General features: G+C 42.0%; 6 non-coding genes and 17 pseudogenes across 6 annotated transcripts; 21 read left to right on the top strand and 2 right to left on the bottom strand.

Annotated features, from left to right (window-relative positions):
• Positions 1 to 140: 140 nt before the first annotated feature.
• On the bottom strand, positions 141 to 255 carry LOC136744075 (U5 spliceosomal RNA). Its single transcript, XR_010815878.1, has one exon. It is a non-coding gene; the product is annotated as a U5 spliceosomal RNA (small nuclear RNA).
• A 29,295-nt stretch (positions 256 to 29,550) lies between these two features.
• LOC136744098 (5S ribosomal RNA) lies at positions 29,551 to 29,669 on the top strand. Its single transcript, XR_010815900.1, has one exon. It is a non-coding gene; the product is annotated as a 5S ribosomal RNA (ribosomal RNA).
• A 218-nt stretch (positions 29,670 to 29,887) lies between these two features.
• LOC136744106 (5S ribosomal RNA) lies at positions 29,888 to 30,006 on the top strand. Its single transcript, XR_010815908.1, has one exon. It is a non-coding gene; the product is annotated as a 5S ribosomal RNA (ribosomal RNA).
• A 216-nt stretch (positions 30,007 to 30,222) lies between these two features.
• On the top strand, positions 30,223 to 30,341 carry LOC136743917 (uncharacterized; annotated as a pseudogene).
• Positions 30,342 to 30,550: 209 nt separating this feature from the next.
• On the top strand, positions 30,551 to 30,669 carry LOC136744070 (uncharacterized; annotated as a pseudogene).
• Positions 30,670 to 30,878: 209 nt separating this feature from the next.
• Positions 30,879 to 30,997, top strand: LOC136743957 (uncharacterized; annotated as a pseudogene).
• Positions 30,998 to 31,207: 210 nt separating this feature from the next.
• LOC136744104 (5S ribosomal RNA) lies at positions 31,208 to 31,326 on the top strand. Its single transcript, XR_010815906.1, has one exon. It is a non-coding gene; the product is annotated as a 5S ribosomal RNA (ribosomal RNA).
• Positions 31,327 to 31,547: 221 nt separating this feature from the next.
• On the top strand, positions 31,548 to 31,666 carry LOC136743845 (uncharacterized; annotated as a pseudogene).
• A 220-nt stretch (positions 31,667 to 31,886) lies between these two features.
• On the top strand, positions 31,887 to 32,005 carry LOC136743949 (uncharacterized; annotated as a pseudogene).
• A 216-nt stretch (positions 32,006 to 32,221) lies between these two features.
• Positions 32,222 to 32,340, top strand: LOC136743936 (uncharacterized; annotated as a pseudogene).
• A 216-nt stretch (positions 32,341 to 32,556) lies between these two features.
• Positions 32,557 to 32,675, top strand: LOC136744047 (uncharacterized; annotated as a pseudogene).
• A 220-nt stretch (positions 32,676 to 32,895) lies between these two features.
• LOC136743909 (uncharacterized) lies at positions 32,896 to 33,014 on the top strand (annotated as a pseudogene).
• A 217-nt stretch (positions 33,015 to 33,231) lies between these two features.
• Positions 33,232 to 33,350, top strand: LOC136743926 (uncharacterized; annotated as a pseudogene).
• Positions 33,351 to 33,565: 215 nt separating this feature from the next.
• On the top strand, positions 33,566 to 33,684 carry LOC136744041 (uncharacterized; annotated as a pseudogene).
• A 216-nt stretch (positions 33,685 to 33,900) lies between these two features.
• Positions 33,901 to 34,019, top strand: LOC136743935 (uncharacterized; annotated as a pseudogene).
• A 217-nt stretch (positions 34,020 to 34,236) lies between these two features.
• LOC136744046 (uncharacterized) lies at positions 34,237 to 34,355 on the top strand (annotated as a pseudogene).
• Positions 34,356 to 34,569: 214 nt separating this feature from the next.
• Positions 34,570 to 34,688, top strand: LOC136744017 (uncharacterized; annotated as a pseudogene).
• A 213-nt stretch (positions 34,689 to 34,901) lies between these two features.
• LOC136744003 (uncharacterized) lies at positions 34,902 to 35,020 on the top strand (annotated as a pseudogene).
• A 216-nt stretch (positions 35,021 to 35,236) lies between these two features.
• LOC136743952 (uncharacterized) lies at positions 35,237 to 35,355 on the top strand (annotated as a pseudogene).
• A 205-nt stretch (positions 35,356 to 35,560) lies between these two features.
• Positions 35,561 to 35,679, top strand: LOC136743968 (uncharacterized; annotated as a pseudogene).
• A 221-nt stretch (positions 35,680 to 35,900) lies between these two features.
• Positions 35,901 to 36,019, top strand: LOC136743889 (uncharacterized; annotated as a pseudogene).
• A 6,501-nt stretch (positions 36,020 to 42,520) lies between these two features.
• Positions 42,521 to 42,635, top strand: LOC136744081 (U5 spliceosomal RNA). Its single transcript, XR_010815884.1, has one exon. It is a non-coding gene; the product is annotated as a U5 spliceosomal RNA (small nuclear RNA).
• A 25,742-nt stretch (positions 42,636 to 68,377) lies between these two features.
• On the bottom strand, positions 68,378 to 68,492 carry LOC136744080 (U5 spliceosomal RNA). Its single transcript, XR_010815883.1, has one exon. It is a non-coding gene; the product is annotated as a U5 spliceosomal RNA (small nuclear RNA).
• Between the last annotated feature and the right edge of the window lie 3,324 nt (positions 68,493 to 71,816).

Below are 71,816 nucleotides of genomic sequence, written 5' to 3'. Positions count from 1 at the left end.
AGACTGGCTGGCTGGCTGGATGGGGGGGCTGCTTGCTGCTGCTGCGTACCTTAGCAAGCTTATTTGCTTGACCGGCCTTCCTACTCCTCTGCCCACATGCCCACCTATGCCCGATCTGCTGTTCACCTGGATCACAGCTCCGCCCCAACAAGGCAGAGCCCCCCAAGAATGGTACAAACTCACCCACGATCCCCTCCACGGAAAGCTTTAGCAAAAGGCAAAAGCGTTATACGTAATGAAGAGGAACCCGAGTCCAAGACGCATCCGACCAGCCATACATATTTGTGTGTATTAAAGATCACATTTTCTTACATTTAGTTTTTCTGTACTTTATTACATCTTATTGTGATTTATAAAAGTATTGTTTCTTTTCCATATGTATGTATGTATGTGTGTGTGTGTGTGTGTGTGTGTGTGCCTGTCTCTGTGTGAAAGTGTGTGTGTGTGTGTGTGTGTGTGTATATGTCTCTCTGTGAAAGTGTGTGTGTGGGTGTGACAGTGTGTGTGAGTGTCTGTCTGTCTGTCTGTCTGTCATGTAACTCGCACATCTGTGAGGGCACCATTTTTGCAGAAGAGATGTACACATTTTGGAGCAACATATGCTGCCATCCAGACATCATCTTTTCCAGTGACGTCCCTGCATTTTCAAACAGATCACATTTTATTACACTTTGTTTATCTGTACTTTATTACATCTTATTGTGATTTATACTTGTAATGTTTCTTTTCCATATATATGTATGTACAGTGGGGGAAAAAAGTAATTGATCCCCTGCTGATTTTGTACGTTTGCCCACTGACAAAGAAATGATCAGTCTATAATTTTAATGGTAGGTGTATTTTAGCAGTGAGAGACAGAATAACAACAAGAAAATCCAGAAAAATGCATTTCAAAAAAGTTATAAATTGATTTGCATGTTAATGAGGGAAATAAGTATTTGACCCATTTTCAATGCCCTGGCTTAGGGAAGGAGGTTCTCACCCATGATTTGACGGTACATGGCCCCGTCCATCGTCCCTTTGATGCGGTGCAGTTGTCCTGTCCCCTTAGCAGAAAAACAGCCCCAAAGCATAATGTTTCCACCTCCATGTTTGATGGTGGGAATGGTGTTCTTGGGGTCATTCCTCCTCCTCCAAACACGGCAAGTTGAGTTGATGGCAAAGAGCTTGATTTTGGTCTCATCTGAGACCACTTTCACCCAGTTCTCCTCTGAATCATTCAGATGTTCATTGGCAAACTTCAGACGGGTTTGTACATGTGCTTTCTTGAGCAGGGGGACCTTGCGGGCGCTGCAGGATTTCAGTCCTTCACGGCATAGTGTGTTACCAATTGTTTTCTTGGTGACTATGGTCCCAGCTACCTTGAGATCATTAACAAGATCCTCCCATGTAGTTCTGGGCTGATTCCTCACCGTTCTCATGATCATTGAAACTCCACGAGGTGAGATCTTGCATGGAGCCCCAGACTGAGGGAGACTGACAGTTATTTTGTGTTTCTTCCATTTGCGAATAATCGCACCAACTGTTGTCACCTTCTCACCAAGCTGCTTGGTGATGGTCTTGTAGCCCATTCCAGCCTTGTGTAGGTCTACAATCTTGTCCCTGACATCCTTGGACAGCTCTTTGGCCATGGTGGAGAGTTTGGAATCTGATTGATTGATTGCTTCTGTGGACAAGTGTCTTTTATACAGGTAACGAGCTGAGATTAGGAGCACTCCCTTTAAGAGAGTGCTCCTAATCTCAGCTCGTTACCTGTATGAAAGACACCTGGGAGCCAGAAATCTTGCTGATTGATAGGGGATCAAATACTTATTTCCCTCATTAACATGCAAATCAATTTATAACTTTTTTGAAATGCGTTTTTCTGGATTTTCTTGTTGTTATTCTGTCTCTCACTGCTAAAATACACCTACCATTAAAATTATAGACTGATCATTTCTTTGTCAGTGGGCAAACGTACAAAATCAGCAGGGGATCAAATACTTTTTTCCCTCACTGTATGTATGTATGTATGTATGTATGTATGTAAGTGTGTGTGTGTCTGTCTCTGTGTGAAAGTGTGTGTGTGTGTCTGTCTGTGAAAGTGATTGTGTGTGAAAGTGTGTGTGTCTGTCTGTCTGTCTGTGAAAGTGTGTGTGTGTGTGTGTGTGTGCGTGTGTCTGTCTGTGAAAGTGTGTGTTTGTGTGTGTATGGGTGTGACAGTGTGTATGAGTGTCTGTCATGTAACTCGCACATCTGTGAGGGCACCATTTTTGCAGAAAGAGATGTACACATTTTGGAGCAACATATGCTGCCATCCAGACATCGTCTTTTCCAGGGACGTACCTGCATTTTTCAGCAGGATAACGCCAAACCACATTCTGCCCAGATTTCAAGCGCATGGTTGCATAGGCAGAGAGTGCGGGTGCTAGCATGGCCTGCCTGCAGTCCTGACCTGTCTCCGAATTGAGAATGTGTGGCGCACTATGAACTGCAAATTAAGACAACGAAGGCCCTGTGCAGTTGCGCAGCTGAGGAAATGCATAATGGATGAATGGGGGAAAATCCCGCTTGCTAAACTTAACCAAGTGGTGTCTTCAGTGCCCAAGTGCTTAATAAGTGTTATTAAAAGAAAAGGTGATGTTACATAGTGGTAAACAGTCGACTGTCCCAACTTTCTTGGTTTCTTTTCACTGCTAATGAGATGCTGTAGAGTGAGTTAGTTATATTGCTTTCAGGAGCTCTAATCGTATTGATGAGTTCATGCAGCATTTGTAATTGAATTTCAAAAAGAAATCCTTGCTGTCTGGCCTGTGTGTATGAGATGTACTCTGTCAATCTTTGGCTAACAACTGAAACATTGGTAGAACAGAAATGGCAACATAAAAAAGAAAAGTACATTTTAAAAGAGCACATTAAATAGGATGAATATACAGTTTTTTACAATCACTTTGTCACTCATTTCAGAACCTTGATGTCATTTTTCAAAACTCTAGACACAAAACTCAAAACGGTCATCACTTGTAACACAGGCTGTCCAATGTTCAAAACATTGCATTGTGCATTCATATCTTTAAAGAAACCTAGCACTTGCAGACTTGTTGGTTCAAATAACTCATTTATCATGAAATACCATAGTAACATAGTAACACAGAAGATACCGATAGTTTCACTGTGTAGTTGTTCGTACAATCATTAAATATTGTAGTACAAAATATGTGATACATGTTTCATTATGGTACTACACATAAATACATCACTGTAAAAGGACTAGTAGAGAGAATACTACAGACACAGTGGAATCATTGAACAAAATCTGAAATGTATTGATGCAATACAATCAAATCACACCATAGGTTTCTTTGAATCCATGCAAAAATAATTAGCTACAAAAACGAACAAAACTACAGTAAAATGTCAACTGCAGTGTTCCTCACCTGGCTTAGTGTAAAAAGCAAAACAAAGGATTGATTACTGTACTTCTAAATTTCCATCAGCCCTGTGTTCAGGTTCAGGTTCTCACAACCATTTTTCACAAGAGGCATCTTGAAACTGAACATACCTGAACATACTCAGTCATCAGCTGCTTCACTCTGTCTGCATTTCTTTCAAAAGGCACACTATACTCTGTGCTACACATTGGTATGCAGTATACAGTCATTTGACAATTGAGAGTAGCCTAATGTTTAGTGCATGCTGAAGACTTGCCGCTTCTCAGTACGGAAATTTCTGATGATTGAGGCCACAGTTGATCCTGAGTTGATTCTGAGGTTTGATTGAATCATTGTAGCTGCCTCAGTCATGGTCATGCCATGATTTACAACATGTTCTACAACTATTTCTCGGATTTCACTGGACACTATTTGCTGTTGCTGCCGCTGTCTGGTCCGTGGCCTTGTCCTCTACCACGTTCCCCCAACACCTCTCAAATGAGGCCCATGGCTGCCTCTCTGGTGAGGCCTAAGCCCTCCTCTATGACGAGGCCCACGACCACCTCTCAGAAGGGGTGCATGTCCCCTTCCATTCCTTTGACCACCACGTCTTCCTCCTCCCACTGCTTGACCTCTATTGTGACCTGGATGACCTGCCGGCTCCATGTTATCACTGTGTTGCTGGGGTGGATAGCACTCATTTCACTCGATACTCGTACCACAATGTGAAATCAATCATCAATAACCAGTTGGCAGTATTGGAAAAGCAATTACAAGGGCCTGCATACATACAGTAATGTCAAATCTGATGTGGAAGAACAATCATCTTCAACCAGGTTGGAGCGTTAGTTGCAATGCCTTTAATACACGCAGCGTGGAGAGGAACAGTGACTCAAGAAGATCCCAAAGTCGCTCTGCCTTCATTTTAACAGTCAGAGCTTTTATACACAAAAATCAAAGAGCTGGTTATAATCAGAAAGTCATTACTATGTTATCTTAAAAGTTAGCTAAGCAGAATTTATATCATTATAGGACAGAGTTCATAGATCAACACATGGATTAGGGAGCAGGCACTTCAATCATACTGTTTGACATTGTCTCCAAGATTCTCATCGTAAATAACAAGCAGAAATCAAACTACCTTCTGGCCTGACCTTCTAGCTTGACCTTATCTTTCTTAAGTATACAAGAGAGAAAAACAGGTATTAGAGAAAGAATTTCTAACTTTCCTTCCACACTGAAAACATGGTGTGGAAAAGTGCTACATGATGATGAATGATGATGAAATATTACATCCATAGATAATGTAGTCCAACTGGTTCATGCTCCTCGGTTATTGGTGTCAATGGATCTCATTATCCTGAAACTTTCATGATCGAAACATGGAATACTGTTCGTCAGTTTCCATAAAACTATGAATTAAGAGTAATGCAACAGTCACTTATCATTTTGAGCAGCTGTATCAATTGATAGTTAGATCTTTGTAATGAAATGAATAGACAGTGATCTCAGATGTAATGTGTGAATTGCATTTTGAAATGGTAATACTTTGACGTTAAGTTGTATCATTTTAGTTCAATGAACAAATGATCTGAGGTTGATGTGTATTGTATCCAAGCAATTGAAAAATGTGCATTTTGATCATCGGGTGTGAGTTTTGTGTCTAGAGTTTTGAAAAATGACATCAAGGTTCTGAAATGAGTGCCAAAGTGATTGTAAAAAAGTGTAATATCAGGGGACAGTGGCTATTACTGATCTGGCCTTCCGTGGCCTCTGTATTAATGTAACAGGTCACATTGTATGTGTACACTGATACTTGATAGTATAATATAGTACAAGTAAAAAACATACATAGGTATCATAGAAGTATTTTGCAGAAATGATTATGGATACTTATCAAAATGGAGAGGAAATGCTAAATCCAGTCTCCCCAGGCTGAGCTTCTATTGCTACACCTGCTAAGTGGCTGCTGGCCCCACTATATGGATAGAGCCACACCAAGTACAAGAGTCTCCCCATTGCTATTTATATCTCCCTATCCAGTCTTCTATACGTGTCAGGTATACAAGTGTGTGTGTGTGTGTGTGTGTGTGTGTGTCTGTCTGTCTGTCTGTGAAAGTGTGTGTGTGTGTGTGTGTGTGAAAGTGTGTGTGAGTGTCTGTCTGTCTGTCTGTCATGTAACTTGCACATCTGTTAGGGCACCATTAATGCAGAGATGTACACATATTGTTTATTTTCCATATATATGTATGTATGTATGTATGCATGTCCAATTGCTTTGACAATACAAATGCACTGAATTGAGACAGAGAGAGAGAGAGAGAGAGAGAGAGAGAGAGAGGTGCTAAGGCACATTTGTAACATAAATTAGGGAACATTTGAAACATGCTTAGGGAACATTCATAAGAACATAAGAACATAAGAACATAAGAAAGTTTACAAACGAGAGGAGGCCATTCGACCCATCATGCTCGTTTGGTGTCCATTAATATCTAAGTGATCCATGGATCCTATCCAGTCTATTTTTAAATGTTCCCAAACTTTCAGCTTCTACCACTTTCCATCTTGAATGCCTTGAAGCCCAATTTCCATTTGTTGTCCCCTGGTGCGTGTGTCCCTGCTGATCTGGAAAAGCTCCTCTGGTTTGAGGAACCTTTCATGATTTTGAAGACTTGGATCAAGTCCCCACGTAATCTCCTCTGTTCCAGGGTGAAAAGGTTCAGTTCCCTCAGTCTCTCCGAGTAGGACTTTCCCTTCAGACCTGGAATAAGTCTGGTTGCTCTCCTCTGAACTGCCTCTAAAGCAGCAATATCCTTCTTGAAGTGTGGTGCCCAGAACTGTACACAGTATTCCAGATGAGGTCTAGCGCATTGTACAGTCTTAACATTACTTCCCTTGTTTTAAATTCTACACTTTTGACGATATACCCTAGCATTCTGTATGCCTTTTGTATTGCTTCCTCACATTGTTTGGATGGAGAAAGTGAATCCACATAGATTCCTAGGTCTTTCTCATGCATTACTTCATCTAGATCTGTACCTCCCATAGTGTAATTATAGTGGACATTTTTGTTTTACTGCATGTATTACCTTGCACTTGTCCACATTGAATTTCATTTGCCAGGTGTCAGCCCACAACTGAATTTATCTAAGTTCCTCTGAATAGCATGTGCTGCCAAGATTGTATCTGCTAAGCCACCTATTTTAGTATCATCTGCAAATTTGACAAGGTTGCTAAGTATCCCAGAGTCCAGATCATTAATATAGATTAGAAAAAGCAAAGGCCCTAGTACTGATCCCTGTGGAACTCCACTAACAACCTCACTCCAGTTAGAAGTGACTCCTCTAATCTGTTTCCTATACATCAACCAGTTCATAATCCATCTACTTACATGACCCTGAATGCCTACAGCTTCCAATTTGAGGATCAGTCTTTGGTGTGGAACCTTATCAAAAGCTTTTTGAAAATCTAAGTATATCATATCATATGCTTTCACGTGATCTACAGCTGCAGTTCCATGTTCAAAAAAATGTATTAAGTTAGTAAGACATGATCTGCCTCGTCTAAACCCATGTTGACTATCTCCAAGAATATGGTTTTCATTGAGATGCTCCTCTATTTTCTGTCTAATCATTTTTTCCAACATTTTACTGGTGATGCAGGTGAGACTGATTGGTCTGTAATTTCCTGGCTCAGTTTTGTCCCCTTTCTTGTGGATTGGTATGAAATTTGCTGTCTTCCAGTCAGTGGGAACATCCCCTGTTCTAAGTGTCATTTGGAATAATCGAGTTAGCGGCCTATACATAATTTCCCTCATTTCTTTAAGAACTGTTGGAAATATCCCATCTGGCCCAGGTGATTTGTTTGATTTTAATTCTGCTAGTCCCTTTAGTACCTCCTCCTTATTTATCCTCATCTCTCTTAGGGTTTGACTGGATTGATTGTCAACCTGTGGCATGTCATCTGTTTTTTCTTTTGTAAAAACCTCTGTGAAATACTCATTTAGAATATTTGCCACATCTTGTTCGTTTTCCAAGATACCTCAATTTTTGCCCTTTATCTGTTTCACCTCCTCCTTAATTGACCGCTTGCTGTTGTAATTTTGAAAAAAGCTCATTGCATTGGTTGTAGCTCCAAGAGCTATGTTTCTTTCTATTTCCCTCTTTGCTTTCCTGATCCCTTTCTTAAGATCTCTTTGCAGCTCAACATATTCTATGTATTTTGTTTCATCACCATCCCTTTTGTATGTGCTATACAACATTTTCTTCCTCTTTATATTTTTTTGCATGCCTCTGGTTTGTATGTATGTATGTATGTATGTATGTATGTATGTGTGGAAGGAAAGTTAGAAATTCTTTTCTCACAACTGTTTTTCTCTCTTGTATACTTAAGAAAGATAAGGTCAAGCTAGAAGGTCAGGAGGCCATAAGGTAGTTTGATTTGTCTTTGTTATTTACAATGAGAACCTTGGAGACAATGTCAAACAGAATGACCTACGTGCCTGTTCCCTAATACCATGTATAGACCTATGAACTCTGTTCGATAATGATATATGTTCTGCTTAGTTAGCCTTTAAGATAACATAGTAATGACTTTCTAGCATGTATGTATGTATGTATATATATATATATATATATATATATATATATATATGTATGAATGTATGTATGTCCAATTGCTTTTGACAATACAAATGAATTGAGAGGGAGAGAGAGAGAGAGAGAGACAGACAGACAGACTGACAAACAGAAAAACACACACACACAGAGCCAGCCAGCCCGCCAGCCAGCCAGCCAGCTCAGCGATGACATCACGAGCCTCTCTCAGCTGACTGCTATGACATCACAGAGCACGTACATTCCGTTGCTTGCCGTCTGTCAACCACTCAGTCACTGCCAGCCAGACTGGCTGGCTGGCTGGATGTGGGGGCTGCTTGCTGCTGCTGCGTACCTTAGCAAGCTTATTTGCTTGACCGGCCTTCCTACTCCTCTGCCCACATGCCCACCTATGCCTCTACTCCAAGATACTTATACAATAGAAAAACTATGGTAATAATAATATAGCCCAAGACAAAAAATATTAATCTTTCTAGACTGTATTAAAGTTCAGCACTTCGGAAAAATAGAATTATTTTGTATTTCAATAAAACACACACCCAACCAATGTAAATGTCACGGACGGTGTTAATTAGCTCCTTAATCACCATTACTTATTATATTTATATTTCACTTCACTTTATGCAATATGGCTTGTGTATTTTGTTTGGTTCTATATTGCCATTATTATGTGTGTTGATTATCTTTCTCTTTATTGTTTAATTTGTTATTCACTTAGTATTATTTTGATTGTTTGCACGCGTGCCTTATTATTTTTGTTTCTTCTTTCTTTCACAACTCACCTGGGTCCACCTGCACTCTTCACACGCATCCCCACTTAATCACCCTGCCCTGGGAGAGGAGAGGATTATCTGCTGTAGTCCACTTTCCAATGTGGGAGGTCTCTGCGGCTCATATCTCATTCAATTATTTATTCATTTATCCTACATCAAGTTTATTTATTTTCCCACGTTTCATTCAATCACCATCAGAAGCTCTCTGTGCTAAAAGTGGCAGCACATTTGTCTCACACACATCAAACTCACCTTTTCCTGCTTCCCAAGCCTTATCAACTTACTCAGACCCTCGTCAACTTACTCAAACCCTCTTCAACTTTGGTTAACATTGCTCTGCATTCTAACAGCTATTCTTTCTCCTATTCTTAATTTCTTACAAGAAATGTATTCAGGTTTTTTTATCAATATGTTTTATTTATATTTATACAGATGTCACTCCATTATTCGTTTATTGAAGTCATATATGTACCTAACAAAATATTAGCCAATAGGCCATTGATCTCAATAATGATTCCCATAATCCTAGGACACCTTCTCTTTTACTCTCCCTTTCCATTCTTACTTTTCTCCTGTAAAGCATTTTATATTACTTGAGCTTACTTATTCTATAGTTGTAATCTTATACTTCTGCGGTATCTTACCCTTTTCCTACATCACTCATCTTAAAACCATGGTCTACTTTGACTTTCATTTCAGGTATTATATGCTAGGCACCAATAACCAAACATTTTCTGAAAGACTGTAACATGTCACCAGACTGTTTACATTCTCCTGCTTTCACAGGCTGTCAGGGCTGCACCAGGCTCTCTTCTAGCCTTTCGTTTCCTTGAATTTGACTTTTGACAGAGCTTGTCCATAACATGATGTTTAACAAACAAATTCTGGTTCTTCTTGTGGAGACACCATGACTATTTATGTATTACTATTATTATCCATCTGTTTATTCAATGTATATTTTGGATTACTTTTCTTATAATAGTCTTTCTTTCTGATTTCTGATGCTTGAGGCACTCTGTATAGAGCCAAAGATCCTCATGAATATGATAAATCTGTTGTTACATTTTTAAATATAATTCTAAAATGATTGCCAAAACATAGACATTTACCTTATATCACCTTCAAACTATACATATACATAAACACACAAAGCACATACACATTGATATCTAAAGATAATTCAGATATCCGATCTGTGGCATGTTTTATTGACCCTGCAGTGTCTCAAACAGCCCTTATAACTTATTATTTAAGCTTATGATTATTTAGAATAAAATGTCAAATAATCCCACTCGATTATTTCATTATTTCACTATCTCAGTTTTCTTGATCCATTGTGAAAAAGTTCTGTTATTTCCTCCTCATCTGTAGAGGCTACATTAGCCCACTCCCCGGTCTGATATTCTCGTAGTAACTGTATCCAAATGTTGGGCGGACATTTAGCCTTCACGATGATGTGTACATCGTGCGGGTGAAGGAGGTGAATAACCATCTTTTCATCTAGAATATCCCAAAAAGTTGTGTTACCCTGGTTTGGTTTTAATTTTGGGAGGGACGCCCATATCATTTCTTTTTCTCCTGGGGAGAAGGGGACATGGGTTTTAGTCGTATAGACTATTGATTGACCTTCCTCTTTACTCTGTCTAGTTTTGACTTGCATGGGTGCAGCTGGGACCGTTTTCAGAGCGGTCATATCTGGATACAATGTATTATTATAACCAAAATCAGTGATTGATTTATATTCCGGATTATATGGGGGAGGAGCGCTAGCAAAACCTCCTTTTTCATATTCCCATGCTTTGCGATCTAAATCATCCCAATCGGGCCTGTCGTCCTCGGAGTGATCTGTGTCGCGACGCGCTCCTAACACGGCAGCACATCGCGCACCTACACCTTCACCTTTTCTGACCACTTTTCTTGCCCTTCTAATTTGCCTTGTAGTTCTATTAATTCTATCGTATTTTTCACAACTTCTTCTCTCAATTCACATTACTGTTTATGATGATCTTCCATTTCTGTTATTTTCTTTTCTTGATTCTCACCAACCTGACACAATATCACAATTCCTTTCTCTGTCTTATCTGGTTGTTGTTGCTTCCACCAGTCCCGGTGCTCCTTCGGAGACCAGTCTTTCTCCCAACTTCCTTCCAACATTTTCTTCTCTACATTCTGTTTTTTTATTTCTCAAAAAAACAATAATGCTGGTGTCACTCACTGTGACGATTTATCTGAAATATTACATTATTATATATTATATTATGTATATATATTATAATAAAAACAAACACTCCAGTAAGGTACGGACACCCGTACATGACACTGGCTAAGGTAAGGGAACCCATAAACAACCATAAGCACCCCCGGACCTAGGACAGACTGTAACTTGCTAACTTGCTAACTGTTTTGTTTGCTTCACATCGTTTGCTGCTAGTTGCATGCCAAACGAGTTCGTTCTGTCCAAAATATAAGCTTTTTTCTTCTAATAAACTCAATAAAAATACAGTGCACTAGCAACTATTTCCTTTCAAAAGTTGTAGTCCCGTTTCAGTTAAAACAAAATGTGTTCTTCAAACAAAGAAAATACTTGTGTTTCTTTTCCCTCTTTACCTGCTCTTATCACAAAGCTTCTCAACACAATCTCAGGTGCAGGTGCACTCTGCGCTATCCTTTGCCCGAGCTTTGTCCAGGAAAACTCACTGTAGCCATCTTAGTTCAACACGGGCTCTCCTTACCTGCGAGTCACACAGGTCCAGTTCACTTTGCAAGTGAACAGTCTCTTCTCAGAAACAATAAGGAAACTTGGAAAGAAACACAATCCCAGGTCGGTGTTAAAAAAAAGTTCTTTGTTTTCATATTAAAAGAAAACATTTGTATTTTCTCTGCACACTTCACAGCTCCAATTAGCACACTCAACTAATCCCTGCCCCCCTCAGAACCGTCACTAAAGAAAGGTACTCACAGTCATTTTAAATATGACATCCTGTAGTGTTTGTTTTCAAAATATGATCTTATTATCACTTGAACCAAATAAATCCTTTGACCCACTAATACCAAATTACAGTTATGGGGGCCACAGATGTGATTTGAAAATACGATCTTCCATGTCTTTCTGTTGTGTTTTGACCTGGGGATCTGTAATTGTCCAAGTGGCTACTGCACATGTACTTATTTAATATTAAATGTGTTATTTAATTAGGCTTGGTTCTGGTGAGCATGTACAAGACGTCAGCTTTTTAAATAACTGTGTGTATTGGATCATACACATTTTAGAAATACTCTCTCAAACTTCCCGCATTGGTACCTCACCAGGGAGGTAGAAAACAGCAATAGCATTGAAAAAGTGTGATTGTAGTTCTGCTCTTCTGCAATATATTTCTACAATATCTTTAACATCTTCTTTAACATTGTTTTAAAGGCTGGGACCAATATGGTGGAATATCTCCAACACACGGACATTGAGAGACTCGACCCCTTTGTGCTGCTGCTCAGAGACCAACTCTCAGTTGTCTCTGAGTAGGCTATGGATCAACTTCCTTTCCTAATATGAAGGAGACAATGGATACAAAACCTATAGGCAACTATGAAAAACAGGCGATTATTGTTATTCTTCTCATTATAAACTACTTAATACATCTCTCCCATAAAGTACAACAGGATAGTGGTGACGTCATTCAGGATTGGATTGCCATTGGTCAAAAGCCCTCTGAGAGAAATTGTGTGGCGACACTCCACACTCTTAGAAGAAATTGTTCTGCACAGAACCATAAAGGGTTCCTCGAGTAATCGCTCTGGTGGATCCCTTTATGGTTCTATGTAGAACCCCTTCAAAGGGGTTACATGAAGAACCCCCAAACATAGCGTTCTACACAGAACCATTCGTTTTAAAATGTTATATATAGAACCCATTCAAAAGGGGGACACGTGCTATACCTGAATTTGTTTTCCAAATACAATCTTTAAAAAATGTATGAGTTCATATATACAAACACACATACACAACGTAAAAATCGCACTACTAGTGAAGTAACTTCATTTACATTATATGCCACAACTCCTCAATTTGGAACGCAAAAACAAGACATCTGATGTAAAAGTGTAAACTAATTACGAACAGCACTTTTGATTTTTATCTTCAATTCAGGGGCTACTTATTCGAACAGTAAACTGTATTCTCTCTTCAGAGTGACTGGAATGTTTTTGCCTACATTCAACTTAAATATGAAAGTTTCCAAAAACGGCATAGTTTTCTTTAAGGCTATTCAATGCCAAACACAAAATTCTCTCTGCTTTCAGTGCTTGTCCTTCAGCACAATTACACAGGTTCATGATGTTCTCATTTCAATACATTGTTTTCTTATTTAAACTATTTGACTTTGAGCTTACATTGAGAATAAAATCACTTTTGCAAGTAAAACCTGGCCAAGAAAGGAAGCAGCACTACAATAAAACAATACACAGAATACAAAGCAGTTCCTTCAAAAGTGAAAGTGATAAAGAGTGATGTCTGTCAGTAAATTACGTTGAGATACATATTGGTTATTTTGAATTAGGAGTCCAACTTCAATAACTTCTATTAACAAGCCAAAATACAGATCAGAATTACGGGTAATTGAAAATAATATGTAGCGCCTAGGTAAGCTTGGATGTGTTCAGAGAAACACTAAAAACGGACCTTCCTCACACCCGTCTTGTTGAGGTGGACGTGGTCATACAGGTGATGTGGCTGGATGTCTCAGTGGTGTGCCAGGTGGACGTTGGGGAGGAGGGCACATCTTCGGGATACTTCTGCGTTGATGGCCTGGATGATGTGCAGGGGCACGTCTGTGCGGGGCAGCAGTGTGGAGATGGTGATTTTGGCAGTTTGGAATTCCTCTGTGGCTTTCTTTGCCACCTGTCTCAGGGCTGAGGCCACATCGCCCCTGCGGGCACTCAGGTCGTTAGTGCCGGTGTGGATGAGGATGTGTTTGACCTGGCACAGCCTCCTCTTGGAGAGCAGCTCCAGGGCTCTCTGTGCTGTCGGGCACCAAAGCTTTTTCACTTTTCGCCCAGGGAAGAGGCGCCTCTCATCCAGGAACTTCCCATTGGAGTCGCTCAGAATGACCACCTCTGTGTTGACCTGCCACTCCGGGTTTTGCGTCGGGAGTGGTGGGGGCAGCGGGTGTGTTTTAGGGGAGTGGCGTTTCAGGGGTTTGTGTATTAGTGGCAGGTCTGGTGATAGTGGGGGTGTCAGGAGTGGTGGGGAGTGTGGGTGGATCAGTGGGTGCGTCAGTGGGTGCGTCAGGGGTTGTAGGTGTTGTGGGGTCAGTGCAGTGCAGTCTCTGTGCTCCTCTCTTAGCTTCTCCAGCTGGCTCTGCAGGCTCCTCAGCTGGCTGTGCTGGGGTGTCCTGGTCAGCTCCTCCCTCGCTCTGTGCAGCTCCGTCCTCAGGGTTTGGCTCTGCTCCTCCTGGTCTCTCACTGCTGCTCTCAGCTTATGGATCTCAGCCTTGTGGTGCATCTTTAGTCCCTGAACTCCGCAAACTTCAGCTCCAGCACTGATAGGCATTCCTTTAGTGTTTTAATGTTGCTGGAGAGTTTTGGGGAGACAGGGGGGCAGTCTGTGGGAGATGGGGCACTGTCTGGCTCCGTGTGGCTGGGGGCAGACTGCAGGGTGGCCGGCTCTGGCTCGTGTTTCTCTACCTCAGTCTGCTGCTTTGAGGTGTGGAAGCCGAGAGATAATTGGTCCAGGCTGCTCTCGCTGTCCTGCACCATGATGGTCCCGTTGTGGTATACATTAAAAGTGAGCATCACACTGTCTGTGTCTTTCTCTACCAGCACTGAGATCTGCCTGCCTCTGCTAATGCCCCTCTTGTTGTTATTGGGGTATGTCTGGCACAGGGTTTTGTGAAAGGCGGTGGGGTACTGAGTGTAGAACAGTAGATTGTTCTTGACCCTGTTTTCTCCTTTACCGGTGTAGTCTAGGATGAGGGTCTCAGGAGATGCTCTCATCACAGCTTGTTTGTAGTCCTTATAGCCTGTGCAGAGCGAATGTCTTCAGGGTATCGGATTTCAAAAGGCAGCTCTGCAGTCAGACTGCTGTTCGATAGATTTGTATCAGTCTCAGTGGCAGTTGGGCTCTCTCCTACTGTCACTCTATTCAAATTGGAGCTCTGCATTTTCATTGGCTGAGTCAACTACTGAGAATGCTTATTTATTTTATTAATACATATTTTTTTGTTTAATTATTTGTCTCTATAGGTGAAAGGTCTTACCTCCAATTCTTGTCTTCAGCTTTTCTTTTCTGACTTTTCTTCCTGAACTGTCTCTCTGCTTTCTTCTTTTTGTGTTTCTCTTAAAATTATTATTTTTTGAATACTTTTTCTTCTGAATTTCTATTCCATGTCTTCTGTGTATGTTTATAGTGCTATATATTCATTTGTAAATGACAAATTAAATCCGCTTATGTATAAAAACAAATGTTTTTTAGGAGCTCATATTCCTCTCTCTCTCTCTCTCTCTCTCTCTCTCTTTCTCTCTCTCCCTCTCAATTCAATTCATTTGTATTGTCAAAGCAATTGGACATACATACATATACATACATACATACATACATACATACATCTACACGGAAAATAAATAATAGAATTATGAATCACAATAAGATGTAATGAAGTACAGAAAATGAAAATGTAAAAAAATGTGATCTTTAATACATACAAATAAAGAAAATAGGTTTACTATTTCCAGATTCCTTTTTTGAAATACAATGACATGCATAACAAACAAGTATTTACATTATATTTACAGCCGGTGCTCGTGTGTCACTGTGTCCCTCAGGCTGTGGTAGGCGCTGACATATTGGGCAGCCAGGGTGGCTGTGTGTCCCTCCCCCAGGAGGACTGGCGTTTTTCTTTTTTCTCAGTTTTGTCACAGGTTGGGTGGGCATCCATTATGTTGTTACAGAATTTGTCCCTTATTTTGGGCTAAAGCTTTCCGTGGAGGGGAACGTGGATCAGTTTGTACCATTTTTGGGAGAATCTGCCTTGTTGGGGCGGAGCTGTGACCAGGTGAACAGCAGATCGGGCATAGGTGGGCATGTGGGCAGAGGAGTTGGAAGGCCGGTCAAGCAAATAAGCTTGCTAAGGTACGCAGCAGCAGCAAGCATCCCCCACATCCAGCCAGCCAGCCAGTCTGGCTGGCAGTGACTGAGTGGTTGTCAGACGGCAAGCAACGGAATGTACGTGCTCTGTGATGTCATAGCAGTCAGCTGAGAGAGGCTCGTGATGTCATCGCTGAGCTGGCTGGCTGGCTGGCTCTGTGTGTGTGTGTGTATGTCTGTGTGTGTGTGTGTGTGTCTGTTTGTCTGTTTTTCAGTCTGTCTGTCTCTCTCTCTCTCTCTCTCTCTCTCTCTCTCTCTCTCCCTCTCAATTCAATTCATTTGTATTGTCAAAGCAATTGGACATACATACATGCATACATGCTAGAAAGTCATTACTATGTTATCTTAAAGGCTAACTAAGCAGAACATATATCATTATAGAACAGAGTCCATAGGTCTACACATGGTTTTAGGGAACAGGCACGTAGGTCATACCGTTTGACATTGTTTCCAAGGTTCTCATCGTAAATAACAAACAGAAATCAAACTAGCTTCTGGCCTGACCTTCTAGCTTGACTCTATCTTTCCGCCTTATATACTTGGTGAATAATTGAGGAAGTAGCACCAAGTGACCACATTAGGCTGCCTGAGGGTTTCTGGGGAGTGTAGTTGTCTAGGGTCGGTTTTCTTCCCTAGAGTGCAGACCTTGCAGCAGACCTGGCCTGACATGTCTGCCATGTATGACCCTGCCCCTTGGTTTGTCCCACATCCTCCCCCCCAGCTGCGACCCCATAGGTCGAGCGACAGCCGCAAAAAAGCATGCACCCGGGACAGCCCATCAACATTCCCCATGGCCTTCCCTGGCCTGTGCTGCAGGGTGAAATGAAAATGTTGGAGACTCAAAAACCACCTCATCACACGGGCATTCCTGTCTTTCGAACGATGCATCCAAGTGAGGGGGGCATGGTCAGTGATCAGGGTGAAGTGCCTGCCCAACAAATAGTATCGAAGACTGTCCAAAGCCCACTTCACTGCCAAACATTCTTCTTCAACTACCAAATAATTTATTTCATTGGATTCCAACTTTCTGCTAAGGAACAACACCGGGTGTTCGTGATCACCCATTCTTTGGGACAAAACCACTCCGATCCCCACCTCAGAGGCGTCCGTCCGGACTATAAATTCTTTCTGAAAGTCAGGTACCATTAAAACGGGGTTGCGGCAGAGCGCCTCCTGTAGGCTCCGGAAAGCCCGGTTTGCTGTATCACCCCATCTAACCATATTGGGTTCTGTAGCCTTAGTCATATCAGTCAGAGGGGCCGCTAAGGTAGCATAGTTGGGAATAAACCTCCGGTAATACCCAGTTAACCCTAAAAATGCCCTAACCTGCTTTTTATTGACAGGCCTAGGCCAAGAGTTTATGGCTTCAACCTTGGATATTTGGGGTTTCACCATACCCCTCCCTACTGTATAGCCCAAGTATTTGGCCTCTTCCAACCCCAAATTGCATTTGGTTGGATTAGCCATCAGGCCTGCTGCATGTATTGAATCCAATACCGCTTGGAGCTGAGACAAATGTGATTCCCAATCTGGACTGTGAATGACCACATCATCTAAATATGCTGCCGCATACGTCCTGTGTGGTCTAAGTATGTGGTCCATCAACCTTTGAAAGGTGGCAGGAGCACCATGCAGGCCAAAGGGCATCACTGTGTAGTGAAACAGACCATCTGGGGTTGCAAAGGCTGTTTTTTCTTTGGCACCCGGGGTCAAGGGAATCTGCCAGTAGCCCTTGGCTAAGTCAATAGTTGAAATATAGCGAGCATTCCCAATATTCTCTAACAATTCATCTACTCGGGGCATTGGGTATGCATCAAACTTTGAAATTTCATTAACCTTTCTAAAATCATTACAGAATCTCCAGGAGCCATCAGGTTTGGAAACCATGACTATAGGGCTGGACCACTCACTGTGGGATTCTTCAATAACCCCTGCCTCCAGCATTTCCTTAACCTCATTTCTAATAGTGTTCCTGCGAGCTTCTGGTACCCTGTAAGGCCTCATATTTACCTTCTTTCCTGGGAGAGACACAATGTTGTGAGAGACTAAATGGGTACGCCCCGGTATGCCTGAGAAAACTTCCCTATTATGTATTATCAAGTCGTTCACCTCCTTCAACTGGTCAGGTGACAAGGCAGCTGCAATATTCACCTTCGGTGTCCCTAGTGGCTGAGGGGGGTAAGTCAACATCAACACTTCCCTGTCCTTCCAGGCTTTTATTAAGTTGACATGATATATTTGTTCTGGGGGTCGGCGGCCGGGTTGCTGAACCTTATAGTTCACTTCCCGTATTCGCTCTATAATCTCATAAGGTCCAATCCACGTAGCCAGAAATTTACATTCTACAGTGGGAACCAACACCAACACCCTATCACCAGGCTGGAACACCCTCAGTGTAGCCTGACGATTATAGGCGAATTGTTGGTGTTCCTGTGCCTGCCTTAGGTGCTCTCTCACAATGGGAGTGACTGTGGCTATTCTCTCTTGCATAGCATTGATGTGCTCGACTACACTCCGGAAAGGAGTGGACTCGTGTTCCCACGTTTCACGGGCTATGTCTAATATCCCCCTGGGGTGCCTCCCATATAACAGTTCAAAAGGCGAAAAGCCCAGGGAAGCCTGTGGGACTTCCCTAATGGCAGACATCAAGTAGGGCAGCATGAATTCCCAATTTTTCCCATCCTTATCGATTACCTTTCTTAGCATGGACTTCAGGGTCCTATTAAATCTCTCAACCAACCCATCTGTTTGTGGGTGGTAGACTGATGTTCTCAACTGCTTAACCTGCAACAATTTACACAGATCGGTCATAACCTTAGACATAAAGGGTGTGCCCTGATCTGTTAATATCTCCCTCGGTATCCCCACCCTACTACACATCAACATTAGCTCTTTTGCAATACCTTTTGAAGCCATGGTCCGCAGTGGAATGGCTTCTGGGTACCTGGTGGCATAATCCAAAATAACCAGTATATACTGATGCCCTCTGGCTGATTTCGGGAGAGGTCCCACCACATCCATAGCTATCCTAGCAAAGGGGGTCTCTATGATGGGCAAAGGGACCAGTGGGCTTCTGAAGGCTGGTTTAGGAGCATGTAGTTGACATTCAGGACATGAGCTACAATGTTCTGTCACGTCTGCATGTACGCCTGGCCAGTAAAACCTCCTCAGGAGTCTATCCTTGGTTTTGTCCATCCCCAGATGTCCCCCCAGGATATGCCCATGTGCCAGATTGAGAACTGTTCGTCTGAATGGGGTGGGAACTAGCAATTGCTCCACAATGTCCACCCCTATCTTATTTACACGGTACAATAGGTCATTTTTTACCATAAAATAAGGATAAGCTGTTGGCGGGTCTGCAGTAGTCATAGGGGTCCCATTTACTACCTTCACATTTTCTTTAGCATAGTGTAGAGTGAGATCTCGCACCTGTGCGCTGCCAAAATCAGTGGGGAGTCCCTCTAACACTGACACTTCTACATTGTCAGCTTCAGGGGTCTCTATGAATGGATTCTCACCCACCCTGCTAGTGCTGGGTTCCTCACCCTCCATAGGGTCATCTACGTCACTACATTCCACCCCTATGTTTTCAGTTTAATTTTCCCCAACCAAAACCTTCACTGTCGACTCAACTGGAACCAGGTCTACTTTTAGCTCTAGTTGTGGGATCAAGGCAACTTCTGGCTTACAGTTTTCAGTGTGCATTTCCAATTTACTATGTTTTCTATCTAGTTTTCCAAAATTAGGAAAATATCGTCCCAGTATCACATCATATGGCATGTTGGGTACCACACCGACTTCGTAATCTAGTTTCCCGGCCTCTGTCTGTATGTTTACAAGGGCTGTGGGATAGGGGCGTGTGTCACCATGTGTGCATGTGATACTGAGCTCCTGATGTCTATCCAGCTTGTTGGTCGCTACTAATTTTTCTGTGACCAGTGTAACCATACTGCCAGAGTCGAGTAGAGCAGCCACTTCTTTCTCATCGACTATCACTGTACACATGTGTTTTGGATTAGGTACTCCGCCTATGAAAACATCCGTCCCAACAGGGCAGGCATAAAATACCGGTTTCTCTTTCCCCATATCACACACATTACATTGCATTGGTTCCTCTCTACCTGGGCAGTGGGCCGCAATATGTCCTACTTTGTCACAATTGTAGCAGACAATTGGTTGTGATGGTGACCCCCTATAACCCTTAGTCTCGGCTTTAGGCCCCACCTTTGCCCCCCCCAGTCTTGCTCTTTTCTTCCAACCCAGCGCGTCATGTTTCCCAGAGTACTTTGGAACCATCTTACCCGGTCCGCTGGTTCGTCATGGCCTGGGGAACGAGTTTTTAACCTCCGGTACATGCTCTGCTGCTCCGGCTGTATAGAACCGCTCTACAATGGCCACCAAGGTGTCAGCGGACAGCACCTCATTCTGGCCAACCCAGCGTCGAACGTCCTTGGGCAAACAGCGTTGGTAGTTGTCAAGGACTATGGCCTCCACCACCTCGGCTGATGAATGGACCTCTGGCTGTAGCCATTTCCTGGCCAGATGGATCAGATCAAACATCTGCGTTCGGATTGGTTGTCCTGGTTGGTAGGCCCACTGCTGAAACCGATGTGCCCTCACTGCGGTGGTCACGCCCAATCGGGTCATTATCTCCGCTTTCAATTTATCATAGTCCTGGGCGTCCTTCAGCTCCAGATCAAAGTACGCTTTCTGTGCATCCCCTGCCAGATAAGGTGCCACAAGCCCTGCCCAGGAATCTTTTGGCCATCCCTCTCTCTGCTGTCCTCTCAAAGGTCATAAGGAAGGCCTCAACATCGTCCTGTTTTGTCATTTTCTGCAGAAAGTGATTGGTGCGGGGAGTGGAATGGGTTGCAGCCCCCTGTGGCCCAATCCTGGTTGCAAGTGCTTCAACACTCTCTTTCAGCTCTTTAGTCACCTTTTCCTGCTCTTCTCTAAACATTTTATTTGTATCATGCTGGACCTGCTGTGCTTCCTGATGCATCCGCATAGCATCCTGGTGAGCCACCTGCTGCACCCTGGTCGCTTCCTGTTGGGCTATTACAGCCTGTAGTTTTTTTTTTTTGGATAAAAAAATTCACTCAGCCAGTCTGGGTTTCATGAGGTGCTGCCCGCATTCTACACCAAATGTGACAAAACGCCTTGGCTGTACACATGTGCGGGTCTTCTCTGTGATCTTCTTAGGAGTAAAAACCAGTCATGACCCAGGGAGGAGGTTGCAAATACAGGGCTGTGCCTGTATGTTTACTTCAAACAAAACAAATCTGAAAACAAAACCTAACTCACACTGGAGTTGTAACTAATCTTACATAATCATTCTATTTTAAACAAAGTCTGGAATAAATAAGTCTTGGCTTTCTCCTTATGAGCTACCTCTGTTTTCCAGATAACTCACCCTATTGTCTCTCACTTCTCTCTCTCTCAGGCCCGCCTTATATACCTGGTGAATAATTGAGGAAGTAACACCAAGTGACCACATTAGGTGCTAGAATGGCTGCCTGAGGGTTTCTGGGGAGTGTAGTTGCCTAGGGTCGGTATTCTACCCTAGAGTACACACCTTGCAGCAGACCTGGCCTGACATATCTGCCATGTATGACCCTGCCCCTTGGTTTGTCACAATACATACATACATACATATACACGGAAAATAAATAATAGAATTATGAATCACAATAAGATGTAATGAAGTACAGAAAAAGAAAATGTAATAAAATGTGATCTTTAATACATACAAATAAAGAAAATAGGTATACCATTTCCAGATTCCTTTTTTGAAATACAATGACATGCATTACAAACGAGTATTTACATTATATTTACAGCCGGTGCTCGTGTGTCACTGTGTCCCTCAGGCTGTGGTTGGCGCTGACATATTGGGCAGAATGTGTCCCTTATTTTGGGCTAAAGCTTTCTGTGGAGGGGAACGTGGGTGAGTTTGTACCATTCTTGGGGGGCTCTGCCTTGTTGGGGCGGAGCTGTGATCCAGGTGAACAGCAGATCGGGCATAGGTGGGCATGTGGGCAGAGGAGTAGGAAGGCCGGTCAAGCAAATAAGCTTGCTAAGGTACGCAGCAGCAGCAAGCAGCCCCCCCATCCAGCCAGCCAGCCAGTCTGGCTGGCAGTGACTGAGTGGTTGACAGACGGCAAGCAACGGAATGTACGTGCTCTGTGATGTCATAGCAGTCAGCTGAGAGAGGCTCGTGATGTCATGGCTGAGCTGGCTGGCTGTCTGGCTGGCTGGCTCTGTGTGTGTGTGTGTGTGTGTGTGTGTGTGTGTGTGTGTGCGTGTGTCTGTCTGTCTGTCAATTCATTTCAATTCAATTCAAAGGTGCTTTATTGGCATGATCTATCACAATATTGCCAAAGCAGATACAAATGTTCTATCAATCAAGACAAAACATTGCAATACAAGATTCAGTGGAACAAATATAGTACACATTGAAATAAAATTAAGTAGGATATAAACCATATTTGTTGTTTGTATCAAAATTTGTGTCATGACATCAGAAAAATCACTGTTTTTATTTTGTTTTGCAAATGGAGTGCCACAGGCTGGTGTCTACACACTGTCTCGCAGGCTGTGGCAGGTGGATACATATTGCGCTGCTAAGAAGGCAGTGCGCTCCTCCTCTCCCAGCAGGACGGGGAGTTTGCAGCAATCGGGGATCATGCTGAACTCAGGGATATGCATTTTTAATATTTTAAAGTATGTCTCCCTGATTTTTGTGTATTTAGGGCAGGACAGCAGGAAATGCGCCTGTGTTTCGACCTCCCCTAGGTCACACTGGCTGCACAGCCGCTCTTCTCTGGCAACCCAGAATTTTCTGTAGCGGCCTTTTTCAATGGCGAGGCTGTGGTCACTGAGCCTGTATTTAGTTAGATTTTGTCTCTCTTTTATATTTTGGATTTTTAAGTATTCAGCCAATGTAATGTTTCTATTCAGGGCCTGGTAGCATTCCAATTTGTTTTGTAATTCTAATTCGTGTCTCTAATCTTTTGTGTATTTGCTTTTCAGGTACATGTCAATTTTCCCAATTGTTGTTGTTTTGGTCATTGTGTGTTCGGGCTCTGTGAGCCTCAGAGCCGTGGGGGCGTTTCTGTGTACGTGTAAGATGTTTTTATTAAATTCTAGGTGGAATATTTCCATGGGGCTTTTGTCCCAATTGTTGTTATTGAGGTTCATGAGGGGACCCCACACTTCGCTCCCATATAGCAGGATTGGTTGGATGATGGAGTTTAATATTTTAATCCAAATAGTTATTGGTATTGTTGTTTTCCCAAATTGTGTCTTTATGGCATAAAATGCCCGGCGTGCCTTGTCTTTTAATGCGTTTATAGCCAGGCTGAAGCTCCCTGACGCACTGATGGTCAGGCCAAGGTAGTTGTATCTGGTGCAGTGCTCTAATCCAGTGCTGCCCAGAGTGAAGCGGTACCTGTTTCCCTGAGATGGGGCTTTTTTCTGGAAAACCATAACTCTGGTCTTGTCCAGATTGACTGCCAGGGCCCATTTCTGACAGTACTGCTCTAGCAGCGCCAGGTTCTGCTGAAGCCCCTGCTCTGTGGGCGACAGCAGCACCAGGTCGTCTGCATAGAGCAGGAACTTGATCTCTGTGTCATGGAGAGTTAGGCTGCGGGCGTCAGACTGCTCCAACACTGTGGCCAACTCGATGATGTAGATGTTGAACAGTGTTGGACTCAGACTGCAGCCCTGTCTCACTCCCCGCCCCTGAGTGAAGAACTCTGTTCTTGAGTTGCCAATTTGAACTCCGCATTTGTTTTCAGAATACATTGATTTAATGATGTCATAAACTTTACCCCCTACACCACTCTGTAGAAGTTTATAAAATAATCCCTTGTGCCAGATTGAGTCAAATGCCTTTCTAAAGTCTACAAAACAGGCAAATATTTTTCCTTTATTGTTTTGGGTATATTTATTTATGAGGGTGTGTAGAGTGTAAATATGATCGGTTGTGCGGTGTTTTGGTAGGAAGCCAATCTGACTCTTATTCAGGACACTGTGCTTGGTAAGGAAGGCCAGTATCTGGGCGTTGATGATACTGCAGAACACCTTCCCCAGGTTACTGCTCACACAGCTGCCCCAGTAGTTATTGGGGTCTAATTTGTCTCCACTTTTAAAAATCGGGGTGATCAATCCTTGATTCCCGACCTCAGGGAAACACCCGGCTCTCAGCACCAGGTTAAAGAGTTTGAGCAGAGCCTCCTGCAGCTGCGGGCTGCTGTGCTTCAGCATCTCAGGGCTGATGCTGTCGGGGCCGCTGGCTTTCCTGGGTTTGAGGATTTTGAGTTGATGTTTTAGTTCCTGTATTGTAAATGGGTTATCTAAGGGATTTTGGTTATTCTTAATGATTTCTTCCAATTTATTTAGGTTTTTTAATATTTTAACCTGTTCTGGCTTTGGATTGTTTTCAACATTTTGGTAAAATTTTTCAAAGTGTGTTTTCCAGATTTCTCCATTTTGAATTGGTATTTCATTTTTTGTTTTTGGGGTATTTATTCTGCCCATATAGTGGTCTTTTTTCTTACTGAGGAGTTGCTTGTAGTGCCGCAGGGCCTGGCAGTAGCTGAGGCGAGCCTCCTGGTTGTCGGGCTCTCTGTGTTTAGTGTTGGAGAGATGTCTCAGGTGTTTCCTAGAAGTTTCACACTCCTGGTCACACCACTGTTCTTTTTTTCTTTTAGACGATTTCATATTTTGGTTTTTAATTGTTTTAATGTTTGATTTTAAAGCCAGTCTCTCAAATATTTCATTCAGTGTTTTGGTGGCTGAGTTTATTCCGTTTTGGTTTATTTGATAGTGTGAGGATTGATATCTGTCTAACATGTTTTCAATCTCATCACTATTCAGGGCTCTTGTGTAGTTCTCTGTGCTGGGCTCTGACCATCTCTAACTGGGTGGCAGGGAGACCAGTTTTGTGGGAAGTTTGGCTCTGACTTGTGGCTGCGCTGATCTTTTTAGGTAAAGTGTTATTTGGCTGTGGTCTGATAGTGGAGATTGTTGTCTGACTATAAACGCATTGTTGGCTTGTGGGTCCAGGTCAGTTATGGCGTAGTCCACCACACTGCTGCCCAGAGCCGAGCAGTATGTGAATCTCCCCAGAGAGTACCCCCTGGTCCTGCCATTGATGATATATAGACCCAGGCTTTTACATAGGCGCACTACCTGCTTCCTGCTCTTGTTTACCACGCTGTCGTGGCTGTGTCAGTGTGGAGGTGTGTGTGTGGCACAGCGGGGAGTCTCCGAACAGGTGTGTGTTCCCCTCTGTATTGATGTAGTCCATCTCTCTGCCAGTCCTGGCATTGAGATCGCCACACAGCAGTACAGAGCCCAGGGTCTGGAAGTGGCAGATTTCGTTTTGAAGCTCATGAAAGCCTTCCTCATTATAGTAGGGGGAGTCTGCGGGTGGCATATAAATTGCACATAGGTATATATCTGTGTTATTTTGTAGGGTGTCTTTTCTGATTTTCATCCACAGGTGTGTGTCTCCTCTCTGTACTGGGCATAGGGCTGCTCGGAGCTCCTCCCTGTACCACACGATAATCCCCCACGAGGCCCTGCCACACCTGACTTTGGGTTTTTTATAGGAGGGCACAATCAGCTCCCTGTATCCATTGTATCCATCCAGTGTATAGACATATCTGCACAGCACCAAGTCTCTACAAGAATGAAAACATCTGAACTATTTACAGTGTTGATCAGTTCAGGGCCTGTGCTCTTCATTCCAAAAGTTGAGGAGTGTAAACCCTGCATATTCCAACTGCTTATTTTAAAGGACATGTTAATATATTTTATTATACTTGTCTCTTCTACATAAGAAAGTTTAATTTGTGGTCTACAACTGATATTATATTACTATTAATAATTATATATGGATATACATAATAATCACTCAAAGATTTTATCTTTGCATCAAAATATCAGAATAATTAAATCACATTTTTTCTTACTCTCCATCTCCACAACCATATATATGTGTGTTGAGGCTCAGTTAACTCAGCAGTGTGGTACAGATGACACTGAGGAGTTGCCTTATCTGGGCCAGCTGGGCAGCATCGGGCTTCCAGGCTCTGGAAGCCGCTGCTGCGTGGCTGTGTGGCTGTGCTGGTCCCCGGCTGTCCGCTCTGCTGTGCTGGATGGGCCCTCTGGGGATGGGGGGGTGGGGAATGGGGCCGTGGGGTCTCAGGGGCTGGGGCTGGGGTGGAGCCGGTGGCTGGGGATGTGGCCGGGGGCTGGGGGGTTTGCTCCTGGTCTCGAGGTGGGGGTGTGTGGGGTTTCGGCCCAGGGTTGTGTCCTTGAGGACCTTTGAGATGATCCTCACACCCGTCTTGTTGAGGTGGACGTGGTCATACAGGTGATGTGGCTGGATGTCTCAGTGGTGTGCCAGGTGGACGTTGGGGAGGAGGGCACATCTTCGGGACACTTCTGCGTTGATGGCCTGGATGATGTGCAGGGGCACGTCTGTGCGGGGCAGCAGTGTGGAGATGGAAATTTTGGCAGTTGGGAATTCCTCTGTGGCTTTCGTTGCTACCTGTCTCAGGGCTGAGGCCACATCGCCCCTGCGGGCACTCAGGTCGTTAGTGCCGGTGTGGATGAGGATGTGTTTGACTTGGCAAAGCCTCCTCTTGGAGAGCAGCTCCAGGGCTCTCTGTGCTGTGGAGCACCAAAGCTTTTTCACTTTTCGGCCAGGGAAGAGTCGCCTCTCAACCAGGAACTTCCCATTGGATTCGCTCAGAATGACCACCTCTGCGTTGACCTGCTACTCCGGGTTTGCGTCGGGAGTGGTGGGGGCAGCGGGTGTGTTTTGGGGGAGTGGCGTTTCAGGGGGTTGTGTATTAGTGGCAGGTCTGGTGATAGTGGGTGTGTCAGGAGTGGTGGGGAGTGTGGGTGGATCAGTGGGTGCGTCAGGGGTTGGAGGTGTTGTGGGGTCAGTGCAGTGCAGTCTCTGTGCTCCAGTGATGTGTAGCTCCTCTCTTAGCTCCTCCAGCTGGCTCTGCAGGCTCCTTAGCTGGCTGTGCTGGGGTGTCCTGGTCAGCTCCTCCCTCGCTCTGCGCAGCTCCGTCCTCAGGGTTTGGCTCTGCTCCTCCAGGTCTCTCACTGCTGCTCTCAGCTCATGGATCTCAGCCTTGTGCTGCATCTTTAGTCTGTGCATCTCATCCCGGAGCTGATCGCACAAGGAGGTCTGGGCCAGGGTGCTCAAGGTCTGCTCCCTGAACTCCGCAAACTCCAGCTCCAGCACTGATAGGCATTCCTTTAGTGTTTTAATGTTGCTGGAGAGTTTTGGGGAGACAGGGGGGCAGTCTGTGGGAGATGGGGCACTGTCTGGCTCCGTGTGGCTGGGGGCAGACTGCAGGGTGGCCGGCTCTGGCTCTTGTTTCTCTACCTCAGTCTGCTGCTTTGAGGTGTGGAAGCCGAGAGCTAATTGGTCCAGGCTGCTCTCGCTGCCCTGCACCATGATGGTCCCGTTGTGGTATACATTAAAAGTGAGCATCACACTGTCTGTGTCTTTCTCTACCAGCACTGAGATCTGCCTGCCTCTGCTAATGCCCCTCTTGTTGTTATTGGGGTATGTCTGGCACAGGGTTTTGTGAAAGGCGGTGTAGAACAGTAGATTGTTCTTGACCCTGTTTTCTCCTTTACCGGTGTAGTCTAGGATGAGGGTCTCAGGAGATGCTCTCATCACAGCTTGTTTGTAGTCCTTCTTAGCCTGTGCAGAGCGAATGTCTTCAGGGTATCGGATTTCAAAAGGCAGCTCTGCAGTCAGACTGCTGTTTGATAGATTTCTATCAGTCTCAGTGGCAGTTGGGCTCTCTCCTACTGTCACTCTATTCAAATCGGAGCTCTGCATTTTCATTGGCTGAGTCAACTACTGAGAATGCTTATTTATTTTATTAATACATATTTTTTTGTGTAATTATTTGTCTCTTACCTCCAATTCTTGTCTTCAGCTTTTCTTTTCTGACTTTTCTTCCTGAACTGTCTCTCTGCTTTCTTCTTTTTGTGTTTCTCTTAAAATTATTATTTTTTGAATACTTTTTCTTCTGAATTTCTATTCCATGTCTTCTGTGTATGTTTATAGTGCTATATATTCATTTGTAAATGACAAATTAAATCCGCTTATGTATAAAAACAAATGTTTTTTAGGAGCTCATTTTCCTCCCTCTCTCTCTCTCTCTCTCTCTCTCTCTCTCAATTAATTTCATTTGTATTGTCAAAGCAATTGGACATACATACACATACATACATATACACTCACCTAAAGGATTATTAGGAACACCTGTTCAATTTCTCATTAATGCAATTATCTAATCAACCAATCACATGGCAGTTGCTTCAATGCATTTAGGGGTGTGGTCCTGGTCAAGACAATCTCCTGAACTCCAAACTGAATGTCTGAATGGGAATGAAAGGTGATTTAAGCAATTTTGAGCGTGGCATGGTTGTTGGTGCCAGACGGGCCGGTCTGAGTATTTCACAATCTGCTCAGTTACTGGGATTTTCACGCACAACCATTTCTAGGGTTTACAAAGAATGGTGTGAAAAGGGAAAAACATCCAGTATGCGGCAGTCCTGTGGGCGAAAATGCCTTGTTGATGCTAGAGCTCAGAGGAGAATGGGCCGACTCGATTCAAGCTGATAGAAGAGCAACTTTGACTGAAATAACCACTCGCTACAACCGAGGTATGCAGCAAAGCATTTGTGATGCCACAACACGTACAACCTTGAGGCGGATGGGCTACAACAGCAGAAGACCCCACTGGGTACCACTCATCTCCACTACAAATAGGAAAAAGAGGTGAGACATTCAGATGGTAGAGTCAGAATTTGGCGTAAACAGAATGAGAACATGGATCCATCAAGTCTTGTTACCACTGTGCAGGCTGGTGGTGGTGGTGTAATGGTGTGGGGGATGTCTTCTTGGCACACTTTAGGCCCCTTAGTGCCAATTGGGCATCGTTTAAATGCTACGGCCTACCTGAGCATTGTTTCTGACCACGTCCATCCCTTTTTGACCACCATGTACCCATCCTCTGATGGCTACTTCCAGCAGGATAATGCACCATGTCACAAAGGTGGAATCATTTCAAATTGGTTTCTTGAACATGAAAATGAGTTCACTGTACTAAACTGGCCCCCACCGTCACCAGATCTCAACCCAATAGAGCATCTTTGGGATGTGGTGGAACGGGAGCTTCGTGCCCTGGATGTGCATCCCACAAATCTCCATCAACTGCAAGATGCTATCCTATCAATATGGGCCAACATTTCTAAAGAATGCTTTCAGCACCTTGTTGAATCAATGCCACGTAGAATTAAAGCAGTTCTGAAGGCGAAAGGGGGTAAAACACAGTATTAGTATGGTGTTCCTAATAATCCTTTAGGTGAGTTCATCGTAGCTCTTAATACTCTCTATCTGTCTGGAGGAGATTTAATTGAAGTATTGTACACGCACCCAGCTACTGTCAACACCCTTTCCTGCACTGATATTTTTTCCTCCATTATTCTATATATTTTTTTTTTTTTTTGCTGGAAATTCCGTCAATACCCGCCAGCCTTTAAGAGACATCATGCAGCCAGACATCTCGGCTTGCGGCCACACCGTCCTGAATGCGCCCGATCTCGTCAGATCTCGGAAGCTAAACGGGGCAGGGCCTGGTCAGTACTTGGATGGGAGACCTCCTAGAAATACCAGGTGCTACAAGCTTTTTACGTCTCCTGGGTAACTTCATCGTAGCTCTTAATACTCTCTTTCTGTCTCCAGGAGATATAATTGAAGAATTGTACACGTACCCGGCTACTTTCAACACCCTTTGCTGCATGATATTTTTCCATCCATTTTTCTTTTTTTTTTTTTTTTTTTTTGCTGGAAGTTCCGTCAATACCCGCCAACCTTTAAGAGACATCATGCAGCCAGGCCTCTTGGCTTGCGGCCACACCGTCCTGAATGCGCCCGATCTCGTCAGATCTCGGAAGCTAAACGGGGCAGGGCCTGGTCAGTAGTTGGATGGGAGACCTCCTAGTAATACCAGGTGCTGCAAGCCTTTTACGTCTCCTGGGTAACTTCATCGTAGCTCTTAATACTCTCTTTCTGTCTGGAGGAGATATAATTGAAGAATTGTACACGTACTAGGCTACTTTCAACACCCTTTGCTGCACTGATATTTTTCCCTCCATTTTTCTTTTTATTTTATTTTTTTGCTGGAAGTTCCGTCAATATCCGCCAGCCTTTAAGAGACATCATGCAGCCAGGCCTCTTGGCTTGTAGTCACACCGTCCTGAACGCGCCCGATCATATCAGATCTCGGAAGCTAAACGGGGCAGGGCCTGGTCAGTACTTGGATGGGAGACCTCCTAGAAATACCAGTTGCTGCAAGCTTTATACGTCTCCAGGGTAATTTCATCGTAGCTCTTAATACTCTCTTTCTGTCTCCAGGAGATATAATTGAAGAATTGTACACGTACCCGGCTACTTTCAACACCCTTTGCTGCACTGGTATATTTCCCTCTATTTTTTTTTTTTTTTTTGCTGGCATTTCCGTCAATACCCGCCAGCCTTTAAGAGACATCATGCAGCCAGGCATCTTGGCTTGCGGCCACACCATCCTGAACGCGGCCGATCTCGTCAGATCTCGGAAGCTAAACGGGGCAGGACCTGGTCAGTACATGAAAGTGAGACCTCCTGGAATTACCTAGTGCTGCAAGCTTTTACGTCTCCTGGGTAACTTTATCGTAGCTCTTAATACTCTCTTTCTGTCTGGAGAAGATATAATTGAAGAATTGTACACGTACCCGTCTACTTTCAACACCCTTTGCTGCACTGGTATTTTTCCCTCTATTTTTCTTTTTTTGTTTTGCTGGCAGTTCCGTCAATACCCGCCAGCCTTTAAGAGACATCATGCAGCCAGGCATCTCGGCTTGCGGCCACACCATCCTGAACGCGCCCGATCTCGTCAGATCTCGGAAGCTAAACGGGGCAGGACCTGGTCAGTACATGAATGTGAGACCTCCTGGAAATACCTTGTGCTGCAAGCTTTTACGTCTCCTGGGTAACTTTATCGTAGCTCTTAATACTCTCTATCTGTCTGGAGGAGATTTAATTGAAGTATTGTACACGCACCCAGCTACTGTCAACACCCTTTGCTGCACTGATATTTTTCCATCCATTTTTTTTTTTTTTTTTTTGCTGGAAGTTCCGTCAATACCCGCCAACCTTTAAGAGACATCATGCAGCCAGGCCTTTCGGCTTGTGGCCACACCGTCCTGAATGCGCCCGATCTCGTCAGATCTCGGAAGCTAAACGGGGCAGGGCCTGGTCAGTACTTGGATGGGAGACCTCCTAGAAATACCTGGTGCTGCCAGCTTTTTACGTCTCCTGGGAAACTTCATCGTAGCTCTTAATACTCTCTTTCTGTCTCCAGGAGATATAATTGAAGAATTGTACATGTACCCGGCTACTTTCAACACCCTGTCCTGCACTGATATTTTTCCCTCCATTTTTCTATTTATTTATTTTTTATTTTTTGCTGGAAGTTCCGTCAATACCCGCCAGCCTTTAAGAGACATCATGCAGCCCGGCCTCTTGGCTTGCGGCCACACCGTCCTGAACACGTCCGATCTCATCAGATCTCGGAAGCTAAACGGGGCAGGGCCTCGTCAGTACTTGGATGGGAGACCTCCTGGAAATACCTGGTGCTGCAAGCCTTTTACGTCTCCTGGGAAACTTCATCGTAGCTCTTAATACTCTCTATCTGTCTGGAGGAGATATAATTGAAGTATTGTACACGTACCCGGCTACTTTCAACAGCCTTTGCTGCACTGATATTTTTCCCTCCATTTTCCTTTTTTTTTTTTTTTTTTTTTTGCTGGAAGTTCCGTCAATACCGGCCAACCTTTAAGAGACATCATGCAGCCAGGCCTTTCGGCTTGTGGCCACACCGTCCTGAATGCGCCCGATCTCGTCAGATCTCGGAAGCTAAATGGGGCAGGACCTGGTCAGTACTTAAATGTGAGACCTCCTGGAAATACCAGGTGCTGCCAGCTTTTTACGTCTCCTGGGAAACTTCATCGTAGCTCTTAATACTCTCTTTCTGTCTCCAGGAGATATAATTGAAGAATTGTACACGTACCCGGCTACTTTCAACACCCTTTTCTGCACTGATATTTTTCCCTCCATTTTTCTTTTTTCTTCATTATTTTGCTGGAAGTTCCGTCAATATCCTCCAGCCTTTAAGAGACATCATGCAGCCAGGCCTCTTGGCATGCGGACACATTGTCCTGAATGCGCCCGATCTCATCAGATCTCGGAAGCTAAACGGGGCAGGGCCTGGTCAGTACTTGAATGTGAGAACTCGTGGAAATACCTGGTGCTGCAAGCTTTTTACGTCTCCTGGGTAACTTTATCATAGCTCTTCATTCTCTTTTTCTGTCTGGAGGAGATATAATTGAAGCATTGTACACGTACCCGGCTACTTTCAACACCCTTTGCAGCAGTGGTATTTTTCCCTCCATTTTTCTTTTTTCTTTTTTATTTTGCTGGAAGTTCCGTCAATACCCTCCAGCCTTTAAGAGACATCATGCAGCCAGGCCTCTTGGCATGCGGACACATTGTCCTGAACGCGCCCGAACTCATCAGATCTCGGAAGCTAAACGGGGCAGGACCTGGTCAGTACTTGAATGTGAGACCTCCTAGAAAAACCTGGTGCTGCAAGCTTTTTACTTCTCCTGGGTAACTTTATCGTAGCTCTTAATACTCTCTTTCAGTCTGGAGGAGATATAATTGAAGAATTGTACACGTACCCGGCTACTTTCAACACCCTTTCCTGCACTGATATTTTTCCCTCCATTTTTCTATTTTTTTTTTTTTTTTTAATGCTGGAAATTCCGTCAATACCCGCCAGCCTTTAAGAGACATCATGCAGCCAGGCGTCTCGGCTTGTGGCCACACCGTCCTGAACGCGCCCGATCTCGTCAGATCTCGGAAACTAAAAGGGGCAGGACCTGGTCAGTACTTGGATGGGAGACCTCCTGGAAGTACCAGGTGCTGCAAGCTTTTTACGTCACCTGGGGAACTTCGTCGTAGCTTTTAATACTCTCTTTCTGTCTGGAGGAGATTTAATTGAAGAATTGTACACGTACCCGGCTACTTTCAACACCCTTTACTGCACAGATATTTTTCCCTCCATTTTTCTTTTTTCTTTTTTTTTTTTGCTGGAAGTTCCGTCAATACCCTCCAGCCTTTACGAGACATCATGCAGCCAGGCTGCTTGGCTTGCGGCCACACCGTCCTGAACGCGGTCGATCTCATCAGATCTCGGAAGCTAAACGGTGCAGGGCCTCGTCAGTACTTGGATGGGTGACCTCCTGGAAATACCAGGTGCTGCAAGCTTTTTCGTCTCCTGGGTAACTTCATCGTAGCTCTTAATACTCTATTTCTGTCTGGAGGAGATATAATTGAAGAATTGTACACGTACCCGGCTACTTTCAACACCCTTTGCTGCACTGATATTTTTCCCGCCATTTTTATTTTTATTTTTTATTTTTTCTGGAAGTTCCATCAATATCCGCCAGCCTTTAAGAGACATCATGCAACCAGGCATCTCGGCTTGCGGACACACAGACCTGAACGCGCCCGATCTCGTCAGATCTCGGAAACGAAACGGGGCAGGACCTGGTCAGTACTTGGATGGGAGATCTCCTGGAAATACCAGGTGCTGCCAGCTTTTTACGTCTGCTGGGTAACTTTATCGTAGCTCTTGATACTCTCTTTCAGTCTGGAGGAGATATAATTGAAGTATTGTACACGTACCCGGTTACTTTCAACACCCTTTGCTGCACTGATATTTTTCCCTCCATTTTTCTTTTTTCTTCATTATTTTGCTGGAAGTTCCGTCAATATCCGCCAGCCTTTAAGAGACATCATGCAGCCAGGCCTCTTGGCATGCGGACACATTGTCCTGAATGCGCCCGATCTCATCAGATCTCGGAAGCTAAACGGGGCAGGGCCTGGTCAGTACTTGAATGTGAGAACTCGTGGAAATACCTGGTGCTGCAAGCTTTTTACGTCTCCTGGGTAACTTTATCATAGCTCTTCATTCTCTTTTTCTGTCTGGAGGAGATATAATTGAAGAATTGTACACGTACCCGGCTACTTTCAACACCCTTTGCTGCAGTGGTATTTTTCCCTCCATTTTTCTTTTTTCTTTTTTAATTTTGCTGGAAGTTCCGTCAATACCCTCCAGCCTTTAAGAGACATCATGCAGCCAGGCCTCTTGGCATGCGGACACATTGTCCTGAACGCGCCCGAACTCATCAGATCTCGGAAGCTAAACGGGGCAGGACCTGGTCAGTACTTGAATGTGAGACCTCCTAGAAAAACCTGGTGCTGCAAGCTTTTACGTCTCCTGGGTAACTTCATCGTAGCTCTTTATACTCTCTTTCTGTCTGGAGGAGATATAATTGAAGTATTGTACACGTACCCGGCTACTTTTAACACCCTTTGCTGCACTGATATTTTTCCCTCCATTTTTCTTTTTTCATTTTTTTTTGCTGGAAGTTCTGTCAATACCCTCCAGCCATTTAGAGACATCATGCAGCCAGGCCTCTTGGCTTGCGGCCACACCGTCCTGAACGCGCCCGAACTCGTCAGACCTTGGAAACTAAACGGGCCAGGGCCTGGTTAGTACTTGAATGTGGGACCTCCTGGAAATACCTGGTTCTGCAAGCTTTTTACGTATCCTGTGTAACTTTATCGTAGCTCTTAATACTCTCTTTCTGTCTGGAGGAGATATAATTGAAGTATTGTACACGTACCTGGCTACTTTCAACATCCTTTGCTGCACTGATATTTTTCCCTCCGTTTTTCTTTTTTTTTTTTTTTGCTGGAAGTTCCGTCAATACCCGCCAACCATTAAGAGACATCATGCAGCCAGGCCTCTCGGCTTGTGTCCACACCGTCCTGAACGCGCTCGATCTCGTCAGATCGCGTAAGCTGAACGGGGCAGGTCCTGGTCAGTACTTGGATGGGTGACCTCCTGGAAATACCAGGTGCTGCAAGCTTTATACGTCTCTTGGGTAACTTCATCGTAGCTCGTAATACTCTCTTTCAGTCTGGAGGAGATATAATTGAAGAATTGTACACGTACCCGGCTACTTTCAACACCCTTTGCTGCACTGATATTTTTCCCTCCATTTTTCTTTTTTCTTTTTTTTTTTGCCGGAAGTTCCGTCAATACCCTCCAGCCTTTAAGAGACATCATGCAGCCAGCTCTCTAGGCTTGCGGCCACACTGACCTGAACGTGCCCGATCTTGTCAGATCTTGGAAGCTAAACGGGGCAGGGCCTGGTCAATACTTGGATGGGAGACCTCCTGGAAATACCTGGTGCTGCAAGCTTTTTAGTCTCCTGAGTAACTTCATTGTAGCTCTTAATACTCTCTTTCTGTCTGGAGGTGTTATAATTGAGGATTTGTCCACGTACCCGGCTACTTTCAACACCATTTGCTCCACTGGTATTTTTCCCTCCATTTTTCTTTTTTTTGCTGGAAGTTCCGTCAATACCCGCCAGCCTTTAAGAGACATCATGCAGCCAGGCTTTTTGGCTTGCGGCCACACCGTCCTGGACGCACCCCGTCTCGTCAGATCTCGGAAGCTAAACGGGGCATGGCCTGGTCAGTACTTGGATGGGAGATCTCCTAGAAATACCAGGTGCTGCAAGCTTTTTACGTCTCCTGGGTAACTTCATCGTAGCTCTTAATACTCTCTTTCTGTCTGGAGGAGATATAATTGAAGAATTGTACACGTTCCCGGCTACTTTCAACACCCTTTCCTGCACTGTTATTTTTCCCTCCATTTTTTTATTTTTTTATTTTTTATTTTTTGCTGGAAATTCCGTCAATACCAGCCAGCCTTTAAGAGACATCATGCAGCCAGGCATCTCGGCTTGCGGCCACACCGTCCTGAACGTGCCCGATCTCGTCAGACCTTGGAAACTAAACGGGCCAGGGCCTGGTTAGTACTTGGATGGGTGACCTCCAGGAAATACCAGGTGATGCAAGCTTTTTACGTCTCCTGGGTAACTTCATCGTAGCTCTTAATACTCTTTATCTGTCTGGAGGAGATATAATTGAAGTATTGTACACTTTGTCTTAGGGACAGTCTGGCTAGCAGTGACTGAGTGGTTGACAGACGACAAGCAACGGAATGTACGTGCTCTGTGATGTCATAGCAGTCAGCTGAGAGAGGCTCGTGATGTCATCGCTGAGCTGTCTGTCTGTCTGTCTGTCTGTCTCTCTCTCTCTCTTTCTCTCTCTCTCTCTCTCTCTCTCTTCCTCTCAATTCAATTCATTTGTATTGTCAAAGCAATTGGACATACATACATACATATATATATATATATATATATATATATATATACATACATACATACATCCATACATGCTAGAAAGTCATTATAATGTTATCTTAAAGGCTAACTAAGCAGAACATATATCATTATAGAACAGAGTTCATAGGTCAACACATGGTTTTAGGGAACAGGCACGTAGGTCATACCGTTTGACAATGTCTCCAAGGTTCTCATCGTAAATAACAAACAGAAATCCAACTATCTTCTGGGCTGACCTTCTAGCTTGACCGTATCTTTCTTAAGTATACAAGAGAGAAAAACAGGTGTAAGAAAATAATTTCTAATTTTCCTTCTACACATATATACATACATACATACATATGTAGCGTTATGTTGGGTGTATTTGGATAAGAGCATTTGGGCTCTGAGCTGAAGCACTGATCTAAAGAAGACCTCTCCCCCCCCAAAGTTATCAGATTTCCTTAGCTCATCAGCTTGGAACTGGTTTGCATCAAAGTGACAGTTTTGGGGAGGATGGCACCGAGAAGAGGCCAAATAGTTTGGAATTCTGCTATGAGATGTCTGGAGAAAGGGGCCTGTAGGTGATAAAAACTCTTTGAAGTGGATGAGAGACGAAATCCCGACATAGAGCTACGAACCCAGGCCAACCGGCATTTCCAAAAGATGGCATGGATTGACATCAGTCATAAATAAAGCCTCCCTCCAATAGGACACTAGGGGCTGAAACCGAAATCCAATCTCAAGAACTCAGGGACCAATCACCTACTGATCTGACAGACTATAAGGAACAGCGGACAGTCTTTCTCTCTCTCTCTCTCTCACCTGAACCAGAAACTCGCTGCCACAGCTCAACCTGTAGCTCTGTTGCCAGAACCGGAATCAGAAACCAACCAAGTCTTTGCCGGCAACAGAAGAGTTAAACTGGGAGAAGGAGATTGAGCGAAGAATTATTTTAAAGGACTTTATTAAATAAATAACTTCACAGACCCACCTGATCAGTGGAGTTTTACAGCTGGACAATTGACTAAGTCGACTGAATACGAAAGTGTCAGTCACTTAAATAGCTATTTGAGTCTTAAGAAACTTGACCCTTGGAACAAACAGGGCCCTGCTTTCCTCAAAGACTTCGTCTTCAAGTAACTACGGTGGAACCATGCTTACAAAGAAGATTTTGTGCACAACCTTGGAGCCTTCAAACCAATGGAAAATCTGTTTGGAAAAGACTCTACATTCGCGAAACCCCAACTTCCAGGTGCATCGACTGAGTGGAAGTTCTTGGACAAAGCCGAACCGGACTGCCTTTGTTCCAAACCACACGGACCTCGTGCCGTGTGCTGTTATCTGAGCCCGAAGCCAGAGAGGCCTCTCTGCGACGAAGTTCACATAAGTTTAACAGTTTGGAGTTTGTGATTCATGACATTTGAGAAATCAATTAGAAATGTTAATATGTGATTCATAACTCTAGAATGTGTAATATCATTTAGTTTTCTTAAATATAAATGTGAGTTGCATTAAACTGTTTTGTTGATAATTTTAGAAATAAAATCTGTCAACGCCGAGAAATATCTTCTCATTCCTGTTTAACTGTTTAGTCTGAAATTGACACAAGTTAATAGACATTAGATTATTGGTGGCCCTGCCTATCCTTAATCATTGAATAATAATCAGTTAAGGGAAATTGTGGTAACAAATAGGATCTTTCTCGGCACCTAAACGTAAATGAGACTGATATATATATAACGAGAAGTTACCTGACATAAATACTAACCTGCGTAGTTATTTAATGTCTGACTAATAATACTAACGAGAGACTCACCTTCGTCTTACTAACCGGTATTGTAGTCAATGTGTTTATAACCTTTTTTGTTTAACGATTTGTTAAACGGAATGTACGTGCTCTGTGATGTCATAGCAGTAAGCTGAGAGAGGCTCGTCATGTCATCGCTGAGCTGGCTGGCTGGCTCTCTGTGTGTGTGTGTGTGTGTGTGTGTGTGTGTCTCTCTGTCTGTCTGTCTGTCTGTCTGTCTCTCTCTCTCTTACTCTCTCTCTCTCCCTCTCAATTCAATTCATTTGTATTGTCAAAGCAATTGGACATGCATACATACATACATACATATATATGGAAAATAAACAATATGTGTACATCTCTTTCTGCATTAGTGGTGCCCTCACAGATGTGCAAGTTACATGACAGACAGACAGACAGACAAACACACACTTTCACACACAGACAGACAGACACAGACACACACAGACACACACACACATACTTTGACAGACAGACAGACAGACACACGCATATTATGGGTCTTTGTTGGGTAGTGAAATGGGTAGCATCAGTCGCAGTGTGGGTAATGTCAGGGAGCCAATCATAGTCCCCGTTATTTGCATATCGTGGCGCAAAGCATTCTGGGAAAAGCAACTAAACACGTTTAGTCATGTATTTGTCCATAGTTTACACATGAGATGAACGAGACAGTATGACGTATTGAGCACCTGGGATTCCTCATGTGTATGTGAGGGGCAGAGGAACCGGATCCCAAGTGTGCGTCCCAGGTGCTATAGGTTTCAAAGCATGCAGGGGAATAGGCACCCCACCCTGACACAAAGAAGACTGGATAGGGAGATATAAATAGCAATGGGGAGACTCTTGTACTTGGTGTGGCTCTATCCATATAGTGGGGCCAGCAGGTGCAGCAATAGAAGCTCAGCCTGGGGAGATGGATTTAGCATTTCCTCTCCATTTTGATAACTATCCATAATCATTTCTGCAAAATACTTCTATGATACCTATGTATGTTTTTTACTTGTACTATATTATACTATCAAGTATCAGTGTACACATACAATGTGACCTGTTACATTAATACAGAGGCCACGGAAGGCCAGATCACTAATAGCCACTGTCCCCTGATATTACACTTTTTTACAATCACTTTGGCACTCATTTCAGAACCTTGATGTCATTTTTCAAAACTCTAGACACTAAACTCACACCCGATGATCAAAATGCACATTTTTCAAAACTCTAACACTTTTTTACAATTGCTTGGATACAATACACATCAACCTCAGATCATTTGTTCATTGAACTAAAATGACACAACTTAACATCAAAGTATTACCATTTCAAAATGCAATTCACACATTACATCTGAGATCACTGTCTATTCATTTCATTACAAAGATCTAACTATCAATTGATACAGCTGCTCAAAATGATAAGTGACTGTTGCATTACTCTTAATGCATAGTTTTATGGAAACTGACAAACAATATTCCATGTTTCGATCATGAAAGTTTCAGGATAATGAGATCCATTGACATCAATAAACGAGGAGCATGAACCAGTTGGACTACATTATCTATGGATGTAATATTTCATCATCATTCATCATCATGTAGCACTTTTCCACACCATGTTTGCAGTGTGGAAGGAAAGTTAGAAATTTTTTCTCTAATACCTGTTTTTCTCTCTTGTATACTTAAGAAAGATAAGGTCAAGCTAGAAGGTCAGGCCAGAAGGTAGTTTGATTTCTGTTTGTTATTTACGATGAGAATCTTGGAGACAATGTCAAACAGTATGATTGAAGTGCCTGCTCCCTAATCCATGTGTTGATCTATGAACTCTGTCCTATAATGATATAAATTCTGCTTAGCTAACTTTTAAGATAACATAGTAATGACTTTCTGATTATAACCAGCTCTTTGATTTTTGTGTATAAAAGCTCTGACTGTTAAAATGAAGGCAGAGCGACTTTGGGATCTACTTGAGTCACTGTTCCTCTCCACGCTGCGTGTATTAAAGGCATTGCAACTAACGCTCCAACCTGGTTGAAGATGATTGTTCTTCCACATCAGATTTGACATTACTGTATGTATGCAGGCCCTTGTAATTGCTTTTCCAATACTGCCAACTGGTTATTGATGATTGATTTCACATTGTGGTACGAGTATCGAGTGAAATGAGTGCTATCCACCCCAGCAACACAGTGATAACATGGAGCCGGCAAGTCATCCAGGTCACAATAGAGGTCAAGCAGTGGGAGGAGGAAGACGTGGTGGTCAAAGGAATGGAAGGGGACATGCACCCCTTCTGAGAGGTGGTCGTGGGCCTCGTCATAGAGGAGGGCTTAGGCCTCACCAGAGAGGCAGCCATGGGCCTCATTTGAGAGGTGTTGGGGGAACGTGGTAGAGGACAAGGCCACGGACCAGACAGCGGCAGCAACAGCAAATAGTGTCCAGTGAAATCCGAGAAATAGTTGTAGAGCATGTTGTAAATCATGGCATGACCATGACTGAGGCAGCTACAATGATTCAATCAAACCTCAGAATCAACTCAGGATCAACTGTGGCCTCAATCATCAGAAATTTCCGTACTGAGAAGCGGCAAGTCTTCAGCATGCACTAAACATTAGGCTACTCTCAATTGTCAAATGACTGTATACTGCATACCAATGTGTAGCACAGAGTATAGTGTGCCTTTTGAAAGAAATGCAGACAGAGTGAAGCAGCTGATGACTGAGTATGTTCAGGTATGTTCAGTTTCAAGATGCCTCTTGTGAAAAATGGTTGTGAGAACCTGAACCTGAACACAGGGCTGATGGAAATTCAGAAGTACAGTAATCAATCCTTTGTTTTACACTAAGCCAGGTGAGGAACACTGCAGTTGACATTTTACTGTAGTTTTGTTCTTTTTTGTAGCTAATTATTGTTGCATGGCTTCAAAGAAACCTATGGTGTGATTTGATTGTATTGCATCAATACATTTCAGATTTTGTTCAATGATTCCACTGTGTCTGTAGTATTCTCTCTACTAGTCCTTTTACAGTGATGTATTTATATGTAGTACCATAATGAAACATGTATCACATATTTTGTACTACAATATTTAATGATTGTACGAACAACTACACAGTGAAACTATCGGTATCTTCTGTGTGGGTGATCTAAATAAATGTTACTATGGTATTTCATGATAAATGAATTATTTGAACCAACAAGTCTGCAAGTGCAAGGTTTCTTTAAAGATATGAATGCACAATGCAATGTTTTGAACATTGGACAGCCTGTGTTACAAGTGATGACCGTTTTGAGTTTTGTGTCTAGAGTTTTGAAAAATGACATCAAGGTTCTGAAATTAGTGACAAAGTGATTGTAAAAAACTGTATATTCATCCTATTTAATGTGCTCTTTTAAAATGTACTTTTCTTTTTTATGTTGCCATTTCTGTTCTACCAATGTTTCAGTTGTTAGCCAAAGATTGACAGAGTACATCTCATACACACAGGCCAGACAGCAAGGATTTCTTTTTGAAATTCAATTACAAATGCTGCATGAACTCATCAATACGATTAGAGCTCCTGAAAGCAATATAACTAACTCACTCTACAGCATCTCATTAGCAGTGAAAAGAAACCAAGAAAGTTGGGACAGTCGACTGTTTACCACTATGTAACATCACCTTTTCTTTTAATAACACTTATTAAGCACTTGGGCACTGAAGACACCACTTGGTTAAGTTTAGCAAGTGGGATTTCCCCCCATTCATCCATTATGCATTTCCTCAGCTGCGCAACTGCACAGGGCCTTCGTTGTCTTAATTTGCACTTCATAGTGCGCCACACATTCTCAATTCGGAGACAGGTCAGGACTGCAGGCAGGCCATGCTAGCACCCGCACTCTCTGCCTATGCAACCATGCGCTTGAAATCTGGGCAGAATGTGGTTTGGCGTTATCCTGCTGAAAAATGCAGGGATGTCCCTGGAAAAGACGATGTCTGGATGGCAGCATATGTTGCTCCAAAATGTGTACATCTCTTTCTGCAAAAATGGTGCCCTCACAGATGTGCGAGTTACATGACAGACAGACACTCATACACACTGTCACACCCACACACACACACACACTTTCACAGACAGACACACGCACACACACTCACTTTCACACAGAGACAGACACACAAACACAGAGACAGACACACACACACTCACTTTCACACAGAGACACACAAACACATACACTTTCACACAGACACACACACACATACATACATACATACATACATATATAAGGAAAAGAAACAATACATTTAAAAATCACAAAAAGATGTAATAAAGTACAGAAAATCTAAATGTAATAAAATGTGATCTTTAATACACACAAATATGTATGGCTGGTCGGATGCGTCTTGGACTCGGGTTCCTCTTCATTACGTATAATGCTTTTGCCTTTTGCTATAGCTTTCCGTGGAGGGGATCGTGGGTGAGTTTGTACCATTCTTGGGAGGCTCTGCCTTGTTGGGGCGGAGCTGTGATCCAGGTGAACAGCAGATCGGACATAGGTGGGCATGTGGGCGGAGGAGGAAGGCCGGTCAAGCAAATAAGCTTGCTAAGGTACGCAGCAGCAGCAAGCAGCCCCACCATCCAGTCAGCCAGCCAGTCTGGCTGGCAGTGACTGAGTGGTTGACAGACGGCAAGCAACGGAATGTACGTGCTCTGTGATGTCATAGGAGTCACCTGAGAGAGATGTTTGTGATGTCATCGCTGAGCTGGCTGGCTCTGTGTGTCTTGCTGGCTGTGTGTGTGTGTGTGAGAGAGAGAGAGACTTTTTGACTTTTATCAGACTTCATTGCCTGTTTGCAACACGCAATAATTCATACAAAAGAAAATAAATAAATAAATAAAAAATAGTGTTCCCCTTTGTTTGTCTCCCCCCAACAAGCATTAACTCCGCCACTGATCTGTACACTTTTAAAGAAAGCAACCCAATACACACAACAAAACAACCATCAAATACTAAACCCTATAAATGAATTACATAATAAAAACCAACTCCCCGTCATACAATTCACAAAGGGCATCATTAATACACCAGACCTGTTCAAAACTCTCCAAATCATTCATCAGCCTGTAATAGTTAAACTCTAGTCTGACTCTGCACTTGACCAGCATGGCAAACACTCTCACTGCATCCTCACTGCCCTCCCCACACACTCTGTTCTTCCTAGTCTTATAGACGGCCATTTTAGCCTGGCCCAGCAAGAAGTTTACCAGCTGGTCCACATGTTTGGTCCTTCTGGTGTATCGCGCCCCTAAAATAAAAACCTTTGTGTTAAAAATCAGGTTAAGATCAGTAAAAAGACGAGTTAAAAGACTAAAAATGGGTGACAACCGAGAACAAGTGCTGAAACAGTGAAACACGGTCTCTCTCTGAGCACAGAATGGGCAGGCGTCGGACACAGCAGGGTTAAGAACAGTAATAAAAGAATTGACAGCAATAATGGTGTGTAACACCCTCCACTGCAGATTGCCAGCTCTCTTATTGAGGGGGGCTTGTACAGGCTTCTCCAGGCGGGCGCAGTGTCTTCCCCCAGCCCCAGCCTGTAAAGTAATTTTAGGAATCACAAAGAAACAGTTGAAAGTGTTAAATAAGTATTTTGATGCACCATATTAATTTAGGAAATTTACATGTTGTTTTTCATCAGCTTCTGTATCTGATGGCTCCACATCACTGGCTGGATTGACAGCAACGACACTCTAAAAAAAGAAGTGTTAAGTTTGAGCATTCAGGACTTGTTTTGAAGATCCTGAATATCACTGGTCCACAATTTATCTGTGAAACTATGGGTTAATCTCCATATACAAAATACTTTTCACACACACTTTAAATTTACAACTAAATTTACATGTTGATGTCTTTCGTCAGCTTCTGTATTTGATGGCTCAATATAACTGGTTGCATTAACAGCAACGGCACACTACAAGAAAATAACATTATATTTAAACATTCAGGACTGGTTTAGCATCACCTCGAATATCCCTAGCCCTTGAGGTCGATTGTTATTGTGGTCTTCAAGACCAGTGCTTCTCAACCTTAGTCCTGGAGGAGGCCCACTGTCTGCTGATTTTCATTACAACAACATTGTAGGTTATATCAGTGACTGTGGTCCTAAAGTACCCCTATGCCTGCTGTTTTTTTTCCAGTTGAGCTCTTAATTACCTAATTGGCTTAACTGAAGCCATTTAACCCTTTTCCCAGGTCTTTGGTTGTTGATGAGTTACAAAGAGCTGGATTGTGGCCCGCCATGACTGGAAGTGAAGAACACTCACTCTAGGCCTTTAACTTAATGTTCATATGTAGGGGCCTATCCATCTGATTTGTTTTTGCACATTTATTAACAGAAAAATTGATGGTACGTGAAATCATCTGAGCTGAAAAATATAATGTTCCACCAATAATAAAATAAATGTATTAATTAAAATTATAGAGATAATAGAATGTTCACAGATTATTAGTTCAGAAAACAAAATATTTTTTTATATCTTAAATAGAATTAACACTCAAATCAGTTGTAGGGTAAACAAGGTCTATTTTTTGGATTGATTTTATAATTATACATGTATGGCTGCATGAAGCTTACCTGAGAATCTGATATTTTAGTAACTTTGTTGCTTCTTGTTGGGTAGTCCACGTTTGCCGCCGTTCTTTTTCTGTAAATGTAAATCAAAAGGCAATAATTACATACTGTAATTAAAATACAAAAAGTATAAACATTGTATTATTATTTTTGTATCCTGTTTCTCCATCTCGATGCTGTTCTTTTTGGAATTGCATATCTAGGTTTACTTAAATACTGTTTATAAGATTGTAAACTCATCATCCAAATTTCTTCATTTGCCAAACTTTATGTAGTGCGCTTGCAGTTTCAGAAGAAGAAAAAAAACTGTAACAGATGGGATATGTAGTACTTTATACTCGAGTGGTCTATGCGATTACACCCTGCCGGTGTTATTAAGAACGCCAAGTACCAGAATGCAGAGCGGGACTGTTTTTTGTGCCGTGACTTGTCGGGGGAAAAACGCGCAGAAAAAACGGACGAGAAGGTGAAGGTAGTATGGCGGTGATGCACGCGTTGGTGAAGTGGGAAAGCGGGGTCGACAAAGACTCTTACAGCGTGATTCCCACTGCTTGCTTTCGCAATTTTGATTTATTCAGCATTGCTGATGATGACGAAGAGACGACTCGAAACTTCAGAGCAGAGTGGAGAGACACGAACAAACCTCCAAAAGGTGGATGGCCTGTCCATGAAGCGCAGATCATTATGACTGGTAACAATGTTTATTTAAAAAAAAAAAACATTAAAGTCTTTACATGCTATTTGATATATACAATCACAGTATATTTGAAATGAATGTTTAAGTTATTAATGTGTTGTACTTCTAACATACTCTTATAACATGGTAGGTGGTGGTGAGGGCGCTAAAAACTCGTCATATTTGACTGGCATTTGTAAGAACGATTTATTGTGTGTTGTGCTTTACAATAAAATCCCCCAAATCACAAAATAAATTAAACCAGATATAATTTAACTTCAGTTTTGATTCAGTGTTGGCTGTTCATCTTAATTTGTATGGTCAAAGCACAGTATTTTTATGACAAATAAATATAATCCCCAAATATCTGTGGACATAATGCAGGGTTTTATTTATTTTATTTTTATTTTAGGAAAAGAAGGCGAACTAAGAAGAAAACTTAATGACCTAACAAAAATGCCCTGTCCTAAAATGAAGAGAGTACCTAAACCAAACAAAAAACTTCAAATTTCAGATGATAGTGACCTTGATGAACCACAGTTACCGGTGAGATAATTACTGCAAATATTAAATAAATGTATTGCAGGATTGTTTTTTTTTAATCATATTCATATATATATATATTTTTTCATTTTAAACTCTCTTCCTCTCTGAATACAGCACAAAATAAGAAAGAAAACCGATGGAGCTTCAAGAATTAGATCCCGTCATATTCTACAGACATTTAAAGAGTCCAGTGAAGTTGAGCTACAGCAAAAAGTTAAGCAGCTCGAAAAGGAAAACACAAGACTTAAAAATGAAAACCAATGTCTTCGAAACCGTATGGTTGATGGTAAGTTTTTTTATTTATAGCAAATAATTCCTTACCTTGATAAATGTTATTCTTCAGTAATTTAGATTCCAGAGTAATGTATTATAGTTGATCATACTGAAGTAATCTAGAACCACAATACAGACTCTTAATGTGCACTGTCTAATAGTTTAATAATACTGATTATTAAATAAAGTTTTTCAACATAACTTCATAATCCTACATTAATGACTATATGCATTACATTAGACCTGGTAATTCTTGTATTTTATCTTTTTTATTTTTTTCGTAGCTAATGTTAATGACCCACAAAAAGGTCAGTTTGCCAATAACATAGAGCAAGTCTCTCAAGTATAATTGCAGGCATTGATGGTTTTGTTTTCACTTTGTATTAAATATATTACTAGAAATGATTATCATTTAATACTAAGGTTTTTTTCTCCAGAGATTCCAGACCTTTTGGACAATCTGAAAAAAATTGTAACAAAAGCCACATTTATCAGCAATGAAGACAAAAGTGTGTCACCATCAAGTGGTTCTGACAGCCCCACAGCAAATTGTTCTGAATCTGACAAAGAATCACCAAAACAGGTATAACACTCTTGGTCTACAATATTACAAAGACAAGGTAAAAATATATATATTGAAAACAAATATTGGTTGTAAACAATCTAATGATGCTACATTATCAGTTATATTCATAGTTAAAGTTAATAATAAGAATGTAATTGAATTATGGGTGTCACAGATTCACTGACTTTATTATGTCTGTAAATTAATAAACTTAGAATTGAGACATACTGTGGTCTTTAATAACACATTTCTGTAACAAAATCACAGCCTTACTGATAATGTATTCCACTTAACATAATATAAGAATAGTTTGGGGATAAACTTGTTTTTTATTTACCATTGTCTTTTAGGTGGAAATATTCCCAGGCACTGGAGTTTACATTGACAAACTGTCCTGGATCCTTGCAGAGAGGTGCAGCACGAATACGTCATATGCAAGAACCCTGACGGTTGCTGTCTTTGACTTTCCAACATTACTAAAGAGCAATCTTCGTGGTGGTGGCAGCAAGAGAGATCCAACTTCGGAGACATTAAGATCCTCATTGATGTTATTGAGGATCATATACAGCTGCCTTCGGAAGGACACGACGTGTTTCAGTTGCGGGGCTTTGCAGCCCAGCGGGACCCTCTTAATGCCGGACATCAGCTGCCCGAGCCGGTGCGGATGAACGGAGGGACGTTAGACAGCGTTACCTTCCGGGCAGGAGCAGCGAGCGGCAACACCGGGGTGAAAGTGTCGTCTAACACTGTGCCATTAGCCACTAGCTGATTGAGCAGATCAGTGGTTTTTAAGAAGATAACAATGGCAGCAGACTTGATATTTTCACACCCTGCTACCTCCCCAACCGCTAACACACACTGCTCTAGGGGGCAGAACTGCACCGGAGCGATCTTGACTCCATGGCGTCGGGTCAGTTTTTCAAAAGACGCATTCAGGGGGTCCGACCCCCCGACCCGGGAAGAACTACCGGTACTCCCCCCTCCCCTCCCCTGTTCCCCCACAATAAGAAAAGCACTGAAAACAGAAGACAAAATAAACAAACTGAAAAAAGTAAAGCAACAAAAAAACGCAGCCAAAGGACAGAGCTCTCAGCAGCACTCCCGCTCACTGCAGACCCCTCCCACACACTCCCAGCTGAGAGAGAGAGAGTTAGTGTCTGTCTGTCTCTCTCTCTCTGTAGATGCATCATAGGGAACATATGTAACAATCTCTCTTTTTGTTTACCAAAAATGAGAATGAACGTATTTCAAGTGGGTGTTGCCTTGGTTGGAAACGTTTTAAGATTATTTATGAAGTGTAAAGTGGATTTGTCTCAGTTCTCCGTAGTTTTCAATGTATGTGCCATTCAGTAGCGTTAATGTCACAGATGTGCCCTATGCAGTGGTAGGGTCAATAAAATGTCAGTAAAACTTTATTTTAGCAATTATGGAGGGGAAGAACTGCAAATAGCGGGTCCCCACTAATTATCTAACTTACCAACAACGTTTCAAATTAGGTCTTGCGAAGCTGCCAAATAATGCTGTATAATCGTATGTGTCTTCATACACCGGCTGCTATAGTCTGATAGCTTTGATTATATATATATATTTTCTCGTGAACCACAAATGCTATTTGCTTGATTTTTACAGAGTATGTTATAAATACCATTCTTATGAAGCCTGACAAATTGTATGCTGTAATTATGAATATTTTCAAATCATTTGTTTGTTTTTCCTAACATGTTACAAATGTTCCCTATGTGAAAGATGCATTATATCTTAATAACGTCTAAACAATTAAAGATATACAGATTATTATTTTCGGTAAAGTTATAACACATTGCTATTAACTATGTGTGTCAGTAAAAGTTTAAAAAATCCTAATAATTTTTTATTGATCCTGCAAAATAGGTGTTTAGGGAACATTTGTAACATTAGGGTTACGATTTGCCATAGACGCGGAATGAGTTTGATTGTGATGTTAAATGGGGTTTAAAGACGCAGTCGCCTCGGTGCTGATTACTATTGCTGTGTTTCTCCACTTCTACTCCATGCTTGGGAACGCCCACATCCAGTGACGTCAAAACCGGTGGAAAAGCGGGCCGGTTCAAAAAAGATCAGCTGGATCCCAGGCCGAGCAGCAGCTCCGGCTCCAGCACCGGCACCATGTCGCTGGAAAAGCGCTAAGTGAGCTCACAGTGAGCTCAGTGTAATGTCTGCTCTGGTGAGCTCACAGTGTGACCTAGTCGTGAGTTCACGTCTTCACTGGGTAGTCCATGACAACTTAATTGACTCAATTCTTGGGCTTAATTGGTCAAAATGACCATTGGTTGAAGGTACTCAGGGACTGATGTGTAGAGAGACTTATTAAACCTGCAGGATTGTGGTTTTCCCAGAACAGAATTAACCAGTGTAGCGTTATGTTGGGTGTATTCTGATAAGAGCATTTTAGCTCTGAGCTGAAGCACTGATCTAAAGAAGACCTCTCCCCCCCAAATTTATCAGATTTCCTTAACTCATCAGCATGTGAACTGGTTTACATCAAAGTGACAGTCTTGGGAGGATGGCACCGAGAATGGGCCAAATAGCTTGGAATCCCTGCTGTGAGATGTCTGGGGAAGGGGGCCTGTAGGAAATAAAAACTCTTTGAAATGGACGAGAGCCGAAATCCCGACACAGAGCTACGAACCCGTGCCAACCGGCATTTCCAAAAGATGGCATGGATTGACATCAGTCATAAATCAAGCCCCCCTGCAATAGGACACTGGGGGCTGAAACCGAAATCCAATCTCAAGAACTCAGGAACCAATCACCTATTGATCTGATAGACTATAAAGGACAAACACGGCCTTTCTTTCTCTCTCTCTCTCACCTGAACCAGTAACTCGCTGCCACAGCTCAACCTGTAGCTCTGTTGCCCGAACCGGAACCAGAAACCAACCAAGTCTTTGCCGGCAACAGAAGAGTTAAACTGGGAGAAGGAGATTGAGCCGTACAAAGAATTCTTTTAAAGGACTTTATTAAATAAAGAACTTTACAGACTGCGCTGCCCGCCTGTGCCCACCTGATCAGTGGAGTTTTACAGCTGGACAAATGACTAAGTCGACTGAATACGAAAGTGTCAGTCATTTAAATAGCTATTTGAGTTTTAAGAAACTTGACCCTTGGAACAAACAGGGCCCTGCTTTCCTCAAAGACTTTGTCTTCAAGTAACTACGGTGGAAACCTGCTTACAAAGAAGATTTTGTGCACAACCTTGGAGCCTTCAAACCAGTGGAAAATCTGTTTGGAAACGACTCTACTTTCGCGAAACCCCAACTTCCAGGTGCATCGACTGAGTGGAAGTTCTTGGACAAAGCCGAACCGGACTGCCTTTGTTCCAAACCACACGGACCTCGTGCCGTGTGCTGTTATCTGAGCCCGAAGGCAGAGAGGCCTCTCTGCGACGAAGTTCAGATAAGTTTAACAGTTTGGAGTTCATGATTCATGACATTTGAGAAATCAATTAGAAATGTTAATCTGTGATTCATAACTCTAGAATGTGTAATATCATTTAGTTTTCTTAAATATAAATGTGTGTTGCATTAAACTGTTTTGTTGATAATTTTAGAAATAAAATCTGTCTACGCCGAGAAATATCTTCTCATTCCTGTTTAACTGTTTAGTCTGAAATTGACACAAGTTAATAGACACCAGATTATAGGTGGCCCTGCCTATCCTTAATCATTGAATAATAATCAGTTAAGGGAAATTGTGGTAACAAGTAATGATAGGATCTTTCTCTCCACCTAAACGTTAATGAGACTGATACATATATATAACGAGAAGTTACCTGACATAAATACTAACCTGCGTAGTTATTTAATGTCTGACTAATAATACTAACAAGAGACTCACCTTCATCTTACTAACTGGTATTGTAGTCAATGTGTTTATAACCTCTTTTGTTTAACGATTTGTGTTATCATATGCGATCCCATGGTCTTTGATTTGGTCACGGAAGTGATTTGTCTTTGATTTGTTGATATAGAGTTGAATTTTAATTAGTTTTTCCCTTTTGTATAATTAGTGTAGTGCTACATTTAGTCTTTGTTTTGAATAAATTTGACAATTTATATCTTTGGAATTGGTGTCTGCGTCCAATTATTACAGAAATTGAGTTCTACAAGATTCCAGGATTCGTGATAAGGTGATACTATAAATTCACTTCTTTAATTGAAATTTATAAGTGTACCTTACGCTACAGGTGGAACGGGAGCTTCGTGCCCTGGATGTGCATCCCACAAATCTCCATCAACTGCAAGATGCTATCCTATCAATATGGGCCAACATTTCTAAAGAATGCTTTCAGCACCTTGTTGAATCAATGCCACGTAGAATTAAGGCAGTTCTGAAGGCGAAAGGGGGTCAAACACAGTATTAGTATGGTGTTCCTAATAATCCTTTAGGTGAGTGTATATGGAAAAGGAACAATATGTGTACATCTCTGCATATGGTGCCCTAACAGATGTGCAAGTTACATGACAGACAGACACTCACACACACTTTCAAAGACAGACAGACAGACAGACACTCACACACACTTTCACACACTCACTTTCACAGACAGACAGACACAGACACAGACACACTCACTTTCACACAGAGACAGGCACATTTTCACACAGAGACAGACACACAAACACACACAAACAGACACAGACACATACTTTGACAGACAGACAGACAGACAGACACACGCATATTATGGGTCTTTGTTGGGTAGTGAAATGGGTAGCATCAGTCGCAGTGTGGGTAATGTCAGGGAGCCAATCATAGTCCCCGTTATTTGCATATCGTGGCGCAAAGCATTCTGGGAAAAGCAACTAAACACGTTTAGTCATGTATTTGTCCATAGTTTACACATGAGATGAAAGAGACAGTATGACGTATTGAGCACCTGGGATTCCTCATGTGTATGTGAGGGGCAGAGGAACCGGATCCCAAGTGTGCGTCCCAGGTGCTATAGGTTTCAAAGCATGCAGGGGAATAGGCACCCCACCCTGACACGTATATAAGATTGGATAGGGAGATATAAATAGCAATGGGGAGACTCTTGTACTTGGTGTGGCTCTATCCATATAGTGGGGCCAGCAGCCACTTAGCAGGTGTAGCAATAGAAGCTCAGCCTGGGGAGACTGGATTTAGCATTTCCTCTCCATTTTGATAACTATCCATAATCATTTCTGCAAAATACTTCTATGATACCTATGTATGTTTTTTACTTGTACTATATTATACTATCAAGTATCAGTGTACACATACAATGTGACCTGTTACATTAATACAGAGGCCACGGAAGGCCAGATCACTAATAGCCACTGTCCCCTGATATTACACTTTTTTACAATCACTTTGGCACTCATTTCAGAACCTTGATGTCATTTTTCAAAACTCTAGACACTAAACTCACACCCGATGATCAAAATGCACATTTTTCAAAACTCTAACACTTTTTTACAATTGCTTGGATACAATACACATCAACCTCAGATCATTTGTTCATTGAACTAAAATGACACAACTTAACATCAAAGTATTACCATTTCAAAATGCAATTCACACATTACATCTGAGATCACTGTCTATTCATTTCATTACAAAGATCTAACTATCAATTGATACAGCTGCTCAAAATGATAAGTGACTGTTGCATTACTCTTAATGCATAGTTTTATGGAAACTGACAAACAGTATTCCATGTTTCGATCATGAAAGTTTCAGGATAATGAGATCCATTGACACCAATAACCGAGGAGCATGGTTTCTTAGGGTTACCATAGACTTGACTGTGTCTTCTTGTTTGTGAAGGAACAGGACTGTGTTTTCCTGTCTGGGTTCCCGCAGGCTTAAGTGGGTTTGACCTACTATTAGAAAAAAAAAAAAAAAGGAGCGCTAATTAATTGTTCAATATCTGATACGCCGGTGATAATATAAAATAACGTGTTTATAGTTTAGTTTAGTTTTCTATAAATGCAAACATTGAAAAGCATGTTTGTTGTTATTCCTATATAGGATTTAGTATTATTTGTGTTTTCTTGTTTTTTGCTATGTTTTCTCCCCTGTCGTTTATTGTTATTTTGCGGGCTTGCACGCCTTGGTTGTTGTGTACAAAACGATACATAGAAAATGGGAAAACGTGTTACTGTGTGGGAACAGCTCTAGTAAGACGGGCGACCCGCCACTTAAAGGTACACATGTAAGGTACATGTATGATAACTATGGAGTGAAGCGGTGCGTTTGACTGGACAATAGGTGACAGAAAATTAAGGTTTCCAGAAGATGGGACTTTTGATTCAGATAGACTTGAGCACCTAAAAACGGTTTTGCAAAATAGGAATACAAAGCATTAAGAAATGAGAAACCAAAGCTAGCTATCTTAAAACATTTGTTAGAGAAAAGAAAGAAAAGACAACAGGCATAATTCAATCTGAATGCCCCGAAGACAAATTAAAAATATATATATATGTTTTTCAGTATAAATGACAGTCCTCAAGATACTGAAGGAAAATTACTAGATAAGTAATAAATAAGGGTAGTTTGAGACACTGCAGGTCAATATAACATGCCAACCAAAACCATGGTATCTGAATTTACTATGGATACAAATTAATATGTGTCTCTTTGTATGTTTGTACGTTTTCAGTTTGCGCAAGGTAAATGTCCATATTTTGACTTTTTCATGTACTGTATAGTCCAGAATATGACTAAGAGAGTCATAAGTCACAAATAGTTACAGAATGATAGCTAAAAAACGCCAGTTAAATATGTTGTAATAACAGACCTACAAGAAAGTCAGCATTTAACTGTACACAGAATGCTATTGCAAACAGAAATAATAATACAAAATTAAGTTATTTAAATAGGTCTTACGAATACAGAAGTTAAAAGTAACATGTTAGAAATGGAATTAGAGCCAAATTTAGAAATAGGAATCCGAGGCAACCACAAACATTCGGTGAAGGTTTCTTACATATTGATAAATAGATAACCAGATACTCCAGGAAATTAACGATGTGCTCATTTGGAAGCTATGAGTTCCACAATGAAGAGTTTTTAAATCCCTAGTAATAGATCCCTAAATACAATGTGTAGGTAAGAAATTAACTATTGATCAGTTCAATCTGGATTCGGGAACAGTTCTTCTGAACCTGTACTGGTGTAGATTGGACTTCAATAGGAGGAAGTGTCACAATAAAGACATGAGCCGCGCAGGAGGACAGTCTTAGTGCCCACGCAGGTTCTTAGTTGGGGAAATCATTGACTGGACACATTTTTTGAAAATGTGCTTTCCTGAAGTACCTGGACATCATTATTGAGATCAATGAAAAGGCTTATTTTCCAAAGATTAAATACATTCATTAACTACAATAATGTAGTGAAATGTATATAAATAGTAATAATACAAATCGATCAAATATAACTTGCATTTTCTTGTAAGAAATTAGGAATAGGAGAAAGAACAGCTGTTGGGATGCAGTGCGATGTTATCCAAAATTGAAAGCGGTTGAGAAAGGAGAGTTTGTTCTGTGTGAGACAAATGTACTGCCACGAGAGACTCTGATGGTGATTGAGTGGAATATGAGGGAAAATAATGAAGTTACTACAGGTATAACTAAAGGTGTAACATAACTAATTTAATGAAACATAGTCATGGCAAGTTATAAAACTGTTTGGAAATAGTCCTTTCACAAACAGAAATACCCTATCAATTAGGAAGAGGGGGGCAGGGGGCAAGGACCGTATGTGCTCCTCTGCTCCCCCTGTTCGCCTGAGCAGACAAGCAGCCTGAGATGAGAGAGAGAGAGAGAGAGAGAGAGAGAGAGAGAGAGAGAGAGAGAGAGAGAGAGAGAAGTCAGAGACAAGGCAGAGACTGTAAGTACGTGTAAGGGTTCATAACTTATTACAAACAGAGCAAGAGTGTAATGAATGGTAATTTACACTGCTTGTATTAATAATGATAATAATATTGATGTTGATACAGACGAATACGTCACATACTAGATGACAACCGCATAAAACTAATAATAATGAAAATAGGAATAATAGGAGTATGGAAATAATTTCAAATTATGGTTTATTGGTAAAAAATGAATTGAGAAACAAAGATTAATAACTGCCATCATTTACCCAACTACTATTAACTATGGTGTTGAAGGAGCTGCTGTAATAGTTATTGTAATGGTCTCAGGTATTTAAGTTAGATAAAAGGACAAAGATAAGCACATTGTTTTGAAACTTTGAAAACTCCACACAAAAAGAGTATCTACACTAGGAAGTAAAGCTGATTCAATAAACACAGAAGATATGATGCTGCTGACGACAGCTGAGTGCTGTACTGAAATAATTTGATAAATGAGATAAATTGGAATCAAGATTATTATTATTTTGAATTGTCCCTTTACTAGAAACCTTATAGATTGTGCGAATGTCAACTAATGTGATAGAGATGCCTTTTATAAGGACGATCTCTGATGTTGTGTGAACCACACATTGTGTCTTCAGACTGATTTATTCCACATGGCAGATATGCATATTATGAATCGTGTCCTGAAGGAACCGATGTCTGACCCATATGGAGAAGATGCTGGTGTTCTTGTTGAGACACAGTAGGCCAAGGGCGCGGCTTTAAAGACAGCCTCACAGCAACTTGAACAGACCAATGCTGAGGTCCACTACGCTGAAGTGATGCTTGACTCAGTGGAGAAATAAGTTAAAATACTATAATTAAAGGTTTTCCAGATTATAGGAATCTACAATATATTGTGAAACTGCTCAGATGACGTCCGCAGTAGCACATATTCTTCTATTGATAGTTTAATTTATAATGTACTATTAGTGGAGATGTCACATTATTCAAATGAATAGAATGACAGCCATGAAGTCAGAATCAGTCCATTGCCCTTCACTTAAGATTTGTACAATGTATAATGTTTATAAATCAAAACGCAACAAATATATGTACAATACAGTTTACAAACTGAATTTGTAAAAAAGAATGTTTTGCTGACTTTTGTATTCTCTTTGAAGCAACAAAATGTATGTGTTATGTATGTCGTAACTAGGGTTTGACTTTTATGACCTGGGGCTGGATGAAATTTAATTTGAGATGCACTGTAAAAGCTCCAGGAAATTGCAACTGGCCACTGCACCTTCCATAAGAGAGCTCAAACATTTGCTAATGCATTGGTTGCCTCACAGGCACTCTTTCCCTGGTTTGCCCATGTGGCGCATGGTGTTGGCCACACGGGCAAAGGGGGGATGTGTGCATCAGTCTTTTAAATTGGTTTGCCCCAGGTTTTATAGTAACAGCTTAGCAATTTTGTAGAACTTGCCACATTTGTCAAGCTCATAATCCTGCAATATGCAAATAGATTGTGTTCAAAAGCTTAAATGTTGTGGATATGAATATATACTTGTAATAATATATAGGTGTTCTAAATGGGTTGAAGCCTATCCCGTAGGAAGGCTGAAGTAGTAAAAGTAGCAAAAATACAGTTAAGGGATGTTATATGTAGATTTCGCATTCCAGGGAAATTTCCAGTGATAGGAACACTCACTTCACTGGGACAATAGTGCAGGAACTATGCAAAGCCCTGCGAGGTAAACAACATTTTCACTGCCCCATCAGGCTCAGTCAGCTGGAGCAGTGGAGAAACAAAATGGGATATTAAAGAATAAGCTGTCTAATATATGCAAACAAACAGGACTCAAACGTCCAGATCCCCTTCCTATAGTCCTAATGACAATGAAATCGTCAGCAAATTGAGAAAAACAGGTCTTTCTCCGTGTGAGATTATTATGGGATGACTTATGAGACTCTCCATCACTCCTCCATTGTCTGTAAGGGAAATGGACATCCACTTGATGGATGATGCTATGTTGTCTTTTTGTATGGGACTAACACGTGCTTTCGAAGCTGTCCATTCACAGATGAAAGCCGCCCAGACTGAACCATCCCAGCAGGTTTACCACCCCTTCCAGCAAGATGACTGTGTATATCAAAGCACACAAGAGAAAGTCCTCCCAACAGCCCAGGTGGACAGGGCCCTACCAGGTGCTCCTGACCACCCACACAGCTGTGAAGTGCCTAGGAACGACGACATGGATCCACTCCTCACACTGCAAACTTGCCAATCGAGGCGATCAGCACAACCCTGGTGGAGAACAGAGGGATAAAGGAATTGTTCTTCCACATCAGATTTGACATTACTGTATGTATGCAGGCCCTTGTAATTGCTTTTCCAATACTGCCAACAGGTTATTGATGATTGATTTCACATTGTGGTACGAGTATCGAGTGAAATGCGTGCTATCCACCTCAACAACACAGCGATAACATGGAGCCGGCAGGTGATCCAGGTCACAATAGAGGTCAAGCAGTGGGAGGAGGAAGACGTGGTGGTCAAAGGTGTAGCGTAAGGTACACTTATAAAATTCAATTAAAGAAGTGAATTTATAGTATCACCTTATCACGAATCCTGGAATCTTGTAGAACTCATTTTCTGTAATAATTGGATGCAGACACCAATTCCAAAGATATAAATTGTCAAATTTATTCAAAAACAAAGACTAAATGTAGCACTACACTAATTATACAAAAGGGAAAAACTAATTAAAATTCAACTCTAGATCAACAAATCAAAGACAAATCACTTCCGTGACCAAATCAAAGACCATGGGATCGCATATGATAACACACAAATCATTAAACAAAAAAGGTTATAAACACATTGACTACAATACCGGTTAGTAAGACGAAGGTGAGTCTCTCATTAGTATTGTTAGTCAGACATTCAATAACTATGCAGGTTAGTATTTATGTCAGGTAACTTCTCGTTATATATATATCAGTCTCATTAACGTTTAGGTGGAGAGAAAGATCCTATCATTACTTGTTACCACAATTTCCCTTAACTGATTATTATTCAATGATTAAGGATAGGCAGGGCCACCTATAATCTGGTGTCTATTAACTTGTGTCAATTTCAGACTAAACAGTTAAACAGGAATGAGAAGATATTTCTCGGCGTTGACAGATTTTATTTCTAAAATTATCAACAAAACAGTTGAATGCAACACACATTTATATTTAAGAAAACTAAATGATATTACACATTCTAGAGTTATGAATCACAGATTAACATTTCTAATTGATTTCTCAAATGTCATGAATCACAAACTCCAAACTGTTAAACTTATGTGAACTTCGTCGCAGAGAGGCCTCTCTGGCTTCGGGCTCAGATAACAGCACACGGCACGAGGTCCGTGTGGTTTGGAACAAAGGCAGTCCGGTTCGGCTTTGTCCAAGAACTTCCACTCAGTCGATGCACCTGGAAGTTGGGGTTTCGCGAATGTAGAGTCTTTTCCAAACAGATTTTCCACTGGTTTGAAGGCTCCAAGGTTGTGCACAAAATCTTCTTTGTAAGCAGGGTTCCACCGTAGTTACTTGAAGACAAAGTCTTTGAGGAAAGCAGGGCCCTGTTCGTTCCAAGGGTCAAGTTTCTTAAGACTCAAATAGCTATTTAAATGACTTTCGTATTCAGTCGACTTAGTCAATTGTCCAGCTGGATGGCTGGGCACAGGCGGGCAGCGCAGTCTGTAAAGTTCTTTATTTAATAAAGTCCTTTAAAAGAATTCTTCGTACGGCTCAATCTCCTTCTCCCAGTTTAACCCTTCTGTTGCTGGTAAAGACTTAGTTGGTTTCTGGTTCCGGTTCTGGCAACAGAGATACAAGTTGAGCTGTGGCAGCGAGTTACTGGTTTAGGTGAGAGAGAGAGAGAGATGCCGTGCGTTACCCTTTATACGCCTGTCAGATCAATAGGTGATTGGTTCTTTAGTTTGTGAGATTGGATTTCGGCTTCAGCCCCCAGTGTCCTATTGGAGGGGGGCTTGATTTATGACTGATGTCAATCCATGCCATCTTTTGGAAATGCCGGTTGGCACGGGTTCGTAGCTCTGTGTCGGGATTTCGGCTCTCGTCCATTTCAAAGAGTTTTTATTTCCTACAGGCCCCCTTCCCCAGACATCTCACAGCAGGGATTCCAAGCTATTTGGCCCATTCTTGGTGCCATCCTCCCAAGACTGTCACTTTGATGTAAACCAGTTCACATGCTGATGAGTTAAGGAAATCTGATAAATTTGGGGGGGAGAGGTCTTCTTTAGATCAGTGCTTCAGCTCAGAGCTAAAATGCTCTTATCAGAATACACCCAACATAACGCTACATACCCCCTTTCTTGAATGGGACTGAGGTCGACTAGGGCGTTATCCCCTTCAAGACAAAATAAGACGTTAAGCATTTATCTCAAAGTTATGTAACAGAATTCAACAGTGGACTTCACCATTCATGACCCCGAGAAATCAAAGAAAACAAACTAATAGTTCATTATTTAAGCAGAATGTATTCCAATCAAATTGACAATCCTATACTAGCACATATACAGGTTACATATTAAAACACAAGTACATTAAAACAAAAAAACAATTGGTATTACTCAGTATTGAGTATGGTTACTGACGGTAACCAATAGGTGGAAGTTGATTAACAGAGGGAGGTGACTGGGAATTCAGGTGTTATTCAGGCACCTGACCTTCACTATGTCTATAATAGTTGGTAGGGACCTGGGTTCGAATGGTTGGCTTACATGGTAAGCCGGTGCCCCCTTTAGGGACATGCACAAAAAATGGTCTCATTGGGAAGTTGTACCTTGGTGGCTGTATCATATCTGTCATTCAATTCCACAGGCTTTGGTGATTCAACTTGAGCCCACAACCTGTTCAATAGATCCTGACCAATGATCAACTTCTCTGTTTCAAATTTGGAAATATAAACTGGATGAACCAACTTAATCTTCCCAAAGGTGAACTCTAACAATGCCTTTTGAGTGAGCTGTGCCTTAGTCTCTGTGTAACTTGTAATGTTCACACTACAAGCTTCCACTTTCAGTCGTTGGTCTGAGGTTTCCATAATTTGTTTCAGGTTGCCCATTGTGGTGGCAGACATTAAACAAATTTCAGCCCCAGTGTCCAACAAGGCTCCTCACTCCCACACATTCTCAATGGTCACTTCTATGTAAACTTGCTTGGCTCTGCCTCTCTGTGTCAGATCACCCAGTAACATCACCAAAGGTTCAGCTTGCCTGCAGGCAACTTCCCCCACTGGGAGGTCCCAGTGGGCTGATGTGTCAGAGAAACCCCCCTGCTGTTCCTCACATCCAATCAAAAACACAGAGGCGGGGACAGGGGGTGGTTCCAGAGCTAGTCATTCCTTAGGTGGCGAGTCCGGCCCTTTACCCTGGCTACTAACTTCCAGTTTGGGAAGAGGGGGCAAAGGGAGCAGAGCTAAGCGTAGCAGTAGCTCAGAAACTGCAACATTGCTCAGAGACTGAGTTAACCCACCTAGGCTAGGAGCAGATTTCTTTTTTTTATTGTAAGCCTGGGTGTCTTGGATTCCATCCTTGGGAGGTTCTTTCCTTCTTTGAATCTCTGTCCCCTCTAACTCCAGTGGAGAAATAGGGCTCTCAGAGCGCCTTGCCAGTACTTGGGTGCTTGAATCTTTACGATCAGAAGTGCTATTGTACTTGCTTTCCCAAGCTTTCTGTGCCATTTTTTCGAATTTCAGCTATGTTCATATACGTTGCGTCTGCATGTAATATGATCATTTCCTTAATCGTTGGGAACAAATTAGCAACAAACAACCCTTTAAAGCTCACCTCTTCCTCGGCCCCGGGTCGATCTTGACCCGCAAAATAGGTTTTCCTAAGCTTTTCATAGTAATCACGGGGGGACTCATGCTTACCCTGTTTGATCTGGTGTGCGGCAGTCACTGCTGCCACTGGATCAATGAACCTGGAATAGTCCCTAACTAATGCTCTGCACAAGCGTTGAAACCTATCGCAGACCATGGACCCTTGCCTCTCCATCCAAGAATGGACTTGGCGAGAGGTAGTTTTGCGGATTAGGAGAACCTTTTCCTTCTCCGTAGCCTCAGGATAGAAACTCAAAGCATACTTAATGTCCTTAATATACGCTTCCACATTTCCTTCCTTGTCTGCTGGGTTAAAGGTTTCACAATCTTTAGCCAGTTCTCTCAACTGGCGCATGTTAACCTTTCGGTCTGGACTCTCGGGAGAGGAAGTTCGTCTGTGCGACGAGCTTCTTACCCTGGATGGAGAAAGACTACAGGGAGGGGTACGATCAGGACGAGGCAACCCGGGGCCTAAATGTGGAGACGGTGTGCGACTCCGTGCATTGGCCGGTTCCGGCTGTTCCTTTATGCTGTCAGGTGTCAGCTTTGCAGCCCACCAAGAGGCAGCTTTCAGGGCCCCTATTTGTTGCTTGAGACGCTCATTTTCAACTTCAGTTGATTTGAGTTCTCCCCTAAGCACCTGATTTACTCTCCTCATTTCTTCACTGTCCCTTTTTAAATGTATGACCTCGCCTTCGAGTATCTCCATTTTTACAGTGCCCAAATCTTTCTCCCTGACTGTTTTGCAAAGACACATTTCCAAAACATCCCGGTCCTTCAAAACTATCCTTTCATTTTCAACCGCTTTACATCTGTCATTTTGCAGACCTTTTACTTGGATCAGAGTTGTTTCCAATTCAACTTGACATTGTCTTAAATCATTTCCTAATTGCTCTCTCTGTTCAATTAAGTCCTCTTTTTCAGCATTCAACACAATGACTTGTTTTCCACAAGTATCTAGCTTTCCTTCAAATTCTAAAACCATTCCATGCCGTTTGGCTCTTTCTTCTTTCGCTTTAGCATACTTTTCTCCTAGCTTTTTCAGTTTTTCAAACTTGCTTATGATCCAGTTCACTACCCTTGAGCTCGCAAGTGCTAAGCTAGCCATAACTTTCATCACCTCTATCGACTCTTTTTCGAGTTGCGTCGTAGTGTCGTTTACCAACTGAGTTCGACGCGACTCTACTTCAAAGTCCAAACTGCCTAGTTGTCCAAGGAATTCAGGAATCTCTGTTCCTGGTACCTTAACAATCAATGCTTCACATGGGGACATTTGGGTAATCATTGTTTTGGCTATTCAGTAACAACCCAACAGAACAGTACTCGATTAATCACCTAATGACTCTAATGCCAACGCTTAGGATATCAACAATTTATCACAAGTAACTAAAACAGACTTAATCTTTTGTGACTTTGGATTTATGACTGATGTCAATCCATGCCATCTTTTGGAAATGCCGGTTGGCCTGGGTTCGTAGCTCTATGTCGGGATTTCGGCTCTCATCCACTTCAAAGAGTTTTTATCACCCACAGGCCCCTTTCTCCAGACATCTCATAGCAGAATAACAAACTATTTGGCCTCTTCTCGGTGCCATCCTCCCCAAAACTGTCACTTTGATGCAAACCAGTTCCAAGCTGATGAGCTAAGGAAATCTGATAACTTTGGGGGGGAGAGGTCTTCTTTAGATCCGTGCTTCAGCTCAGAGCCCAAATACTCTTATCCAAATACACCCAACATAACGCTACACACCACATCCCAAAGATGCTCTATTGGGTTGAGATCTGGTGACTGTGGGGGCCAGTTTAGTACAGTGAACTCATTGTCATGTTCAAGAAACCAATTTGAAATGATTCGACCTTTGTGACATGGTACATTATCCTGCTGGAAGTAGCCATCAGAGGATGGGTACATGGTGGTCATAAAGGGATGGACATGGTCAGAAACAACGGGCCGTGGCATTTAAACGATGCCCAATTGGCACTAAGGGGCCTAAAGTGTGCCAAGAAAACATCCCCCACACCATTACATCCACTACCACCAGCCTGCACAGTGGTAACAAGGCATGATGGATCCATGTTCTCATTCTGTTTACGCCAAATTCTGACTCTGAAATCGAGACTCATCAGACCAGGCAACATTTTTCCAGTCTTCAACTGTCCAATTTTGGTGAGCTTGTGCAAATTGTAGCCTCTTTTTCCTATTTGTAGTGGAGATGAGTGGTACCCAGTGGGGTCTTCTGCTGTTGTAGCCCATCCGCCTCAAGGTTGTACGTGTTGTGGCATCACAAATGCTTTGCTGCATACCTCGGTTGTAACGAGTGGTTATTTCAGTCAAAGTTGCTCTTCTATCAGCTTGAATCGAGTCGGCCCATTCTCCTCTGAGCTCTAGCATCAACAAGGCATTTTCGCCCACAGGACTGCCGCATACTGGATGTTTTTCCCTTTTCACACCATTCTTTGTAAACCCTAGAAATGGTTGTGCGTGAAAATCCCAGTAACTGAGCAGATTGTGAAATACTCAGACCGGCCCGTCTGGCACCAACAACCATGCCACGCTCAAAATTGCTTAAATCACCTTTCATTCCCATTCAGACATTCAGTTTGGAGTTCAGGAGATTGTCTTGACCAGGACCACACCCCTAAATGCATTGAAGCAACTGCCATGTGATTGGTTGATTAGATAATTGCATTAATGAGAAATTGAACAGGTGTTCCTAATAATCCTTTAGGTGAGTGTATATGTATGTATGTGTATGTATGTCCAATTGCTTTGACAATACAAATGAAATTAATTGAGAGAGAGAGAGAGAGAGAGAGAGAGAGAGGGAGAGAGAGAGAGAGAGTTGTAGTCCAGACCACTGCAAAATTCCTGCTGAAGTGATCTGGATCACCACCCAATGGCCCAAGGACCACTGCAAACTTGGATTTCAATGTATTTGTGTAATCTGTGTTGCAATAGCACCTACCATGTTCCTTTGTGGTGATCTGGTTAATTCTGATCTGGGAAAACCACAATCCTGCAGGTTTAATAAGTCTCTCTACACATCAGTCCCTGAGTACCTTCAACCAATGGTCATTTTGACCAATTAAGCCCAAGATTTGAGTCAATTAAGTTGTCAAGGACTACCCAGTGAAGACGTGAACTCACGACTAGGTCACACTGTGAGCTCACCAGAGCAGACATTACACTGAGCTCACTGTGAGCTCACTTAGCGCTTTTCCAGCGACATGGTGACGGTGCTGGAGCCGGAGCCGCTGCCCTTAGCCGGTGGCTAACCCACCTCTATGTTACAAATGTTCCCTAAACACTTATTTTGCAAGATCAATAAAAATCCTTTAGGAAATTTAAACTTTTACTGACACACATAGTTAATAGCAATGTATTATAACTTTACCAAAAATAATAATCTGTATATCTTTAATTGTTTAGACGTTATTAAGATATAATGCATCTTTCACATAGGGAACATTTGTAACATGTTAGGAAAAACAAACAAATGATTTGAAAATATTCATAATTACAGCATACAATTTGTCAGGCTTCATAAGAATGGTATTTATAACATACTCTGTAAAAATCAAGCAAATAGCATTTGTGGTTCACGAGAAAATATGTATATATAATCAAAGCTATCAGACTATAGCAGCCGGTGTATGAAGACACATACGATTATACAGCATTATTTGGCAGCTTCGCAAGACCTAATTTGAAACGTTGTTGGTAAGTTAGATAATTAGTGGGGACCCGCTATTTGCAGTTCTTCCCCTCCATAATTGCTAAAATAAAGTTTTACTGACATTTTATTGACCCTACCACTGCATAGGGCACATCTGTGACATTAACGCTACTGAATGGCACATACATTGAAAACTACGGAGAACTGAGACAAATCCACTTTACACTTCGTAAATAATCTTAAAACGTTTCCAACCAAGGCAACACCCACTTGAAATACGTTCATTCTCATTTTTGGTAAACAAAAAGAGAGATTGTTACATATGTTCCCTATGATGCATCTACAGAGAGAGAGAGACAGACAGACACTAACTCTCTCTCTCTCTCAGCTGGGAGTGTGTGGGAGGGGTCTGCAGTGAGCGGGAGTGCTGCTGAGAGCTCTGTCCTTTGGCTGCGTTTTTTTGTTGCTTTACTTTTTTCAGTTTGTTTATTTTGTCTTCTGTTTTCAGTGCTTTTCTTATTGTGGGGGAACAGGGGAGGGGAGGGGGGAGTACCGGTAGTTCTTCCCGGGTCGGGGGGTCGGACCCCCTGAATGCGTCTTTTGAAAAACTGACCCGACGCCATGGAGTCAAGATCGCTCCGGTGCAGTTCTGCCCCCTAGAGCAGTGTGTGTTAGCGGTTGGGGAGGTAGCAGGGTGTGAAAATATCAAGTCTGCTGCCATTGTTATCTTCTTAAAAACCACTGATCTGCTCAATCAGCTAGTGGCTAATGGCACAGTGTTAGACGACACTTTCACCCCGGTGTTGCCGCTCGCTGCTCCTGCCCGGAAGGTAACGCTGTCTAACGTCCCTCCGTTCATCCGCACCGGCTCGGGCAGCTGATGTCCGGCATTAAGAGGGTCCCGCTGGGCTGCAAAGCCCCGCAACTGAAACACGTCGTGTCCTTCCGAAGGCAGCTGTATATGATCCTCAATAACATCAATGAGGATCTTAATGTCTCCGAAGTTGGATCTCTCTTGCTGCCACCACCACGAAGATTGCTCTTTAGTAATGTTGGAAAGTCAAAGACAGCAACCGTCAGGGTTCTTGCATATGACGTATTCGTGCTGCACCTCTCTGCAAGGATCCAGGACAGTTTGTCAATGTAAACTCCAGTGCCTGGGAATATTTCCACCTAAAAGACAATGGTAAATAAAAAACAAGTTTATCCCCAAACTATTCTTATATTATGTTAAGTGGAATACATTATCAGTAAGGCTGTGATTTTGTTACAGAAATGTGTTATTAAAGACCACAGTATGTCTCAATTCTAAGTTTATTAATTTACAGACATAATAAAGTCAGTGAATCTGTGACACCCATAATTCAATTACATTCTTATTATTAACTTTAACTATGAATATAACTGATAATGTAGCATCATTAGATTGTTTACAACCAATATTTGTTTTCAATATATATATTTTTACCTTGTCTTTGTAATATTGTAGACCAAGAGTGTTATACCTGTTTTGGTGATTCTTTGTCAGATTCAGAACAATTTGCTGTGGGGCTGTCAGAACCACTTGATGGTGACACACTTTTGTCTTCATTGCTGATAAATGTGGCTTTTGTTACAATTTTTTTCAGATTGTCCAAAAGGTCTGGAATCTCTGGAGAAAAAAACCTTAGTATTAAATGATAATCATTTCTAGTAATATATTTAATACAAAGTGAAAACAAAACCATCAATGCCTGCAATTATACTTGAGAGACTTGCTCTATGTTATTGGCAAACTGACCTTTTTGTGGGTCATTAACATTAGCTACGAAAAAAATAAAAAAGATAAAATACAAGAATTACCAGGTCTAATGTAATGCATATAGTCATTAATGTAGGATTATGAAGTTATGTTGAAAAACTTTATTTAATAATCAGTATTATTAAACTATTAGACAGTGCACATTAAGAGTCTGTATTGTGGTTCTAGATTACTTCAGTATGATCAACTATAATACATTACTCTGGAATCTAAATTACTGAAGAATAACATTTATCAAGGTAAGGAATTATTTGCTATAAATAAAAAAACTTACCATCAACCATACGGTTTCGAAGACATTGGTTTTCATTTTTAAGTCTTGTGTTTTCCTTTTCGAGCTGCTTAACTTTTTGCTGTAGCTCAACTTCACTGGACTCTTTAAATGTCTGTAGAATATGACGGGATCTAATTCTTGAAGCTCCATCGGTTTTCTCTTATTTTGTGCTGTATTCAGAGAGAAAAAGAGTTTAAAATGAATATATATATATATATATATATAATGAAAATGATTTAAAAAAAACAATCCTGCAATACATTTATTTTATATTTGCAGTAATTATCTCACCGGTAACTGTGGTTCATCAAGGTCACTATCATCTGAAATTTGAAGTTTTTTGTTTGGTTTAGGTACTCTCTTCATTTTAGGACAGGGCATTTTTGTTAGGTCATTAAGTTTTCTTCTTAGTTCGCCTTCTTTTCCTAAAATAAAAATAAAATAAATAAAACCCTGCATTATGTCCACAGATATTTGGGGATTATATTTATTTGTCATAAAAATACTGTGCTTTGACCATACAAATTAAGATGAACAGCCAACACTGAATCAAAACTGAAGTTAAATTATATCTGGTTTAATTTATTTTGTGATTTGGGGGATTTTATTGTAAAGCACAACACACAATAAATCGTTCTTACAAATGCCAGTCAAGTATGACGAGTTTTAGCGCCCTCACCACCACCTACCATGTTATAAGAGTATGTTAGAAGTACAACACATTAATAACTTAAACATTCATTTCAAATATACTGTGATTGTATATATCAAATAGCATGTAAAGACTTTAATGTTTTTTTTTTTTAAATAAACATTGTTACCAGTCATAATGATCTGCGCTTCATGGACAGGCCATCCACCTTTTGGAGGTTTGTTCGTGTCTCTCCACTCTGCTCTGAAGTTTCGAGTCGTCTCTTCGTCATCATCAGCAATGCTGAATAAATCAAAATTGCGAAAGCAAGCAGTGGGAATCACGCTGTAAGAGTCTTTGTCGACCCCGCTTTCCCACTTCACCAACGCGTGCATCACCGCCATACTACCTTCACCTTCTCGTCCGTTTTTTCTGCGCGTTTTTCCCCCGACAAGTCACGGCACAAAAAACAGTCCCGCTCTGCATTCTGGTACTTGGCGTTCTTAATAACACCAACAGGGTGTAATCGCATAGACCACTCGAGTATAAAGTACTACATATCCCATCAGTTACTGTTTTTTTTCATCTTCTGAAACTGCAATTTAGCACTTTCAACTGTTTCTTAGTGATTCCTAGAATTACTAACCGGTATTGTAGTCAATGTGTTTATAACCTTTTTTGTTTAACGATTTGTGTGTTATCCTATGGGATCCCATGGTCTTTGATTTGGTCACGGAAGTGATTTGTCTTTGATTTGTTGATCTAGAGTTGAATTTTAATTAGTTTTTCCCTTTTGTATAATTAGTGTAGTGCTACATTTAGTCTTTGTTTTTAAATAAATTTGACAATTTATATCTTTGGAATTGGTGTCTGCGTCCAATTATTACAGAAATTGAGTTCTACAAGACTCCAGGATTCGTGATAAGGTGATACTATGAATTCACTTCTTTAATTGAAATTTAAAAGTGTACCTTACGCTACATACATATATATATATATATATATATATATATGTATGTATGTATGTATGTATGTATGTCCAATTGCTTTGACAATACAAATGAATAGAATTGAGAGGGAGAGAGAGAGAGAGAGACAGACAGACAGACTGACAAACAGAAAAACAGACAGACATAGACACACACACACACACACACAGAGCCAGCCAGCCAGCCAGCTCAGCGATGACATCACGAGCCTCTCTCAGCTGACTGCTATGACATCACAGAGCACGTACATTCCGTTGCTTGCCGTCTGTCAACCACTCAGTCACTGCCAGCCAGACTGGCTGGCTGGCTGGATGGGGGGGCTGCTTGCTGCTGCTGCGTACCTTAGCAAGCTTATTTGCTTGACCGGCCTTCCTACTCCTCTGCCCACATGCCCACCTATGCCCGATCTGCTGTTCACCTGGATCACAGCTCCGCCCCAACAAGGCAGATCCTCCCAAAAATGGTACAAACTCACCCACGATCCCCTCCACGGAAAGCTTTAGCAAAAGGCAAAAGCGTTATACGTAATGAAGAGGAACCCGAGTCCAAGACGCATCCGACCAGCCATACATATTTGTGTGTATTAAAGATCACATTTTCTTACATTTAGTTTTTCTGTACTTTATTACATCTTATTGTGATTTATAAATGTATTGTTTCTTTTCCATATGTATGTATGTATGTATGTGTGTGTGTGTGTGTCTGTCTCTGTGTGAAAGTGAGTGTGTGTGTCTGTACGTGTGTGTGCCTGTCTCTGTGTGAAAGTGAGTGTGTGTGTGTGTGTGTGTATGTCTGTCTGTGAAAGTGTGTGTGTGTGGGTGTGAGTGTCTGTCTGTCTGTCTGTCATGTAACTCGCACATCTGTGAGGGCACCATTTTTGCAGAAGAGATGTACACATTTTGGAGCAACATATGCTGCCATCCAGACATCATCTTTTCCAGTGACGTCCCTGCATTTTCAAAAAGATCACATTTTATTACATTTTGTTTATCTGTACTTTATTACATCTTATTGTGATTTATACTTGTAATGTTTCTTTTCCATATATATGTATGTACAGTGGGGGAAAAAAGTATTTGATCCCCTGCTGATTTTGTACGTTTGCCCACTGACAAAGAAATGATCAGTCTATAATTTTAATGGTAGGTGTATTTTAACAGTGAGAGACAGAATAACAGCCAAAAAATCCAGAAAAATGCATTTCAAAAAAGTTATACATTGATTTGCATGTTAATGAGGGAAATAAGTATTTGACCCATTTTCAATGCCCTGGCTTAGGGAAGGAGGTTCTCACCCATGATTTGACGGTACATGGCCCCGTCCATCGTCCCTTTGATGCGGTGCAGTTGTCCTGTCCCCTTAGCAGAAAAACAGCCCCAAAGCATAATGTTTCCACCTCCTTGTTTGATGGTGGGAATGGTGTTCTTGGGGTCATTCCTCCTCCTCCAAACACGGCGAGTTGAGTTGATGGCAAACAGCTTGATTTTGGTCTCATCTGAGACCACTTTCACCCAGTTCTCCTCTGAATCATTCAGATGTTCATTGGCAAACTTCAGACGGGCCTGTACATGTGCTTTCTTGAGCAGGGGGACCTTGCGGGGGCGCTGCAGGATTTCAGTCCTTCATGGCGTAGTGTGTTACCAATTGTTTTCTTGGTGACTATGGTCCCAGCTACCTTGAGATCATTAACAAGATCCTCCCATGTAGTTCTGGGCTGATTCCTCACCGTTCTCATGATCATTGAAACTCCACGAGGTGAGATCTTGCATGGAGCCCCAGACTGAGGGAGACTGACAGTTATTTTGTGTTTCTTCCATTTGCGAATAATCGCACCAACTGTTGTCACCTTCTCACCAAGCTGCTTGGTGATGGTCTTGTAGCCCATTCCAGCCTTGTGTAGGTCTACAATCTTGTCCCTGACATCCTTGGACAGCTCTTTGGTCTTGGCCATGGTGGAGAGTTTGGAATCTGATTGATTGATTGCTTCTGTGGACAGGTGTCTTTTATACAGGTAATGAGCTGAGATTAGGAGCACTCCCTTTAAGAGAGTGCTCCTAATCTCAGCTCGTTACCTGTATGAAAGACACCTGGGAGCCAGAAATCTTGCTGATTGATAGGGGATCAAATACTTATTTCCCTCATTAACATGCAAATCAATTTATAACTTTTTTGAAATGCGTTTTTCTGGATTTTCTTGTTGTTATTCTGTCTCTCACTGCTAAAATACACCTACCATTAAAATTATAGACTGATCATTTCTTTGTCAGTGGGCAAACGTACAAAATCAGCAGGGGATCAAATACTTTTTTCCCTCACTGTATGTATGTATGTATGTATGTATGTAAGTGTGTGTGTGTCTGTCTCTGTGTGAAAGTGTGTGTGTGTGTGTGTGTGTGTGTGTGTGTGTGTGTGTGCGTGTGTCTGTCTGTGAAAGTGTGTGTGTGTGTGTGTGTGTGTGTGCCTGTCTGTGAAAGTGTGTGTGTGTGTGTGGGTGTGACAGTGTGTATGAGTGTCTGTCTGTCATGTAACTCGCACATCTGTGAGGGCACCATTTTTGCAGAAAGAGATGTACACATTTTGGAGCAACATATGCTGCCATCCAGACATCATCTTTTCCAGGGACGTCCCTGCATTTTTCAGCAGGATAACGCCAAACCACATTCTGCTCAGATTTCAAGCGCATGGTTGCGTAGGCAGAGAGTGCGGGTGCTAGCATGGCCTGCCTGCAGTCCTGACCTGTCTCCGAATTGAGAATGTGTGGCGCACTATGAAGTGCAAATTAAGACAACGAAGGCCCTGTGCAGTTGCGCAGCTGAGGAAATGCATAATGGATGAATGGGGGAAAATCCCGCTTGCTAAACTTAACCAAGTGGTGTCTTCAGTGCCCAAGTGCTTAATAAGTGTTATTAAAAGAAAAGGTGATGTTACATAGTGGTAAACAGTCGACTGTCCCAACTTTCTTGGTTTCTTTTCACTGCTAATGAGATGCTGTAGAGTGAGTTTTCAGGAGCTCTAATCGTATTGATGAATTCATGCAGCATTTGTAATTGAATTTCAAAAAGAAATCCTTGCTGTCTGGCCTGTGTGTATGAGATGTACTCTGTCAATCTTTGGCTAACAACTGAAACATTGGTAGAACAGAAATGGCAACATAAAAAAGAAAAGTACATTTTAAAAGAGCACATTAAATAGGATGAATATACAGTTTTTTACAATCACTTTGTCACTAATTTCAGAACCTTGATGTCATTTTTCAAAACTAGACACAAAACTCAAAACGGTCATCACTTGTAACACAGGCTGTCCAATGTTCAAAACATTGCATTGTGCATTCATATCTTTAAAGAAACCTAGCACTTGCAGACTTGTTGGTTCAAATAATTCATTTATCATGAAATACCATAGTAAAATTTATTTAGATCACCCACACAGAAGATACCGATAGTTTCACTGTGTAGTTGTTCGTACAATCATTAAATATTGTAGTACAAAATATGTGATACATGTTTCATTATGGTACTACACATAAATACATCACTGTAAAAGGACTAGTAGAGAGAATACTACAGACACAGTGGAATCATTGAACAAAATCTGAAATGTATTGATGCAATACAATCAAATCACACCATAGGTTTCTTTGAAGCCATGCAACAATAATTAGCTACAAAAAAGAACAAAACTACAGTAAAATGTCAACTGCAGTGTTCCTCACCTGGCTTAGTGTAAAACAAAGGATTGATTACTGTACTTCTGAATTTCCATCAGCCCTGTGTTCAGGTTCAGGTTCTCACAACCATTTTTCACAAGAGGCATCTTGAAACTGAACATACCTGAACATACTCAGTCATCAGCTGCTTCACTCTGTCTG

This window comes from Amia ocellicauda, unplaced genomic scaffold, assembly GCF_036373705.1.
Source record: "Amia ocellicauda isolate fAmiCal2 unplaced genomic scaffold, fAmiCal2.hap1 HAP1_SCAFFOLD_82, whole genome shotgun sequence".
Classification (NCBI taxonomy): Eukaryota; Metazoa; Chordata; class Actinopteri; order Amiiformes; family Amiidae; genus Amia; species Amia ocellicauda.
Note: the sequence above shows the minus strand (reverse complement) of the source record. Positions and strands in the feature narration are given on the sequence as shown.